The following is a 71,189-nucleotide window of genomic DNA, read 5'->3' on the forward strand; positions in this document are numbered from 1 at the left end:
TTTAATGTCTATAGCTAATTTTAGTCACTAACTATTAGCTATAGTGCGTTCAAACACTTCCTTATTATTAGATCCAAGGCGCAGCTACAGGTTTCTTCGGTGCGAGCAGGAGTTGTTTTTATTAGGTTTTGGCATTGATCAAAAACTACTAGAAGATATATATGTACTGCATAGCTACATTAGTATAGTATATATATATATATGATGCTATACACAACTACCAATTAACGTTGTTCTTCTTGCGTGCTCGCTTTTGTGCATGGCGCGTAAGCTAGCTAGGGTATAGCAACAACTCCATGCATGGCCAGAGTGCATTATCGTGTGATGCACTCACAAAGGGGAACACGCGTGCGGGTCGGTGAAGATATTTCGCTTTCACAGCTTCGACGAAAATTAAAAAAAAACTTACACGCGCGCCCACATTGCATGCACAAATTAGCTGGGCACGCAACAGACCCAAAAACATGGACCATGCATGCAAGCAAATGCGATCGATCTCCGTTTTGGTGTGGTGAAGTACTCGTAGGTATTTGCACCCTTATATTTATTACTGACCCATCATAGGTATATTAATTTGTATCGCTCTGAGATTAATTTTAAGTAATTTCTATACGTACCACCCAATACTAGTTGTTGTTTTTACTTAGAGATCAAGACTAAATATATAGTCGATTGCTAGTTGAAACCATAGTTGCAGCCAAAACCTCTTAGCCCACCTATATAATAGTTAGCTCTTTATTATTAATATATGGTCTAAGGTTTCTTCGTCCTCTAAATAAACCGGCAAACTAGGCGGTAAGTTAACACTCCGGCTTCTGCTCTCTCTCCTTTTATCTCTTCTTCAACCCAGCATTTAGCCTTGTAATAATGTTATTATACTTGCTCTTACAAAGCAAGTTGCATGCTGATTTGATCCAGCAGTTAAGATTTTTTTTATATAGTGGCATCTATTACTCTTGCTCATTTGAATCAATTCACAACTACATAATTAACGCATACCAACTTCTAATTAACGTTGTAAAGTGATCCTATAAAACTATCGTTCAGTATTGCTTCTAGTTCTTATCCTTAATGACCTGCTAAATTAGGAGTGTTAGAACTTATAAGCCACCCCCACCCCCCACCACCACACACACACATCTCGTTCTGACGCCACACATGTGAAAGCAAATTGCAAATGCTAGAAATATAAAATACAACGTATACTCATAAAAGGAGCAGATAAATTCATACTTTTGCCCTTCCTTTCTCTTTCCCAGCTTTCTCCTTTCCCTCTCATCTTTCATATTCCCTCTCTCTCATTGCTTTCTACTCTTCTTCGACTTGGTGGGATGTGATTCTCCACCACCTCCGAGCTTGCAAGAGGCGGACTCCACCTCTTTCTTCCTCGCATGCCTCCTTCTCTTTCCAAACACAAAGCCGCAGCAAAGAAAGTGCAAATTATAAAGGAAGATCAGAATTCAAAGCAGTCGAAAAGCTGACTAGCTAGAAGAGTAAAGAGAGAGAAGTATATTTCAGCAGGACCTCCATGGTGTTCCCTTCAGTGCCAGTCTACCTAGATCCACATCCACCTGATTGGAATAACCAGGTACTCATAAAGTCATAATAGCATGAGCTTCTCTCTTCATCTCTCTCCCTCTCTCTATGTTTAATAAGGTCTTCGATCTAGCTAACTTCGAATCTTGATCCGCCCATACACTTGTTCTTCTTCATGAAAAAAATGAAGGATTTTGACACAAAGATGTATTCTCAATTTCTCATCTCAATAATGAATATTCATTGGCAATTCTCTGGCTTTTTCCTTTTTCTTCTCTTTTGATACGTAACATCTAACATGCTTGTGTGCATGTGTAGCAGCAGCAAGGTCAGCAGCCGAGGGCGAGTGGGGGAGCCGATGCACCGCTGTTGCCCGTGGGTCCGATGGCTGCCACAGCGGCGGCTTCGGAGCCCGGCGGCTTGCCGAGAAGCTCATCAACGTCCAGTGCCGCCTTGGCCATGCACGCAAGGCCCAACTCGATGGCGGAGCGCGCGCGGCTGGCACGATTACCGAATCCAGAGCCGGCGCTCAAGTGCCCTCGTTGTGAGTCCACCAACACCAAGTTCTGCTACTACAACAACTACTCCCTCTCCCAGCCCCGCCACTTCTGCAAGACGTGCCGTCGCTACTGGACGCGTGGTGGATCTCTCCGCAACGTCCCCATCGGCGGAGGTTGCCGCCGCAACAAGCGCTCGTCCAAGTCCTCCGCCGCCGGGTCTTCCTCCTCCTCAAAGCCGTTCTCCTCGGGTAGGCTGCTCGGTGGTCCATCAGCTATGTCGTCCACCACCCAGGGCGCAACCGGTGCGATCATCGCTCCAGGTCTTAGCTCTTTCTCCCATCACTTGCCATTCTTGGGCTCGATGCACCCGCCAGGACCCAACCTAGGGCTAGGCTTCTCCGTCGGATTACCTCTGCTTGGCATGCAACACCTGGAAATGGTGGATCAGTTTCCGGTGGCAAGCGGCGGCGGCACCACCATCGGTGCATCTCTAGAGCAGTGGAGAGTGCAGCAGCAGCAGCAACAACAATTCCCATTCATGACTAGGGGAATACTGGACCTTCCACAACCATCGACGTACCAACTGGGCTTGGAAGCTAGCCGAGGAGGCAGCGGCTCAGATGCAGTGGCGTTCACTTTAGGGCAGTCCACGACCAGTGCTGCTACCATAACGACAAGGCAAGAAGGGTCAGCAATGAAGATGGGGGACGATAGCAAAGGACAAGACGCGAGCTTACAGAAGCAGTACACGGCAGCTCTACACCACGGATCAGGATCACACGGTGTTTGGGATGGGAATGCTGGTGGCAGCGGCAGTGGTGGTGGTGGTGGCACTGGCAGTGGCAATTCAAGTTGGCCGATGAACATCGTTTCTGCATTCCATTCTTCGTCCACCAGCGGTGGCAATGGCGATGGCTTATCGTAGTACTCCAGCTGGGGGTTAGGCCAGTGTCCTATCAAGAATATGAAGATATTGGAGATGCATGGTTGAGTTTGAGCAAATGCTAGCTATAGCTAGGACGATGGAGGAACAAGAGATGGTCAATCAGCCGGCCTATTCATCAACTGCTGTTCCTCATCAGAACTGTAAAAAACACTGCTCTAGCTCATGATGGTCACAGGTAGGAGTTTAAAGTAGACCCTTTAAAGTAAGGTTGCTCTTTGGTTAACCCTTTTTCTGCCATTTGGTTTTGAACTTAAAGGTGTTCCTGCATTGTATCCATAGCGCCACTTTTCTACTTTTCACAATATTATTGTTCACAGGGCCGGGTTAATTAATCAAAACTAATGCACGGGGTATATTATCTGATAAGCTAATAGGTATATATAGTATTTGACATGGAGACTGATTAGTTGTTTCATCTCTCGTACTTGTGTGAAGTTTGCAGAAATAAATTAATGTATAGTTTGTTGCCAAGTTACTTCAATTTATATGCTTTTGCTTCTATATATTCTATCCTGTATTTAGGGAAGTTTAATTTGATAAAAAGAACAAAGTGCAACCACGTACGTACGTACCGCGTACGTACTCCAAACATGCACTTGGTATAAATTACAGGAGACACTACCGGAATCCGAGGCTTTGCCGAGTGTTGTATTCTTTGCCGAGTGCCTTTTGTCGGGCACTCGGCAAAGAAGGCTTTGCCGAGTGCCGCACTCGGTAAAGTTAGGCTCTCGGCAAAGAGACCCTTTACCGAGTGCTAAACACTCGGCACAGGTAGGCACTCGGCAAAGACAAGTTTGCCGAGTGTAACGCACTCGGCAAACGGGGCTCTCGGCAAAGGGCCGTCAGCGGCCGTCCCAGAGCTGACGGCCGTCAGTCTTTGCCGAGAGCCAACGGCTGGCACTCGGCAAAGAGGCTTCTTTGCCGAGTGCTACGTAATAGACACTCGGCAAAGCCCTCTTTGCCGAGTGTCATATCCAGACACTCGGCAAAGTGTATTTTCATTTTTTTTATTTTGTCTCCCAAACTTTTTGTGGTATGTTCCTACACTATGTAGACCTACATGTATCATTTGTGGACAATTATAACATAGTTTCGATAGTTAGTAGATTTAGTTCGTGTATTTGAATTTCTTCGGAAAATTCAAATTTGAACTGCAGGCCACTCGAAACTTGGAAAACCGTGCATGAAAAAATGATATTCATGTTACTTAGCATAAGTTACGACCGATTGCAGAAGCGTACCGGAAACTTCGAGCAACATGCTCACTAAACATGGCCGTGAACTTGGCATCCACATGTTTAAAAATTGTATAAAACACAAACAAAGTCAGAAAATCATGAAACTTGTCCACGTGTCATGATATCATATGTATAGGCTGTGATAAAAATTTTAGAATGTTTGGAGAAAGTTGTGAGACACTATGTGTAGAAACCTAAGAGATCCACATGAAATCTAAGAGTTATTTCATGTGGATCTCTTAGGTTTCTACACATAGTGTCTCACAACTTTCTCCAAACATTCTAAAATTTTTATCACAGCCCATACATATGATATCATGACACGTGGACAAGTTTCATGATTTTCTGACTTTGTTTGTGTTTTATACAATTTTTAAACATGTGGATGCCAAGTTCACGGCCATGTTTAGTGAGCATGTTGCTCGAAGTTTCCGGTACGCTTCTGCAATCGGTCGTAACTTATGCTAAGTAACATGAATATTATTTTTTCATGCACGGTTTTCCAAGTTTCGAGTGACCTGCAGTTCAAATTTGAACTTTCCGAAGAAATTCAAATACACGAACTAAATCTACTAACTATCGAAACTATGTTATAATTGTCCACAAATGATACATGTAGGTCTACATAGTGTAGGAACATACCACAAAAAGTTTGGGAGACAAAATAAAAAAAATGAAAATACACTTTGCCGAGTGTCTGGATATGACACTCGGCAAAGAGGGCTTTGCCGAGTGCTAGATGTGTGGCACTCGGCAAAGAGGTAGTAAAGACTCTTTGCCGAGTGCCGCACCGGGGACACTCGGCAAAGAACTCTTTGCCGAGTACCGCCGATCTGGCACTCGGCAAAGAATATTTTACAATTTTAAAAAAACTTTGCCGAGTGCCAGATCGCTGGTACTCGGCAAAGAAGAAAAATAACTATGCCGGTTGTTCTTCTTTCTCCTTTCTCTTCTCTCACTCGCTTCTTCACTTCTCTGCCCGCGCCGCCGCGCCGCCTTATAGCCCGCCGCCGCGCCGCCCGCCGTCTGCCCGCCGCGAAGGCCGCGCCGCCCGCCGTCTGCCCGCCGCGGAGGTTGCGCCGCCCGCCAGCCGTCTGCCCTTGCCGCGGCCGTGCGCCGTGCCCGCCGCGCCGCCCGCCTCCGCGGCCGTGTGCCCTGCGCCGTGCGCCGTGCCCGCCGTGTGCCCTGCGGTCGTGCTCTCCGCGGCCGTGTGCCGTGCGCCGTCTGCCCGCCCCCTCCCCGCGGCCGTCCCCGCCGCACCCGCTCGCTCGTCGCCACGCCGCCTCGCCGAAGGTATAAATTATGCGTGTTTTTATTATTTATATGCGTGTTTATATGCGTGTTTATATGTGTGTTCATGAATTTATGCATGTTTATATGTTGCGTGTTTATTAGTTAATAAACAATATTATTTATATGAATGCTTTACTGTTTTGGTCATTTGTTGATAACGACCTGGTATTAGTTAATAAACAATATTATTTACCATGATTTAATTTGAACAAACACATGTTTATATTAATGTAATCAAAGTAGACACAGTCACATTTTTAATGAGAACGAGAATGAGGGTATGTGTGCGTAGGTTGAATGTCCTTATCATTTTATGCATGGATTTCCGGCCATCGTGCCGTTGAATTATGCGTGGAAGACAGCCATCGTGCTGATAGTTTTATTTGCAGGATTTCGAAACCTCCCCGTGCAGGGGAGGTGCGGCCGAAATTTTCTGTTGCTAGGCACCTGTTAGGGGATGGAGGACCGTGAGTGGATGTACACGGGCCGTAGAGGAAGGAACGATGTCACCACTGAATGGATTAGAAAGACCGATGATTTCGTGGAACGGGCATATGGCGAAGCTGCTAAAGGAGCTAGTCTAGTCCCATGCCCGTGCAGCAAATGTGACAACCAGAAAAGAAAACCAAAGAAGACCATGGTAGAACATATTTGGAAGAATGGATTTACGCCGGGCTATACTCGGTGGATATTTTATGGTGAAGCGCATCGTACGAGAGAGGAGGTGCTGAGACAACGTGTCGAGGATTATGACGCGGATGCGGGGGTAGCAGATATGTTGAACGACTATCAGGAGGCACAGTACACGGGAGGATGTATGGATGACGAGCCAGAGCCGACTGCAAAAGCGTTCTACGACATGTTTGACGCGGCACAGAAGCCCCTTCACGGCCAGACAAAGGTTTCTCAACTGGATGCCATTGGGCGTGTAATGGCGTTCAAGTCGCAGTACAGCATGAGTAGAGACGCATTCGATGGCTTGTTGACGGTTATTGGGAGTCTGCTTCCGGATGATCACGTTCTGCCAAAGAGCATGTACGAGGCACAGAAACTACTTCGTGCACTCAAGATGACGTATGAGCAGATTCATGCTTGTCCGAAGGGCTGCGTGCTATTTAGGAAAGAATACGCGGAGGCAAAGTACTGTCCCAAGTGTAATTCGTCTAGGTTTATGGAGGTAGACTCTGGTGATGGACAAAAGAGGCAGCTCGACATCCCCTTGACAATCCTACGACACCTTCCGTTCGTACCGAGGATCCAGCGTCTGTACATGACAGAGGAATCCGCGAAACAGATGACTTGGCACAAAAATGGAAAACGATACAATCCTGACAAGATGGTGCACGCATCAGATGGTGAAGCATGGAAACACTTTGATGACATTCACCGTGAGAAAGCCGAAGAGGCTCGTAATGTACGTGTTGCGTTGGCCACAGATGGGTTCAATCCCTATGGAATGAGCGCTGCCCCGTACACATGTTGGCCCGTGTTTGTTATCCCAATCAATCTCCCCCCTGGTGTGTGCTTTCAAAGGCAGAATATATTCGTGTCGTTGATAATTCCCGGACACCCGGGGAACAAAATGGGCGTGTACATGGAGCCTTTGATCGATGAATTGGTACGTGCCTGGGAGGAAGGGGTATGGACGTTTGACCGAGCTACCAAGACAAACTTTAGAATGCATGTTTGGTACCAGTACTCCATGCATGACTTACCGGCCTATGGGCTATTTTGTGCCTGGTGTGTTCACGGTAAGTTCCCATGCCCAGTTTGCAAGGAAGCTCTCAGGTTCATTTGGTTGAAAAAGGGTGGCAAATATTCGTCCTTCGATAAACATCGACAATTTCTTCCTGCTGACCATCCATTCCGCCTAGACATCAAGAACTTTACGAAAGGTGTCATAGTTACAGACCGCCCACCTGCAGCGATGACTGGTGCAGAAATTCGTCAACAGATAGATGGGCTCGTGGCCAATACAGAAGGTGGTTTTGTGGGATATGGTGAGCAGCATATGTGGACACATAAGTCTGGCTTGACTCGGCTCCCCTATTATGACGACCTGCTCCTTCCACACAACATTGACGTGATGCACACTGAAAAGAATGTTACCGAGGCACTGTGGGCAACAATTATGGACATTCCTGATAAGTCAAAGGATAATGTGAAGGCAAGAGTGGATCTGGCAGCGTTATGTGATAGACCAAAACTAGAGATGAAGCCGCCAAGTGGCGGAAAGACATGGAGAAGGCCTAAGGCCGATTTCGCCCTAAGCAGGGCCCAGAGGAAGGAAGTACTTCAGTGGATCAAGATGTTGATGTTCCCTGATGGTTATGCATCTAACCTGAGTAGGGGGGTGAACTTATCTACTATGCGAGTCTTAGGGATGAAGAGTCATGACTTCCACATATGGATTGAACGGATTCTTCCTGCGATGGTTCGAGGCTATGTCCCTGAGCATGTCTGGCTAGCGCTTTCAGAGTTGAGCTATTTCTTCCGTCAGCTTTGTGCAAAAGAGTTGTCTCGGACCGTTGTTGCAGACTTGGAAAGATTGGCCCCCGTGTTACTGTGTAAGCTTGAGAAGATATTTCCACCCGGCTTTTTCAATCCAATGCAGCATTTGATTCTTCATCTCCCCTATGAGGCACGAATGGGGGGCCCCGTGCAGGGACGTTGGTGCTATCCAATCGAGAGATGTCTAAAGACTATTCGAAAGAAATGTAGAAATAAATGCAAAATCGAGGCTTCCATTGCAGAGGCATACATTCTAGAGGAGGTCTCAAACTTCACAACAACTTATTATGGTGACAAACTGCCGAGCGTGCATAATCCACCCCCTCGTTACAATGATGGCGACAATGAATCGAACCTTAGCATATTTCGAGGCCAACTCGGAAGCGCAAGTGGCTCGACCACCAAGACCCTGAATCATGACGAGTGGCGACATATCATGCTATACGTATTGACCAACCTTGAAGAGGTGACGCCATACATGGAACAATTTCTTCATGAATTCTGGCGTCGATCAAGGGACCCCACTCCACAGGAATATGACGCTCTTCTTAGAAAGGGTGCGCGAAATGGGTTGCCCGATTTCATTTCCTGGTTCAAACGTAAGGTACGTGCTTAGTTTGTAAAAGAGATACGTCTTTGAACTCAATTTAGCATCTTTTAACTTGCGAATACTTGCAGGGCCAAAGAGATCCGACTATGAGTGCCGAGTTGAGACAAGTAGCCAACGGCTTTGCTTATAGGGTCAAGAAATATTCTGGGTATGACGTCAATGGATACCGTTTTCGCACAACACACTACGACCAAAGTCGGCCCAATCGGAAAACAACGTGTTCTGGAGTCTTTACGTCGGGGCTTGACAATGTCGATTATTTTGGACGAATTGAAGAAATATATGAGCTCAATTTTTATGGTTCCAAACCTCTTACTCCAGTGATATTCAAATGTCATTGGTTTGACCCTCAAGTGACGAGACGGACACATTCTAATCTTGGGATAGTCGAAATTCGACAAGATTCCACCTTAGCAGGAGACGATGTCTATATCGTGGCCCAACAGGCCACACAAGTGTATTATCTCCCATATGCGTGTCAAACGAAAGAACATCTTAAGGGTTGGGATGTTGTGTATAAGGTATCACCGCATGGGAGGTTACCTGTTCCTAACGATGAAGATTACAACTTAGACCCGGACACATATGATGGAGAGTTCTTCCAAGAAGATGGGCTAGAAGGGCGATTTGAGATAGACTTAACAGAAGCTATCGGAATGGACGTAGATATTGAAATGGTTGTTGATGAGGAGGATGATGAGGTGCAAAATGATAATGACTTAGTAATCCTTGAAGGCAATGATGAGGTTGCGTCGTCCGATGGTGTTGAGATTGAAATGCTTGATAGTGATGATGAGAGTTTTGATCCGGCTAACCCCGACACATATGAAGATTATTTTTAATCGATGTAATGCTATATGACTTTTTATTTCGCACCTGTTTTTAAATACATCTTTTTATATGTGCTTATTTGTTTACTCTTAATTGCAGGTTGTTGGACAAATATGGTGGGCGGTTTCCTGAGGAGGAGGAGGGGGAGGAGGAGTAGGACGGCGGACGATGCAGAGCAGGCAGCGCAGCAGCACGAGGCAGAGCAGGCAGCGCAGCAGCAGCCGGCGCCTCAGGACGACGACGACCAGCAGGACGACGACGACCAGCAGCAGGACGCCTCAGGTTCAGGCGGCTCTAGTTCGAGGAGCATCTACCTGCGAGGCCCCGCGAGTCTCCCGCCGCGTCCCATACTTTGGGACAGACGGCCGTTGATTCGGCCGGAAGGGGAGAGGTATGTAACTTTATGTTCTTCATTCTTGTTCATATTATGTGTTCAAAATCATAATATAAACTAATACTTTTTATTTATCACTTGGACAGGTCTTGGACGGTTTTGGATTACGCTGGGGGTCATCGTCGCCCCCCCCAACAACATCCTCGGCCTGCTGTGCAGGGAACACTTCCCTGGACTTGTGGAGTACGCCGGAGTGACGGGCCCAGCCTTCACCTTCGACCACTACGCCGTCGCCCCCGATGCAGTAGACCGGGACGGCAGGGAATTCAATAACAAGGCGGAGCGGGTGAAGCAAGAGCTGTGGGTAAGTCTTAGTATAATATAAAATATGTCGCATTCGTTGCAAATTCTTGAAATAATGTATGGATACATCGTTTTTGTATGCAGGATTTCTTCAGATGCGATGCTGGATACGAGGCTAGGGCGGATGTGGTGGCCACCACGTGCTGTAAGAAGCTCGTCGTGGACATGCACTATGAGGCCCGCATCCAGGCCATCATCACCTACCACGGCTCCGTCCTTGGGGAGAAGGTGACCAAACCTCAAGCCCGAACCATGTCGTTGACCAGGGAGCAGTACCTGCAGGTAAAGTAGGGAGCAGTACCTGCAGGTAAAGTCATGCATGTTTGGTACCAGTACTCCATGCATGAATTTTATTTTATCTTCTGATATGCACTTTATGTGTTTACTTTGCAGGTGATTCCACATTGGTGCGCCGCACATCCTCTCTGCTGGGAGCAGATGGTGGATAGGTGGTGTTCGGCTGAGTGGGACGAGGTGCACACAGCTAGCCGGGAACGGCGTTTGCAGATGCAAGGGCCCTCGCACCACCAAGGCAGCCGGAGCCTGGGCCAATATGCCGAAGCATGGGTACGCCACCTTTTTATTTCGATATATAGCACTAAGTTAGATATTATTTCTAACTATCTCGTTGGTTTTCGTTGCAGTCGGCGTCACATGGTGGCAGGCCTTGTTCCACCTTCTCAGCCTATGCTATGGCCCATAAGGGTAAGGCGACGTCCGACGTCACCTACAACCCGGATGACGGGCCCGAGGCCTACACCAACCCCGCCGTCTACAGCCGCCTCCATGACTACACCGCCATGGCGCAGGAGGTCCATGGCCCAGACTATGATCCGAGCACCGAGCCTATCGACCCCGATGTGCTCATGAGGGTCGGAGGAGGCAAGAGACATGGGCGGTACTGGATTGCCGACGGGGCAATCGACTCGTCCTCCACTCCCACTCTGTCTCAGGTGAGAGCAAGGAGCACTGGCTCGAGCCCAGCCATTCGACCTCGGCACGACAGCTCACAGCATCGCATTTCACAACTCGAGGTTAGTGCTTCTGTAACTCGTCCTTCCTTTAGTTATATACCTAGTCTTTGAGTTACTATAACGTTGGCTTGTAATATTACAGACCCAACTAGAAGAGATGGAGGCGAGGATAATGGCGGAGCGGGCGGCGGCTGATCAGAGGATGGCGGAGATGTTCCAGTACATGCAGAGCCTTGGCGCCGCACAGGGCATCGCTCCGCCACCACCATTGTTCCCCCAGTTGACCCTACTCTCTTCCACACTCCTGTGAGTACCAAAATTGTAGTTAGATGTTTGTAATGCATCTGGTATAACACATGCTATCTCTTCTTTGTGCAGGGCCAATCTGGGGCGGCATCCAACAACCCTCCGGAAGGGTTCAGCCCAACGCAACCCCGGCCAAACCGCCCACCTCCATGAGTCGTTGTTTTAGACTTCACAACTTATGTATAATACTTATGTTTCTGTTTGATACTTATGTGAGAGCTTGCGACGTTTGAGACTTATGTTTGTGTTTAATACTTGTGTTGAACACTTATGTTTGTGATGGATATTTATGTTTGTGGTCACGGTTTTATGTTTGTGTTGGCTATTTATGTCTGTGATGATATCTGTGATGTATATATGTGATATCTTCTGTTTGTGTGGATGGAAAACAAAAATCAAATAAAAAAGGTACATAATGGTCACTTTGCCGAGTGTAACACTCGGCAAAGAGGCTGTTTGCCGAGTGTCTGGGTCATAACACTCGGCAAAGAGCACAGACCTGGGCACCGGCTTAGGTTCTTTGCCGAGTGTTATGTCGCTGGCACTCGGCAAAGAGGTCGGCTTTGCCGAGTGCCTATTGGGGCACTCGGCAAAGAGCCTGACATGGGGACCCTCCCTGGCGGGCTCTTTGCCGAGTGTCCCAACTGGCACTCGGCAAAGAGGTCGGCTTTGCCGAGTGCTTCCAGGCAGACACTCGGCAAAGATATCTTCGTTGCCGAGTGTCACCGTTGACACTCGGCAAATCCGCCGTCTCCGTCAACCGGCGCCGTAACGGTCGCTTTTCTTTGCCGAGTGCTCCCTGACACTCGGCAAAGATATTTGCCGAGTGTCCGAGAAAAAGTACTCGGCAAAGAAGTCTTTGCCGATGCACTGTTTGCCGAGTCTTCTTTGCCGAGTGTTACACTCGGCAAAGCCTTTGCCGAGTGTTTTTAAGGCTCCACCGAGTGCTTCCGGCACTCGGCGAAGCTATTGATTCCGGTAGTGAGAGTACTCACTCCATTCCAAATCTTTTCTAGTTATATAGTTTTTGATATGCATATAGATATATGGTCAAATCTATACATATCCAGAAATCCAGAATGGCTTACAACTTAGAACAAAGAAGGTAAAAATACTTCATCAATAAATTATCCTAGTTTTTGGACTACTCTAGTACTATGACAAAATCTTATGCATATATGATATTAATTCAATGGGAATATCTCAAGGCATATTCATCATATATTACAAGTTTTTATGGTATTTACATGGCACGCATACTACATTTTCATTTGTGAGTGGTATGGCTGTGGTGTGGTGTTGTGATATTCATATAAATACTAGTTTCATTATTTTTTTTTTGGGTCCAGCAGTGATAGCACCACAACTACATAGTTTTAAGCTAACCTTTAACCCAAAAAAAATGTGTTTGAAGTAGAATAACGTTGTACATGGTGCTTTAACTACTCGACCTTATTCCCAATATGATTGAAAAAGCATGTCATGTGGGTAATAAAATTACATTTTAATAGTATTAATTTCTATGCCAGGTAGCAGATGGTTTTGAGAGCACAAATGCTAGTATGATCTAGATAACTAACTAGGGTACTATAACACTATCTCTCTGAATCATTGTTGCAAAGGCGAGGCTCAAAAGAACACTCTCCTCACCAGTCGCTTGCACATATAGCTAGCTACTTCCTCTAGTATTATATTCCAGTGAAAGCTGATTTCTAAGATTTGTATGCAGTTTTGATATATGAAAATGACAAAACGTACTAACCAAACTTGCCGTAGAAAATGTTTCACAATTAAACATTTTTAATAGATCAGATACACATAAACTGACGTCGACAATAAAAATGGCATAAAATTGACTATAGAGAACCAGATTTTCAGACTTTTTCCCACCGGCGGATGTGGAAAAATATACATGGAAAAAGTAGTTAATTAACAAATTTTTTTCTAGAAAGAACTCTTGTCTAAGAAATGTTTTTTTAATTTGCAATTCTTTCACTTTGGTTTTGATCTCCTGAGTTTTCTAAAAACGCCATTTCTTCGTACCTTTTATATGCTACATGCGAGTCTTGCTGCATTGATTGATGTGACAAGAATCTTATATTGAAATGTAAGGTCTTGCTAGTGTAGGATCGCAGAGAATGACCGGTTCCGGAGACATGGGGCCTGTTTGGTTCAGCTTTTTTTTATCAGCTTTTTTGAAAATCTGGTTATGGGAAGAATCTGGTTGTAGGGAGAATCTGAGTATCATTACGATTACGTGTGAAGAAAGATAAAGTTGTTCATATGGTTCAGGATTTATAAAGTGACGGATTCCTACTATTACAACGATTCAACCGATTATGTGTTTATGTTGATTTTGGATGGTTTTTGCTCTAACGAATTTTATAGAAGTTGGCTGAAAAGATAAGTGTTTGACAGTCCGCAGCACTTTTGGTGGCTAGAAGCTGCCAGAAGACGAAACAAACACACCAATGGTAGCAGCGCATGCGACGGAGTAGCAAGCATCTATGCCAGCACCTATACATATTTATAGGAAGCACCGCGCTAGGATTTTGGCGTCCCAAAACCGAGTCGGTTCCGTAATTCCCAAAAAGTCCACATCAGAAAATTCGTAAAAGATTAAGTTCCAAAAACCCACACAAGAAATTTGTAGACAAAATCCCTTCAATGCCATCAAAACTTATATCAACCCCTTCAATACCATCAGAATTTATAACTTTCCTTCAATGCCATCAAATTTAAATTTTAATCCCTTGAATGCCACTACCGTTAGTTTGGAGTTAACGCCGTTAGTTCAATTTAAAGTCAATCTCTCCAATGCCATTAAAATCTATATTGATCCCTTCAATGCCACTAGAATTTGGTTCGATATATTTGAGGTTTAAAAATTCCAAAATAAAAAAACATGGATCAGATATTTAAAATTCCACGATTTTTAAAAACTTAAGTACATACTTTTTTTAAACCCCCAAAATTACTTCGCTATATCAGTTCATTTTTAAAAAACTTAAGTATGGACTGAAGTTTTTAAAAATCGTGTGAATTTTAAAAATCTGATCCATATTTTTTGATTCTGTAATTTTTAAACCCCAAATAGATCGAACCAATTTTTAGTGGCATTGAAGGGATCAGTATATATTTTAGTGGCATTAAAGAGATTGACTTTAAATTGAACTAACGGCGTTAGCTCCAAACTAACGGTAATGACATTCAAGGGATTAAAATTTAAATTTGATGGCATTGAAGGGAAGTTATAAATTCTGATGGCATTGAAGGTATTAGTATAAGTTTGAATGGCATCGAAGGGATTTTCTCAAATTTGTAACATATTAAGTTTCCAAAAATTTGCATCGAAAAAACTACAACAAATTAAATGGCAAAAAACTGTAAAAGGAAGCCATCTTAGGGTCTGTTTGTTTGGATCATGATGGGCATGTTTGGTTCAACTTTTTTCTAACAAGCTTTTACGAGAATCGTGGGTAGAATCTGGTTGTGTAGAGAATCTGAGTATCATTAGGATTACGTGTGGAGGAAGATAAAGTTGTCCATAGGGCTTAGGATCTATAAAGTGATGGTTACTACTATTGCGACGACTCAACCGATTATATGTTTATGTTGATTTTGAATGGTTTTTACTCAAACGAATTTTATAGAAGCTGGTTGAAAAGCTGAGTATTTAGCAGTCCGCAGCAGCTTTTGGTGGCCATAAGCTGCGAAAAGCCGAAACAAATAGGGACAATATGTCTAGATTATATAATTTAACTTATTTTTAACTAAGTGTTAGTTTTAAATAAGTTAGATTAGATAATCTAGGTATATTATAATCTCAAACAGACATCTCTTTCTAACCCCGATTTTGACGGACGCGCGCCCATGCACCGTCCTACATGGCGAGCACATTTGTTCTTCCTTCTTCCTCTCAGTCAACACTTTTCAAGTTGTAGCGTACGTGACGATTTAACATTTAGAAAGTTGCAAATACCTACATGTGTTGGTTTTATGTTCTTCTGCGACATCACCTCTATGTATTTATAGGAAGAAACCGTACTAGGGTTTTAGCGTCCCAAAATCGAGTCTGTTTCGTAATTACTAAAAATATACACCAGAAAATAAGTAATAGTTTAAGTTCCCAAAAATCCACACCTGAAAATTCGTAACATATTTAGTTTCCAAAAATCCACACCAAAAAGTCTGCAACAGATTAAATGGCAAAAGAAAACTACACGTCCGCAAGGCTTAGACCATTCACGCAGGTATCGTGCATCCATACCCTTCACGTACCACGCCTGGCCAAGCCACACGAGCCTAGTGCACATTCTCATTCAACACTTACAAGTTATGTTCCTCCAACTTATCTAGCAAGGTGGGAATAAATATTTATTATGCAGCTTACTCCTTATTACATGAATTGGTCTTTGAAATTTTCTAAGAACTATTCTAAACTTAAACGGGCTAGACCCAAATAATTCTAACATTTCATGTTATTTTATATCGTGTAAACGCCAGCTCACCGTTTTATCGGTTTCTATTTACAACTGCGCCAGTATGAGTAAATGGATCTCCTTGAGAAAAAGATGAAGTGTCTGGTCCTTCCATTAATCCAAGTGGGCTAGACCCAAAAAAATGAAGTGCGATGTTTTGAGCCGATCGACCTTCCATTAATCCAAGTGGGCGACCAAAAAAAAGTTCTTTCTCAGTTCTCCAAGCATGGGCCATTTCTCGAGAAACACTAAGGTTTGTTTGGTTGTAATGATAGAATGGATAGAATAGAACGGTCGCTTAATAATGTTGTTCGGTTTAGGATCATATAACTATCACATAGTTGTCCCTTAAAATTAAAGGGGCGAGATAGAACACCAGAGGACATACCTAGAGGACATACTTGTCCTCTCGATCTCTCACTGTTCTGCAACCAAATGCATCCTAAAAACTTTACGCGGCCATGGAATTCAAATTTTTGGCATATGCATGTTTCTACGACCTAGTGTCCCAGCCAGAGGAGACGGCGACCGATGCTAGGAAAAAGGTATCCACATGGTCCAGGTACACGTCTCCGGTAGCTTTGGCTGCGTGCGAGAGAAACGACAGCATGGACGCATATGCACGCACTAATAACAATCAAAAGGCGAGCAGGAAAAGACAAGGCCAAAGCTAGCCGAGAATGTGCAAGGGGGCCAAGGGCTGATGGCGATGGGTCGTCGTCTGAGGTGAGTGAGGTAGGTGCCGAAAGCAAGAGCAAGCGTTTGGGGCTGGGATTCGTCACCGCGGAATCAGCGGATGCCGCTGCTGATAGCTGCCTTCCATCGATCTACGACCTAGTGTACAGCAGCAGATAATACGAGCGGGCCCTCTTCCATATCCGTGGGCAGGAAAAAAAAATGATGTTTTCTTATAGTACCACATGTAAAATTTAGTACTGATTCTTCATGGTTAACAATCAAAGTTTGCATAGGCGTCACATTATGTAGGTTAGGACACGCATTCATCTACATCTGGTTCAAGTACAAGAGCTTGTTTATTGGGATAGCTCCAAATCTGAAAACCCAGATCTGGAGCATCAGATTGACCTTGAAGCACCTCTACTTTGTATCTGAAATCTCACTATTGCTAACAACAAAAATATCTGGAAGAGCTTCATGGCGGGTCTACTAGCCAGGGCCAATATTGTGGCCGCCCAACAGCAACCCATAAGCAGGAGCTCTTCCTGACCCTTTGTCTCATTGACGCCCTGGCCCGCACGTCAGACACTTCATCTTCCTCCGACTGAACAGAGGATGCATCAATGAACAGACTTGGCCAGAGAGGCTGTGTTGCCCCCAACTGCTACGGGCGGGACACACACGTTTTAGAGGACCGCCGTCGGCTGTTGGAGCTTCACTGTCGGCCGTCGGAAAGCCGCCACCAACCGTTGCCGTTGGAGGGGGCTCCGCGGAGATGGTCGCCGGCTTCTGCAAGAGCGAAAGGGAGGGAGCGATGGGAACTGAAGAGAGACCTAACAAAAGAATCGAACCAGCCAGTGTGGTGCCGATGTTGTGTAATCACTGGTATTAGTGGACAATTACCTCCAAGCTCCATGAGGAGGTACAATTAGAGAACTTTGTTGAGGTGCTCTATAAAATACATGTATCTAGCCTTAAATCTTGATTTTTTTTGTGGATTTAGATTCCATGATGGAGTGGTATTTGAGAGGGGGGGGGGGGGGGGGGGGGGGAGATCCAAAACTGATTTTGATGAATTTGGAGCATTTGGAGTTGTTCTAAACAGCCCCTAAATAAACATAAAGGCCACATCATGGAATATGGTAAATTGGTAATTTCTCATATAACTAAAATCTATAAATCCATGATCAATAGGCTCAGCAGCTTTGGTACTTCATCTTCATCTTGATGGTGTGTGGTACTGTGGTGTCTCTTTAGATGTACTGGACACTCAAATCTGCATCAATAAATATTTGTCATCGCAAGTTTGGAACAATGGTAAAAATTATCTTATTTTTAAGAAGATTGTCAGTTATTTATTTTGCACATAATCATAAATACTACCGAGGTTTATTGAACCTGTATGCTCTAACTATTACATGAAGGTTTGCTGCTCTCTTTTTTTGAAAAATATAAGTAACTGCAGCTCACTGAAAACTTGCGAAATGATCTACCTGTTGAGTTTGTGATCCAAATTCTGAAGAAGGCGGCCAAGTTGGCGAGCGAAGCGGAGGCCCGTCGCCGGGAGGCTTGAAGAAATGGAGTCTCTTGATAAGAATGGCACTTGGGAACTAGTTCGGCTGCCTTCTGGTAAAAAGGCAATTAAGTGCAAATGGATCTTCAAAAGAAAAGAAGGTATGACTCCAAAAGAGCCTCCGCGCTTTAAAGCAAGGCTAGTTGCAAAAGGTTTTAGTCAGATTCCAGGAATTGATTACTCTGATGTCTATTCTCCTGTTGTCAAGCATAGTTCAATTCGTACCTTTCTTAGTCTTGTTGTTGTACATGACTATGAGCTTGAACAGTTAGATGTGAAAACTGCTTTCTTACATGGTGATTTGGAGGAGGACATTTATATGGACCAGCCAGAGGGATTCATTGTTCCTGGAAAAGAAGACTATGTGTGCAGGTTGAAGAAGTCCTTATATGGTCTGAAACAATCTCCCAGACAATGGTATAAGAGGTTTGATTCATTTATGCTTTCTAAGGGCTTTCAGAGGTCTCAATATGATAGTTGTGTTTATCTAAAATTTGTTAATGGATCACCTACATATTTGCTGCTATATGTTGATGATATGTTGATTGCTGCCAAGAGCATGAAGGAAATCATTGCTTTAAAGGCACAACTTAGTAGCGAATTTGATATGAAGGATCTGGGTGCTGCAAAGAAAATCCTTGGCATAGAGATAGTCAGGGATAGGAAGTCTGGACTGCTGTACTTGAGCCAGAAGAATTATATTGAGAAGGTCCTTCGTCGTTTCAACATGCAAAATACTAAACCTGTGAGTACTCCGTTGGCTTCTCATTTTAAACTGTCTGCTAAACAGTGTGCTGAAACTGATGCTGAGCTTGAATATATGTCAAAAGTTCCATACTCTAGTGCTGTTGGGTCACTCATGTATGCTATGGTTTGTTCTCGTCCTGATTTGTCTCATGCTATGAGCGTTGTTGCTAGATACATGTCTAATCCTGGTAAAGAGCATTGGAAAGCTGTTCAGTGGATTTTCAGATATCTACGTGGTTCTTCTAGTGCTTGTTTATGTTTTGGTAAATCTAGAGATGGTCTGATTGGCTATGTTGATTCAGATTATGGTGGTGATTTAGACAGGAGGAGATCACTTTCAGGTTATGTCTTTACTATTGGAGATTGTGCTGTGAGTTGGAAAGCTCGTTTACAGGATAATGTTGCTTTGTCTACCACAGAAGCTGAGTATATGGCAATTGCAGAAGTTACTAAGGAAGCCTTATGGTTGAAAGGTATATATTCAGAGCTATGTGGAATTAAGCCTTGCATTACCATCTATTGTGATAGCCAGAGTGCCATTCATCTCACCAAAGATCAGATGATTACTGAGAAATCCAAACATATTGATATTCGTTATCACTTCATTCGTGATATCATTGAAAAAGGGTTGGTGAAGGTATGCAAGATCAGTACTGATAATAATCCAGTTGATATGATGACGAAGCATGTTTCTGTTGCTAAGTTTGAGCTATGCTCAAACTTAGTTGGTATAATAAATTAGCCCTTAGTGGCTGTTGGCGCCGGCAAGATGATGATGCATTTATTTAAGGTGGAGGTTGCTATTATGATGCTACAAGGAATTTGTCTCAAGGTGGAGTTTGTTGAGTTTGTGATCCAAATTCTGAAGAAGGCGGCCAAGTTGGCGAGCGAAGCGGAGGCCCGTCGCCGGGAGGCTTGGGCCGGAGCGCGGATCGTTTTAGGGTTTCACCTCTATAAATATCTTTGTAAGCCGCAGGAGATATCGATCTCAATTGTAAATCTCCTGCGATCTGTAACCACCCGAAAATAGTGAGAAGTTGTCGGCCGGCGCCCGTGGTTTTTTCCCCTTCACTTTGGAGAGGTTTTCCACGTTAAATCCGTGTCTTCTCTGTGATTGATCATATTTGTGTCGCATTTATTTATAACACTACCTTCGACAAAGATAAAGCAACCAAGCATAATCGTGACTATCCCAATATAGCATAGCCCACATACTACAGCAGAGCAGATAGGCCTGCATCCATTGTCTACATTAAAATTAGGTCATATATGACCATGAAGATAGACAATTACATGATAGAATTCTGTTAGATCCTAATGCCTTTAACAAATATAGATTCTGATTAGAAGTCGATGTCTTTAACGAATATAGATTCTAAATGATCGCATCGATCTGCTGCTTGCCCAACACAGATGTTGGACCGTGCAGTGCTTGTGCTTGCAGACAGACCCCATATCATTCTTGTCAATACAGTGGCCAAGTTGTTATCCTGTTCTCTTTTGGGTTTTCTGTTTCTCAGTGGAAAAAAGTAATTTGATAATCCTACAATCTACATTTGTGTTGTGACAATGCAGGTGAAAATGGATAGACTCTGCTCCATTGGTAAACTGAACAGGTTTCTTACTTTCTAGGGTAATCGACATTCCCATCAAGAATAAGAACCTGTTTATAAGCTAGTTCGAAATCAAACACAGACTGAAACTACGGGAACAGAAGGCATTAATCCCACGAACTCATATGCACTTCCATATGGCTGTTAAAGCTGAACAGTGAACACCATGCTTGAATCACCAACAGGCACTGCATGAGTGAAGGGGTCATGAGCAAAAAGGTCTCTGGCGTAATGGTTAAGACTTTCGAGTAACATCTATAGATACCGGGTTCGATCCTCTCGAGGGTAAATTTTGGTGTTGGTTAAAAGTCTCCTTTCTGTGCCCCGTCCTGCACGCCACCTTCCGGATAGGCCACTGTAGAGTAGGCGGTGACGGTCCGCTAGTGATAGAGGCCAGGGCTCGAAGATTTTCTCGACCGGGACCATATTTTGACCTCTTCTTAATATAATATTTAGAGGACGATCTTTCCCTCTCCACCGAGTTTTATTTTAGTAAAGAGGTCATGTGCAGCAACAGCAATTAAAATAGTTGTTTAATTCTTTTGATTATACAATGTTTTTGTTTTTACGGATTATAGCTGTTGCAGTCAAAACAGTATCTTTAATACGAAGACCTCGTGCCAAGGGAGTAAAGCTTTACTGCAACTTTTTCTCAAACTAGGACGCCTGAATTAGTCCTGTACTGGGGCACCGGGCACAAGTTCAACGACACCTCCTAAGGGCTTTTTGGGAACGCTGGAATTCCACAGTAGTAGTATAGTAATTTTACAAAAATTAGTTCAAAAACATAAGAACAACACATGATTTATGAAATAATCATTCTTGCAACATGTTCATGGCCATAGGCCTAAATCACGCTGCACAGACCTCCTAATTTGTAGTGTTCAATAGAAACCAGAAACCTCCACAACAACAATTGCAGGCAATCTTCCACCTGCCAGCCTGAGCTACAAAAAACAAGCTAATAACTAGACAAAACAAGCTACTGATCAAAAACCTCATCTATCAGAAATATCCGATGAAATGAGAAGTAGTGATTCCTCAGCTTGCATATCTGCGTGTGCTTGAGCTTGAACCAAGGAGCTGAGACTGCGCTTGTGCCTGTGCTCGTGCATGTGCTTGAGCATGATCTCGTGCCTGTGCTTGCGCATGAGCCTGTGCCATGGCCTTGACTTGGGTTTGACTCCGTTGCTTTAGGAACCGATTCATTCGTTCGAGCAGCTGCACAGCTTTCCTCTTTCCTCTCTTCGTGCGACCGTGCCACTTTCGTCTGCTAGCTCCTCCAGCAAAGACACGATGCCCTGCTCCTGTGCTTCAGCAAGATGCTGTTGCTGCTGCTCACCCCATTGTATAGATGCACCATAGCAGCAGCAGCATTTTCCTTGCTCCTTGGAGATCCATTTCTGACAACTCCAACAAGTACAGGCACTGCAGAAGCAGCGCCATTAGCTGCCTTCCCCTCAGGATGGCCTGAGAGGATTGCCAGTATTGCAAGGGCCTCGTCTACCATCCCACTTTCAGTCTCCATCAGCAGTTCTAGTAGTATAGGTACTAATCCGGCTCTAACAGCCTTCCCCTTGTTGCCCTGGTAAATACTACATAATTTAAACAGTGTTGTTGCTGCATCCTTTTTACCCCGTTGACTTCCATTACTCAATAGCTGCACAAGTGCAGGAATTGCCATTGAACACCCAATAGTCACCATGTTGATCTTCAAGGTTTTGGGATGACAGTTTCTGAAGAAGCTCAAGAACATTGCTATGACAATGCCACAATGGTGCATCCCTAAGTTGAGCAGGGCGTTTTGGAGGTTCGATACCATTTGCCTCGCACCATTGAGTTATGAGGCTAAGTAAGACATAATTTCAAGTCAGGGATTTATTGGAAAGCTTTTGCTTTGTCTTCGGACAGGTATCATGGCCAGCCTCCAGCCACATCTCCATGTACCCTCGCTTATAAGTCTGCAGAGGCATATGCAAGGAATTATATTGAGCTGAAATGCACAAGGTCTGTATATTGAATGGAAACATTTTAACAGGATTTGGGATGAAAGTAAGACCTGCCCAGTGGCAACAATAATTGGGTCTTTCATTAAATCCAGTTAGTGGCGGACGCAGGACAAAAATTCAGGGGGACCAAAAAAACCACATAAAAGACATGATTTTCTAGTTCGTCATGTCCGTCGACCGCATGGGACAAGTCATATACTCATATCGTTGCGACGAGCGAGATCTAGCTTGTCGAGCGGATTGACGTCATGTAAAAACAGAATAAGGGACGGAGGCGGCAGGAAGGGGCGAAGTCGGGTGGCGTCGCATCGGGAATGGGTCGGCGGCGGAAACAGGGCAACGAGCAGACTGGTTTAGGTGGTGTCGAAAAGATTAGAGTTAGACAGATAGATGCAAGGACTGGACCGAGAGTATCAGGCGAGCAGGCTCATAACATGGTTGTTTTATGTCATGTTATAAACCTTTATAGCTAACTGTTAACTGGTTTTAGCTGGGTTGTGGCATCTAACAACTAATACTTATTTGAGGGATATAACTAACAATTAGTTGATCCATTCTAAACCTCTCGACTAATTTTAGCAACTAGCTATTAGTTTTATAGATTTAGAACAAGACTCTATACTATCTAAAACTTTAATTTTTTTTCTACACTTAATACTAAATAATCATTAGACATAAAAGGATGTACAAAATTGAGGGGGGGCCATGGCCTACTTTGCCCCCCTATGGATCCACCTCTGAATCCAGTGATATTGGGCAACCGAAATCATCAGGAATAACAGGACATGCTGAGTTGCCTTTTGGGGAACTTTTTCCGTCCATCTCAGGGTCTTCTGCCTGCACAAAATCCTTAATCTCTTTTAGGAGCGTTGACATCTTTTCAACAATGCCACAAGGATCACCGCCACTAGCCATCTCATGCAAGGTCAGAGATTCATGATTGAGGTCATAAACTGTGACAAGCTGCAACTTCTCAGATAACCTTCGAAGAATATCTGTGTCAACCCTAGCACTGTTTATAGAGAGACATCAGGTCATTAAAAAGATCATCGTCACATGAATCCGATCGTTCCTTAGCTCTTTTGAACTGAGTATGCACCAAATCAACCTGCATAACATTGAAGAAATTATGGTACACAACAAGGAAAAACATCAAAACAGTAGTAATATAAAAAATATTAATGAAAAATAGAAATTTTGGAATTTAGTAGTCTACCTGCTCTCTTACTTCATCAGATATATTAAGTTCATCAAACAAGATACCAGCTAAGGCTTGTTCAAGTCTTACAGTGACCTCCTGGAAAGTCTTCAATATTTTCTCTCTGTCAAGAACCTGCAAACATGCTGGTGTATATAGCACTAATATTAATTATATGCTTACTGCCAAAGTGTTCACTACAACATAAGAGAAAGTTAACTACACGACAATGGTGCTTGGTTCTGGCTTGTGCATCGGAATGGTCACCTCGGCGTGGCTCGATGGTTGATCAAGCTCGGCTCGCTCGCTCGCTGTACGGGCTTAAGAATGGGGCTCGACTCGACTCAAAGTTGACTCGTAAACTGGCTCGGCTCAGCTCGTGAGCCACACCTCGGTAAATATAATTACATTATATATTAAATTAAAAATATTTAAATATGAATTATATAATCATTCTTCAATATTATGAGTAATTTATAATTTGAACTGTCATATATTTATTATTAAAGATTAAGAAATAAACTGATAATCTATTATGATCGTATAAATTCATTAATTCAGCATAGTTAATGTAGCTCGTGAGACAACGGCTCGACTCGCTGCACCGACAAGCCTAAAAATCAGGCTCAGCTTAGCTTGCTTGAGGCAAGCTTATTTTCCCTGTTCACGGCCTTAGACTAATTCCAGCAAAACACTGCTCTGTATCTGTATTTGACGGAGCCGCACGCGTAGCGTGAGTTCGAGCGATGTGTTCTAGCGGACTCCGCAAATGGACGCGTATCCGTGGCAGGCGTACTCCTTTTGCGTCAATTGAGAATGGCAAACAGCTCATCCCGCACATTAACGATGGCTATTTGTCGGCGTTTCGAGACCGGGGGGTCCCTAGGCCGACGAGTGAATGTCGTCGCGTGCCCCAGCCCAGATGGGTCGAGCGCGAGGGCGAGCGCGAAGGGGGGAGAGCGCGGCGGCCGGAGACCGGCGTGAGAGAGGTGGGAATCCCGCGGCCTTCGTGAAAGTCGCCTAGAGGGGGGGTGAATAGGGCGAAACTGAAATTTACAAATATAAACACAACTACAAGCTGAGGTTAGCGTTAGTAATAAAGAAACGAGTCCACGAGAGAGGCATAAAACAAATCCCAAGCGAATAAGCAAGTGAGACACGGAGATTTGTTTTACCGAGGTTCGGTTCTTGCAAACCTACTCCCCGTTGAGGAGGCCACAAAGGCCGGGTCTCTTTCAACCCTTCCCTCTCTCAAACGATCCACGGATCGAGTGAGCTTTCTCTTCTCAATCACTTGGAACACAAAGTTCCCACAAGGACCACCACAAGTTTGGTGTCTCTTGCCTCAATTACAAGTGAGTTTGATTGCAAAGAAGGATCAAGAAAGAAGAAAGCAATCCAAGCGCAAGAGCCCGAAAGAACACAAGCAAATCACTCTCTCTAGGCACTATGGCGTTGTGTGGAATTTAGAGAGGATTTGATCTCTTTGGTGTGTCTAGAATTGAATGCTAGAGCTCTTGTAGTAGTTGGGAAGTGGAAAACTTGGATGCAATGAATGGTGGGGTGGTTGGGGTATTTATAGCCCCAACCACCAAATGTGGCCGTTGGGAGGCTATCTGTTCGATGGCGCACCGGACAGTCCGGTGCACACCGGACAGTCCGGTGCCCCCTGCCACGTCATCACTGCCGTTGGATTCTGACCGTTGGAGCTTCTGACTTGTGGGCCCGCCTGGGTGTCCGGTGCACACCGGACATCTACTGTTCCTTGTCCGGTGTGCCAGTATGGGCGCGCCTGACTTCTGCACGCGCTGCGCGCGCATTTATTGCGCTGCAGGTAGCCGTTGGCGCGGAGATAGTCGTTGCTCCGGAGTCGCACCGGACAGTCCGGTGCACACCGGACAGTCCGGTGAATTATAGCGGACTAGCCGTTGGAGTTTCCCGAAGCTGGCGAGTTCCTGAGGCCGCTCCTTTTTGACGCACTGGACACTGTCCGGTGTACACCGGACAGTCCGGTGAATTATAGCGCAAGTGCCTCTGAAAATTCCCGAAGGTGGCGAGTTTGAGCTGGAGTCCTCTGGTGCACCGGACACTGTCCGGTGGTGCACCGGACACTGTCCGGTGTACACCGGACAGTCCGGTGCTCCCAGACCAGAGGGCCTTCGGTTCCCACTTTGCTTCTTTGTTGAATCCAAAACTTGGTCTTTTTATTGGCTGAGTGTGAACCTTTTACACCTGTATAATCTATACACTTGAGCAAACTAGTTAGTCCAATTATTTGTGTTGGGCAATTCAACCACCAAAATTAATTAGGGACTAGGTGTAGGCCTAATTCCCTTTCAATCTCCCCCTTTTTGGTGATTGATGCCAACACAAACCAAAGCAAATAGAGAAGTGTATAATTGAACTAGTTTGCATAATGTAAGTGTAAAGGTTGCTTGGAATTGAGCCAATATAAATACTTACAAGATATGCATGGATTGTTTCTTTCTTATAACATTTTGGACCACGCTTGCACCACATGTTTTGTTTTTGCAAACTCTTTTGTAAATCCATTTCAAAGTTCTTTTGCAAATAGTCAAAGGTAATTGAATAAGATTTTGCAAAGCATTTTCAAGATTTGAAATTTTCTCCTCCTGTTTTAAATGCTTCTCCTTGGACTAAACAAAACTCCCCCTAAAAGAGATCCTCCTCTTCGTGTTCAAGAGGTTTTTGATATATACTTTTGAAATACTATTTTTCTCCCCCTTTTGAACACAATAGGATACCAATTTAAAATATTCAACACTAAGTTTTTTTTGAAATTGGTGGTGGTGCGGTCCTTTTGCTTTGGGCTCATTTCTCCCCCTTTTTGGCATGAATCGCCAAAAACGGAATCATTAGAGCCCTCGAAGTGCTATCTTCCCCTTTGGTTATAAATAAATGAGTTAAGATTATACCAAAGACGAAGTCCTTTTGCTTGGAATTCTCCCCCTAAAGATGGAGAGAAGCGCGGAGTGGCGGCGAAGGATGAGTTACAGAGTGGAAGCCTTTGTCTTCGCCGAAGACTCCAATTTCCTTTCAATATACCTATGACTTGGTTTGAGATAGACTTGAAAACACATTAGTCATAGCACATGAAAGAGACATGATCAAAGGTATATAAATGAGCTATGTGTGCAATCTAGCAAAAGAAATTGCTTGAATCAAGAATATTGAGCTCATGCCTAAGTTTGGTAAAAGTTTGTTCATCAAGAGGCTTGGTAAAGATATCGGCTAATTGATCTTTAGTGTTAATGTAAGAAATCTCGATATCTCCCTTTTGTTGGTGATCTCTAAGAAAGTGATACCGAATGGCTATGTGCTTAGTGCGGCTGTGCTCGACGGGATTGTCGGCCATTTTGATTGCACTCTCATTATCACATAGCAAAGGGACTTTGGTCAATTTGTAACCGTAGTCCCGCAGGGTTTGCCTCATCCAAAGCAATTGCGCGCAACAATGGCCTGCGGCAATATACTCGGCTTCGGCGGTAGAAAGAGCGACCGAATTTTGCTTCTTTGAAGCCCAAGACACCAAGGATCTTCCCAAGAACTGGCAAGTCCCCGATGTGCTCTTCCTATTGATTTTGCACCCCGCCCAATCGGCATCCGAATATCCAATCAAATCAAATGTGGATCCCCGAGGGTACCAAAGCCCAAACTTAGGAGTATAAGCTAAATATCTCAAGATTCGTTTTACGGCCGTAAGGTGGGATTCCTTAGGGTCGGATTGGAATCTTGCACACATGCAAACGGAAAGCATAATGTCCGGTCGAGATGCACATAAATATAGCAAAGATCCTATCATCGACCGGTATACCTTTTGATCCACGGACTTACCTTCCGTGTCGAGGTCGAGATGCCCATTAGTTCCCATGGGTGTCTTGATGGGTTTGGCATCCTTCATTCCAAACTTGGTTAGAATGTCTTGAGTGTACTTCGTTTGGCTGATGAAGGTGCCCTCTTGGAGTTGTTTGACTTGGAATCCTAGAAAATACTTCAACTCCCCCATCATAGACATCTCGAACTTTTGTGTCATGATCCTACTAAACTCTTCACATGTAGTTGCGTTAGTAGACCCAAATATAATATCATCAACATAGATTTGGCATACAAACAAAACATTCTCAAGTGTTTTGGTAAAGAGCGTAGGATCGGCTTTTCCGACTTTGAATCCATTTGCAATAAGAAAATCTCTAAGGCATTCATACCATGCTCTTGGGGCTTGCTTGAGCCCATAAAGCGCCTTAGAGAGCTTATAGACATGGTTAGGGTACTTACTGTCTTCAAAGCCGGGAGGTTGCTCAACATAGACCTCTTCCTTGATTGATCCATTGAGGAAAGCACTTTTCACGTCCATTTGATAAAGCTTAAAGCCATGGTAAGTAGCATAGGCTAATAATATGCGAATTGACTCAAGCCTAGCTACGGGTGCATAGGTTTCACCGAAATCCAAACCTTCGACTTGGGAGTATCCTTTGGCCACAAGTCGAGCTTTGTTCCTTGTCACCACACCATGCTCATCTTGCTTGTTGCGGAAGACCCATTTGGTTCCTACAACATTTTGGTTAGGACGTGGAACTAAATGCCATACCTCATTTCTAGTGAAGTTGTTGAGCTCCTCTTGCATCGCCACCACCCAATCCGAATCTTGTAGTGCTTCCTCTACCCTGTGTGGCTCAATAGAGGAAACAAACGAGTAATGTTCACAAAAATGTGCAACACGAGATCTAGTGGTTACCCCCTTATGAATGTCGCCGAGGATGGTGTCGACGGGGTGATCTCGTTGGATTGCTTGGTGGACTCTTGGGTGTGGCGGCCTTGGTTCTTCATCCTCCTTGTCTTCCTTATTTGCATCTCCCCCTTGATCAATGCCATCATCTTGAGGTGGCTCATTTGCTTGATCTTCTACTTCATCAACTTGAGCTTCATCCTCATTTTGAGTCGGTGGAGATGCTTGCATTGAGGAGGATGGTTGATCTTGTGCTTTTGGAGGCTCTTCGGATTCCTTAGGACACACATCCCCAATGGACATGTTCCTTAGCGCGATGCATGGAGCCTCTTCTTCACCTATCTCATCAAGATCAACTTGCTCTACTTGAGAGCCGTTAGTCTCATCAAACACAACGTCACATGAGACTTCAACTAGTCCAGTGAACTTGTTAAAGACCCTATATGCCCTTGTGTTTGAGTCATAACCAAGTAAAAAGCCTTCTACAGTCTTAGGAGCAAATTTAGATTTTCTACCTCTTTTAATAAGAATAAAGCATTTGCTACCAAAGACTCTAAAATGTGAAATGTTGGGCTTTTTACCGGTTAGGAGTTCATATGATGTCTTCTTGAGGATTCAGTGTAGATACAACCGGTTGATGGCGTAGCAAGCGGTGTTGACCGCCTCGGCCCAAAACCGATCCGAAGTCTTGTATTCATCAAGCATGGTCCTTGCCATGTCCAATAGAGTTCTATTCTTCCTCTCCACTACACCATTTTGTTGAGGTGTGTAGGGAGAAGAGAACTCATGCTTGATGCCCTCCTCCTCAAGGAAACCTTCAATTTGAGAGTTCTTGAACTCCGTCCCGTTGTCGCTTCTTATTTTCTTGATCCTCAAGGCGAACTCATTTTGAGCCCGTCTTAAGAATCCTTTTAAGGTTTCTTGGGTTTGAGATTTTTCCTGTAAAAAGAATACCCAAGTGAAGCGAGAGTAATCATCCACAATAACTAGACAGTACTTACTCCCGCCGATGCTTATGTAAGCGATCGGGCCGAATAGATCCATGTGTAGGAGCTCCAGTGGCCTGTCGGTAGTCATTATGTTCTTATGCGGATGATGGGTGCCAACTTGCTTTCCTGCCTGGCATGCGCTACAAATCCTGTCTTTCTCAAAATGAACATTGGTTAGTCCTAAAATGTGTTCTCCCTTTAGAAGCTTATGAAGATTCTTCATCCCAACATGGGCTAGTCGGCGGTGCCAGAGCCAACCCAAGTTAGTCTTAGCAATTAAGCATGTGTCAAGTTCAGCTCTATCAAAATCTACTAAGTATAGCTGACCCTCTAACACACCCTTAAATGCTATTGAATCATCACTTCTTCTAAAGACAGTGACACCTGTATCAGTGAAAAGACAGTTGTAACCCATTTTGCATAATTGAGATACAGAAAGCAAATTGTAATCTAAAGAATCTATAAGAAAAACATTCGAAATAGAATGGTCAGGAGATATAGCAATTTTACCCAATCCTTTGACCAAACCTTGATTTCCATCCCCGAATGTGATTGCTCTTTGGGGATCTTGGTTTTTCTCATAAGAGGAGAACATCTTTTTCTCCCCAGTCATGTGGTTTGTGCACCCGCTGTCGAGTATCCAACTTGAGCCCCCGGATGCATAAACCTACAAAACAAGTTTAGTTCTTGACTTTAGGTACCCAAATGGTTTTGGGTCCTTTGGCATTAGACACAAGAACTTTGGGTACCCAAACACAAGTCTTTGAACCCTTGTGCTTGCCCCCAACATATTTGGCAACTACCTTGCCGGATTTGTTAGTTAAAACATAAGATGCATCAAAAGTCTTAAATGAAATGCTATGTTCATTTGATGCAATAGGAATTTTCTTCTTAGGCAACTTAGCACGAGTTGGTTGCCTAGAGCTAGATGTCTCACTCTTATACATAAAAGCATGGTTAGAACCAGAGTGAGACTTCCTAGAATGAATTTTCCTAATTTTGTCCTCGGGATAACCGGCAGGGTATAAAATGTAACCCTCGTTATCCTGAGGCATGGGAGCCTTGCCCTTAACAAAGTTAGACAATCTTTTAGGAGGGGCACTAAGTTTGACATTGTCTCCCTTTTGGAAGCCAATGCCATCCTTAATGCCCGGGCGTCTCCCATTATAAAGCATGCTACGAGCAAATTTAAATTTCTCATTTTCTAAGTTGTGCTCGGCAATTTTAGCATCTAGTTTTGCTATATGATCATTTTGTTGTTTAATTAAGGTCATATGATCATGAATAGCATTAACATCAACATCTCTACATCTAGTACAAATAGATATATGCTCAACAATAGATGTAGAGGGTTTGCAAGAATTAAGTTCAACAATCTTAGCATGAAGAATATCATTTTTATCCCTAAGATCAGAAATTGTAGTTTTGCAAACATCAAAATCTTTAGCCTTAGCAATTAAATTTTCATTTTCTATTCTAAGGCTAGCAAGAGAAATGTTTAATTCTTCAATCCTAGCAGGCAAATCATCATTATTATCTCTAGGATTGGGAATTGAAACATTACAAACATGTGAATCAACCTTAGCATTTAAACTAGCATTTTCATGTCTAAGGTTGTCAATCATTTCACGGCAAGTGCTTAGCTCACTAGATAATTTTTCACATTTCTCAACTTCTAGAGCATAAGCATTTTTAACCTTAACATGTTTCTTGTTTTCTTTAATTAGACAATCCTCTTGGGAATCCAAAAGGTCATCCTTTTCATGAATAGCACTAATTAATTCATTTAATTTTTCCTTTTGTTCCATGTTAAGATTGGCAAAAAGGGTACGCAAGTTATCCTCCTCATCACTAGCATTTTCATCACTAGAAGTTTCATATTTAGTGGAGGATCTTGATTTTACCTTTTTCTTTTTGCCGTCCTTTGCCATGAGGCACTTGTGGCTGACGTTGGGGAAGAGAAGTCCCTTGGTGACGGCGATGTTGGCGGCGTCCTCGTCGTCGGAGGAGTCGCTTAAGCTTTCGTCGGAATCCCACTCCCGACAAACATGGGCATCGCCGCCCTTCTTCTTGTAGTACCTCTTCTTCTCCTTTCTTCTCCCCTTCTTGTCGTCGCCTCGGTCACTGTCACTAGATATAGGACATTTAGCAATAAAATGACCGGGCTTACCACATTTGTAGCAAACCTTCTTGGAGCGGGACTTGTAGTCTTTCCCCCTCCTTTGCTTGAGGATTTGGTGGAAGCTCTTGATGACGAGCGCCATTTCCTCATTGTCGAGCTTGGAGGCGTCTATTGGTTGTCGACTTGGTGTAGCCTCCTCCTTCTTTTCCTCCGTCGCCTTGAATGCGACGGGTTGAGCTTCGGATGTGGTGGGTTCGTCAAGCTCGTTGATCTTTCTCGAGCCTTCGATCATGCACTCAAAACTTACAAAATGCCCGATAACTTCCTCGGGGGTCATTTTAGTATATCTAGGATTACCACAAATTAATTGAACTTGTGTAGGGTTAAGGAAAATAAGAGATCTTAGAATAACCTTAACCACTTCATGGTCATCCCACTTTACGCTCCCGAGATTGCGCACTTGGTTCACCAAGGTCTTGAGCCGGTTGTACATGTGTTGTGGCTCCTCCCCTTTGCGAAGCCGGAACCGACCGAGCTCCCCCTCGATCGTTTCCCGCTTGGTGATCTTGGTGAGCTCATCTCCCTCGTGCGCGGTTTTGAGCACATCCCAAACCTCCTTGGCGCTCTTCAACCCTTGCACTTTGTTATACTCCTCTCTACTTAAAGAGGCGAGGAGTATCGTTGTCGCTTGAGAGTTGAAGTGCTCGATTTGGGCCACCTCATCCTCATCATAATCTTTATCCCCTATGGACGGTACCTGTGCACCAAACTCAACAACATCCCATATACTTTTGTGGAGTGAGGTTAGATGAAATCGCATTAAATCACTCCACCTAGCATAATCTTCACCATCAAAAGTTGGTGGTTTGCCTAATGGGACGGAAAGAAGAGGTGCATGTTTAGAAATGCGAGGATAGTGTAGGGGGATCTTACTAAACTTCTTACGCTCTTGGCGTTTAGAAGTTATGGAGGGCGCGTCGGAGTCGGAGGTCGATGTTGATGAAGTGTCGGTCTCGTAGTAGACCACTTTCCTCATCCTCTTTTGCTTGTCCCCACTCCGATGCGGCTTGTGGGAAGAAGATTTTTCCTTCTTATCTTTGTGGTGAGAAGAAGATTTCTTCTCCTTCCCTTTGTTGGAGGAGATCTTCTTCTTCTCCCTCCTCTTGGTGCGGGACTCTTCCAATGAAGTGCTCCCTTGGCTTGTAGTGGGCTTTTCGCCGGTCTCCATCTCCTTCTTGGCGTGATCTCCCGACATCACTTCGAGCGGTTAGGCTCTAATGAAGCACCGGGCTCTGATACCAATTGAAAGTCGCCTAGAGGGGGGGTGAATAGGGCGAAACTGAAATTTACAAATATAAACACAACTACAAGGTGAGGTTAGCGTTAGTAATAAAGAAACGAGTCCACGAGAGAGGCACAAAACAAATCCCAAGCGAATAAGCAAGTGAGACACGGAGATTTGTTTTACCGAGGTTCGGTTCTTGCAAACCTACTCCCCGTTGAGGAGGCCACAAAGGCCGGGTCTCTTTCAACCCTTCCCTCTCTCAAACGATCCACGGATCGAGTGAGCTTTCTCTTCTCAATCACTTGGAACACAAAGTTCCCACAAGGACCACCACAAGTTTGGTGTCTCTTGCCTCAATTACAAGTGAGTTTGATTGCAAAGAAGGATCAAGAAAGAAGAAAGCAATCCAAGCGCAAGAGCCCGAAAGAACACAAGCAAATCACTCTCTCTAGGCACTACGGCGTTGTGTGGAATTTAGAGAGGATTTGATCTCTTTGGTGTGTCTAGAATTGAATGCTAGAGCTCTTGTAGTAGTTGGGAAGTGGAAAACTTGGATGCAATGAATGGTGGGGTGGTTGGGGTATTTATAGCCCCAACCACCAAATGTGGTCGTTGGGAGGCTGTCTGTTCGATGGCGCACCGGACAGTCCGGTGCACACCGGACAGTCCGGTGCCCCCTGCCACGTCATCACTGCCGTTGGATTCTGACCGTTGGAGCTTCTGACTTGTGGGCCCGCCTGGGTGTCCGGTGCACACCGGACATCTACTGTTCCTTGTCCGGTGTGCCAGTATGGGCGCGCCTGACTTCTGCGCGCGCTGCGCGCGCATTTATTGCGCTGCAGGTAGCCGTTGGCGCGGAGATAGCCGTTGCTCCGGAGTCGCACCGGACAGTCCGGTGAATTATAGCGGACTAGCCGTTGGAGTTTCTCGAAGCTGGCGAGTTCCTGAGGCCGCTCCTTTTTGACGCACCGGACACTGTCCGGTGTACACCGGACAGTCCGGTGAATTATAGCGCAAGTGCCTCTGGAAATTCCCGAAGGTGGCGAGTTTGAGCTGGAGTCCTCTGGTGCACCGGACACTGTCCGGTGGTGCACCGGACAGTCCGGTGCTCCCAGACCAGAGGGCCTTCGGTTCCCATTTTGCTTCTTTGTTGAATCCAAAACTTGGTCTTTTTATTGGCTGAGTGTGAACCTTTTACACCTGTATAATCTATACACTTGAGCAAACTAGTTAGTCCAATTATTTGTGTTGGGCAATTCAACCACCAAAATTAATTAGGGACTAGGTGTAGGCCTAATTCCCTTTCACTTCGTGTTCGTCCCGCGCCCAGGTCGGGTGCGCTTGCAGTAGGGGGTTACAAGCGTCCACGCGGGAGAGGGAACGAGCGGCTTCAAGCGAGCGCCTGTCCCGTCCTCGTCCCCGCGCGGCCAACCCTCTCTAAGAGGGCCCTGGTCCTTCCTTTTATAGGCGTAAGGAGAGGATCCAGGTGTACAATGGGGGGTGTAGCAGAGTGCTACGTGTCTAGCGGAGGAGAGCTAGCGCCCTAAGTACATGCCGTTGTGGCAGCCGGAGAGATTTTGGCACCCAGCTGGTGTGATGTCGTGGCCGTCGGAGGAGCGATGGAGCCTGGCGGAGGGACAGCTGTCGGAGCGGTTGAGTCCTTGCTGACGTCCTCTTGCTTCCGTAAGGGGGCTGAGAGCCGCCGTCGTCACAGAGTACGCGGGGCGTCATCATTGCCTATCTGGCGGAGCTAGCCAGATGGGACGCCGGTCTTGTTCCCTGTGGCCCGAGTCAGCTCGGGGTAGGGTGATGATGGCGCCTCCTGTTGATGTGGCTGGTCTGCGCCCTAGGTTGGGCAATGTGGAAGCTCCTCCGAAGCCGAGGTCGAGTCTGTCTTCCGTGGCCGAGGTCGAGTCCGAGCCCCTGGGTCGGGCGAGGCGGAGTTCGTCGTCTTCTAGGGCTGAGCCCAAGTCCGAGCCCTGGGTCGGGCGGAGCGGAGTTCGCCGTCTTCCGGGACTTAGCCCGAGTCCGAGCCCTGGGTCGGGCGGAGCGGAGTTCGCCGTCTTCCGGGGCTGCGCCCGAGTCCGAGCCCTGGGTCGGGCGGTGCGGAGTTCGCCGTCTTCCGGGATTTAGCCCGAGTCCGAGCCCTGGGTCGGGCGGAGCGGAGTTCGCCGTCTTCAAGGGCTGAGCCCGAGTCCAAGCCCTGGGTCGGGCGAAGCGGAGCTTCCTATGGTGCCTTCGGCAGGGCCTGACTGTCTGTCAGTCTCACTCTGTCAAGTGGCACCACAGTCGGAGTGGCGCAGGCGGCGCTGTCCTTCTGTCAGGCCGGTCAGTGGAGCGGCGAAGTGACGGCGGTCACTTCGGCTCTGCCGGCCGGGGGGCGCGCGTCAGGATAAAGGTGTCAGGCCACCTTTGCATTAAATGCTCTTACGATTTGGTCGGTCAGTGCGGCGATTTAGTCAGGGTTGCTTCTTGGCGAAGGCAGGGCCTCGGGCGAGCCGGAAATATGTTCGCCGCTAGAGGGGGGCCTCGGGCGAGACGGGAATCCTCCGGGGTCGGCTGCCCTTGTCCGAGGCTAGGCTCGGACGAGGCGTGATCGAGTCCCTCGAATGGACTGATCCTTGACTTAATCGCACCCATCAGGCCTTTGCAGCTTTATGCTGATGGGGGTTACCAGCTGAGAATTAGGAGCCTTGAGGGTACCCCTAATTATGGTCCCCTACAGTAGCCCCCGAGCCTCGAAGGGAGTGTTAGCACTCGCTTGGAGGCTCTCGTCGCACTTTTTTGCAAGGGGACCAGCCTTTCTCGGTTGCGTTTTGTTCCGGTGGGTGCGCGCGAGCGCACCCGCCGGGTGTAGCCCCCGAGGCCTCGGAGGAGTGGTTTCACTCCTTCGAGGTCTTAATGCCTCGCGTAATGCCTCGGCTGGTCTGGTTGTTCCCTCATGCGAGCTGGCCGTAGCCCGGGTGTACGGTCGGGTCCCAAGTTCTCGGGCTGGTATGTTGACGCTGTCAACGGTTCGGCTGGAGCCGGGTTTGCGAGAGCAGCCCCCGAGCCTCTGCACAGGGCGAGAGGGCGATCAGGGACATACTCGGCTTTTTTACATACGCCCCTGCGTCGCCTTTCTGCAAGGAGGAGGGGGGAAAGCGCCATGTTGCCCTCGATGGGCGCCGAACATGGTGTCTCCGATGAGCTGCAAGCGGGTAATCCGAGTGGACGTCCGTGCCCCGTTCGTTAGGGGTCGGCTAGGGGCCCAGAGGCATGCCCAAAAGTACCTGCGGGTGATCTGCCGGACCCGGTCCCCTGGCGACGGGGTCCGAGGGCTCGATGCCTCCCTCTGATGGGATTCCGTTACAAGATCGTTCCCGCTGGTCTCGGAAATGTCCTAGGGTACCTCGGGAGCGCAGCCCGAGCCTTGGTTATGTATCGAACGTACCCATGGTCATCCCTCGCTCGGCGTCTGAGGTGGCTGTGAACCCTTCGGGGGCCAGCCTTCGAACCCCTGATCAGTAATGGGCGCGGAGCCCGAGTAGCCTGAGGCGGCCGTGGAACCCTTCCGAGGGGCCGACCTTCGAACCTCTGACCAGTAGTGGGTGTAGGGCCCACGCGATCTGAGGCGGCTGTCGAACCCTTCCGGGGGGCCAGCCTTCGAACCTCTGATCAGTAGGGAGGCTCGGAGCCTGGTTCCTTCACGGGGAAGGATCCTTTTCGGGGTATCCCCCTTTCCCGGTCCCTGTTGCAAGAGAGAGAAAGATGAAAAAGGAAAAGGATACGAAATCGAACGACGCGGCGTACCTTTTTTGACGCGGTCATTATGGCGAAGGCGAAGCGTCGCCTGCTTCTCCTGCCAGAGGCGCCGCCTATCCCGCCGCGGAGTTAATGCGATGGGGCGAGTGGTTCGCGGGGCGGCCGTTGCGTGTGCGCGAGCCATTCGAGGAACGGAACACGGGCGCGTTGTCTTCACGCCGTGAGAGAGGGTTCTCTCGCTGCCCCCGGATGGGACGTGAGCTTGGCTGACGACGTGACTGCTGCTCCTGCCCGCCTGCCACCGTCATTACTGCCAGCCCATTTTTGGCCGCACTGACCGTCGCGCCAGGCTGGCGCTGCTGGGTCGTGCGCTGGGTCGCCTCGAGTCACGGTACTGGTTCCGCAGTCAAGGAGGCGCGGTGGTGGCGCAAGTGGCGGTGCAGTTGCATGCACGAAGCATTCGGCGCGCCGGTTGCATGACGCGTGGGCCTGGGCCTCCATGCTGGGCATGTTGGGAGTCGGAGAAGCGCGCCCACTTGGCGCGGTTGCATGCCGCCTGCATGGCTGCCCGCCCCTTTCGCCCGTTGGTCTGGGCAAAAGTGGAGGGTCACTTGTAACCGCTGGGCGGTTGTGCGCACCGCGCACGGCGGTTTGGCTTCTTCTGCTCTGAGCCGGTTTGCATGACGTGTGGGACCCAGCCCCCGCGCCGTAGGGGAGGACCTTGGAGTGTGTTGGAGAAGACTCAGCCCGTGACGGTTGGGGGCGCAAGTAGGGAGAGTCGCCTTTAAAAGGAGGGTGACCCCCTTTGGAAGGCGACCATGTCTTCGCGCTCCCTTATGCATCGTGTCTTTCCACCTTCCAAGCCCCCGGATGGGGGATACCCGCCGTCTTTCCGCCTCATCGTTGGAGGAACGCAACTCTGTGGGAGTTGGTACCTTTCAGCCATCGTTCGGCTTCAAGGATTTTCATCATGCAGCCCGGCTGCACCCCTCCGCCGGCGGTCACCCAAGATGGTGACCTCCAGTTTGATGGTGGGGGAAAGCGAGTCGGGCTGCGGCCTCTGCCCCTCCCTAAGCCTCAAGGATTTTCATTACCAGGGCTGGGGAGGGGAGTGTGCTGAGTTGGGGTCGGCCTCTGCGTGGGCGGTGGCCCGCTCCTTCCCTCAGTGATCGGAGGGAAGGGCGGTCGTCGTCCGTGGCGCCGGCAGCTGCAGCGTGCCTGGCTCTCGGATGCGAGTGGCTTCGGAGCCGCTTCCGGCGCCAGCGTCTGCCACGACAGCTGGAAGAGGTTCTTCCGCCGACGAGATAGCCAGGGCCGCCCACGGACCGACCTCCAACTCTACGGCCTTCTGCCCGTCCTTGCCTCACGAGTTTGGGCATGGGCGGGGGCCTCTTGGCAGCAGCACCCGCCCTGAGGTCAGTGCTGCCGCTGTTCGGCCCCCCGGAGCAGAAGTCGTCGTCGTCGCCGCTGCTGGAGCGGGCGACGGCGCGCCGTTCGTCGGTCTTCTGTTGCTCCGCAGCCCCCCATCGAGTGGGGTTGTTCGTACCTGCGGAGGTGGAACCGGAGTTCCATTTGTAATGGCACTTTGAAAGTCAGTGTTTTTGTTCATTGTGGCTGTCGAGGCCTGAACATGTATGTAATTTTGGCACGGAGCCGTGTTTTTTCCTCATTTTCGAGCACTAAGACTCGCCTGTTGGTTGTCTGAACCGCTTCACCAAGCGTGAGTCGCCCCGTGTAAAGGTGACGAGTGAGGTATCCGTATCCCGGAGGCGTAGGAGTCCCTCGGCTCGGTCGGCCTTGTTGTCCGAGGCTCCTCTAGCTTAGTTAAAGGGACCCCTTGGCCGCTCTTGGATGAGCCAAGGCCAGGGGTAGCGATATCAGCATGAACAGGGGCAGAGTTGGCTCGAAAATGAAACCTGGTTGGCCGGAGCCTAGCCGGGTCGTCCGTTAGCGGGACCGACGCCGGAGTTGACCAGCCGAGGCCTCGGGTCGGGCTGACGCCCTTGGAGGACGGCTGGCCGAGGCCCCGGGGTGACCGGCCGAGCCGCCTGCTCGGGTCAGATTCCCGGAGAAGACCCTGGCAGCGATTGCCCGGGCGTGGTGATGACGTCGTCCTTTAGAGTGGAGATCCTCGGACCGCGTCGCCGTCCGAGGCTAGGTCGGACCTCGCCAAAGGTGTCGTCGATGCCGAGGGTGCTGCTGCCCCCTTCCAGCGTCAAGACCCGAGCCTGCAGGATCGGATTGTCTTGTAGCGTGTGTCTCCTGCGGCCGCCGAGGCCAAAACACACCCTCGCTGTGTTGTAAAGCTGCGTCTCTTTTCCTCTTGTTTCGAGTATCTGGACTTTTTTGTCGGTAACAGGGATGTTTGTGCGAGCGAGAGTTGCTTCTCGCGGAAGGTGATGTGTGAGGTATCCGTATCCCGGAGGCGTAGGAGTCCCTCGGCTCGGTCGACCTTGCCGCTTACGCGCACTCTTACCCGTCCATGGGGCTCTGTCACCGACTCAGTCGAGAAGGCTCGAAGGATCGCTTCGGCAGAAGAGCTTCCGAACGTGAAGACTTGTTCGGTCCACGGAATCACTTATCCGAACGTGAGTTACTTATCGCAGAAGGTGATGAGTGAGGTATCCGTATCCCCGAGGCGTAGTAGTCCCTCGGCTCGGTCAGCCTTGGCTGTTTACGTGTACTCTGTCGTTTTCAGGATCCACTTTTCGAAGTAGTCAAAAAGCACGAAAGACATTCTGGCAGAAAAGATCTTTCTTCGAGGAAAATTTCGACGCAGAGGGGGTTCCCCCCTTTTAGCCCCCGAGGGAGGGTCGGGCTTCGCCGAGGCGAGGCCGACCCTTCCTTGATGACTAAACTTTGCGTGGGTGCGAGGTATATGAACAACTTGAAAACATCTTAAGGGTAGAAGCGACGTAGCTGTTGGATGTTCCAAGCGTTGTCGTAGACCTCGCCTTGACTGTTGGCCAGCTTGTACGTTCCGGGCTTCAGAACCTTGGCGATGACGAACGGTCCCTCCCAGGGGGGCGTGAGCTTGTGCCTCCCTCGGGCGTCTTGTCGCAGTCGAAGCACCAGGTCGCCCACCTGGAGGTCTCGGGACCGGACCCCTCGGGCGTGGTAGCGTCGCAGGGACTGCTGGTACCGCGCCGAGTGTAGTAAGGCCTTGTCCCGAGCCTCCTCCAGCTGGTCCAGCGAGTCTTCTCGGCTAGCTTGGTTGCTTTGATCGCTGTAGGCCCTCGTCCTCGGGGAGCCGTATTCCAGGTCTGTGGGCAAGACGGCCTCGGCCCCGTAGACTAGGAAGAACGGCGTGAAGCCCGTGGCTCGGCTCGGCGTTGTCCTCAGGCTCCAGACCACCGAGGGGAGTTCCTTCATCCATCGCTTGCCGAACTTGTTGAGGTCGTTGTAGATCCAAGGCTTGAGCCCTTGTAGAATCATGCCGTTGGCACGCTCTACTTGCCCATTTGACATGGGATGAGCCACGGCGGCCCAGTCCACCCGGATGTGGTGATCCTCGCAGAAGTCCAAGAACTTTCTGCCGGTGAACTGGGTGCCGTTGTCGGTGATGATGGAGTTCGGGACCCCGAAGCGATGGATGATGTTGGTGAAGAACGCCACCGCCTGCTCGGACCTGATGCTGTTCAGGGGTCGGACCTCGATCCACTTGGAGAATTTGTCGATGGCGACCAGCAGGTGCGTGTAGCCCCCGGGTGCCTTCTGCAAGGGGCCGACGAGATCCAGACCCCACACAGCGAAAGGCTAGGTGATGGGTATCGTCTGCAGAGCCTGAGCGGGCAGGTGGGTCTGCCTCGCGTAGAATTGACACCCTTCGCAGGTGCGAACAATTCTAGTGGCGTCGGCCACCGCCGTCGGCCAGTAGAAGCCTTGTCGGAAAGCATTCCCGACAAGGGCTCGAGGCGCTGCGTGATGGCCGCAAGCCCCCGAGTGTATCTCTCGCAGGAGGTCCTGACCTTCGGCGACAGAGATGCATCGCTGGAGGATGCCAGAGGTGCTGCGGTGGTAGAGCTCCTTCTCATCGCCCAGCAAGACGAACGACTTGGCGCGCCGCGCCACCCGCCGAGCCTCGGCTCGGTCGAGGGGTAGCTCTCCTTGGTGGAGATATTGTAGGTACGGGGTCTGCCAGTTTCGATCAGGCGTGGCCCCGCTTCGCTCCTCCTCGACGCGCAGTGCCTCACCCTCGGGGACCGAGGGTACCTCGGGCTGAACCGAGGGCGCCTCGGGCTGAGCTGAGCATGCCTCGGGCTGTGCCGAGGGTACCTCGAGCTAGGCCGAGGGCGCCTCAGGCTCGGGCGTGTCGTCGATCTTGACGGAGGGTTGACGCAGATCCCGGGAGAAGACGTCCGGGGGAACCGTTGTTCACCCCGAGGCTATTTTAGCCAGCTCGTCCGCAGTCTCGTTGTAGCGCCGAGCGATGTGGTTGAGCTCGAGCCCGTAGAACTTGTCTTCCAAGCGCCGAACCTCATCGCAGTAGGCTTCCATCTTCGGGTCGCGACAGTGGGAGTTCTTCATGACTTGGTCGATGACGAGCTGCGAGTCACCGCGGGCGTCGAGGCGCCGGACCCCTAGCTCGATGGCGATCCGCAACCCGTTGACCAGAGCCTCATACTCAGCCACATTGTTGGACGCCGGGAAATGGAGGCGTAGCACATAGCGTATGTGTTTCCCGAGGGGCGAGATGAAGAGTAGGCCTGCGCCGGCTCCCGTCTTCATCAACGACCCGTCGAAAAACATGGTCCAGAGCTCCGATTGGATCGGAGCCGTCGATAGCTGGGTGTCGACCCATTTGGCCACGAAGTCCGCCAAAACCTGGGACTTGATGGCCTTCCGAGGAGCGAACGAGATTGTCTCGCCCATGATTTCCACCGCCCACTTTGCAATCCTACCCGAGGCCTCTCGGCACTGGATGATCTCCCCCAGGGGGAAGGATGACACCACAGTTACCGGATGAGACTCGAAGTAGTGTCGCAACTTCCGTCGTGTCAGGATCACTGCATACAGCAGCTTCTGAACTTGTGGGTAGCGGATCTTGGTTTCGGAAGATAGCCTCGACCGCTTCCTGGCCGGAGGCGAACTTGGTGGCGATGTCCATCAGCTCGCTCGCCCTGGTGGGGGTCTTGCGACCCAACTCGCTCACCAGGTCGCGGCAGGTGGTGCCGGCGAGGAACGCGCCGATGACATCCGAGTCGGTGATGTTGGGCAGCTCGGTGCGCTGCTTTGAGAATCGCCGGATGTAGTCCCAGAGAGACTCTCCCGGCTGCTGCCGGTAGCTTCGGAGGTCCCAGGAATTCCCGGGGCGCACGTACGTGCCCTGGAAATTGCCGGCGAAAGCTTGGACTAGGTCGTCCCAGTTGGAGATCTGCCCCGGAGGCAGGTGCTCCAACCAGGCGCGAGCGGTATCGGAGAGGAACAGGGGGAGGTTGTGGATGATGAGGTTGTCATCGTCCGTTCCACCCAGTTGGCAGGCCAGACAGTAGTCCGCGAGCCACAGTTCCGGTCTCGTCTCCCCCGAGTACTTTGTGATAGTAGTCGGGGGTCGGAACCGGGTTGGGAACGGTGCCCGTCGGATGGCCCGGCTGAAGGCCTGCGGACCGGGTGGTTCGGGCGAGGGACTCCGATCCTCCCCGCTGTCGTAGCGTCCCCCACGCCTGGGGTGGTAGCCTCGGTGCACCCTCTCGTCGAGGTGGGCCCGACGGTCGCGGCGATGGTGCTCGTTGCCGAGGCGGCCCGGGGCCGCAGGCGCGGTGTTGCGCGTGCGCCCGGTGTAGACCGAGGCTTCCCGCGTGAATCGGGAAGTCGCGGCATGAGGTTCCGAGGGGTACCCCTGCCTTCGGGAGGCAGAGCTCTCGGCCCGTCGGACCGCGGCACCTTCCAGGAGATTCTTGAGCTCCCCTTGGATTCGCCGGCCCTCGGTGGTTGATGGCTCCGACATCGCGCGGAGAAGCATCGCTGCTGCAGCCAGGTTCTAGCCGACCCCACTAGATGCGGGTGGTGGCCTGACCTTGACGTCATCGGTGACGCGGTGCTGGAAACCCTGGGGCAGATGACGTATTTCTCCGGCCGGGGGTTGGCCCGCCCATGCCTGCCCGATGTCCCGGCGGATCGGCTCAAGCGCTCCTGCTCCCTCGTCGATCCTGGCCTGCACCCCGCGGATTTGCTCGAGCTATGGGTCATGGCCCCCCGCCTGAACGGGGACCACAGCTAGCTCCCGTGGGATGTCAACGCGGGGCACCGGCCTAGGGGGATCACCGTCCTCCGGCATGCCGAGATGATTGCCTTCGGAGGGACCCCCTAGATCGACGTGGAAACATTCGCGGCTCGGGCCGCAGTCCTCATCGCCGAGGCTGCGGCTACCGTCGGAACAGTCGGAGAGGCAGTAGTCACATGCGATCATGAAGTCCCGCATGGCACTAGGGTTGCCAAGTCCAGAGAAATCCCAACAGATGCTGGGTTTGTCGTCTTCCTCGGACCCAGAGGGCCCGTAGGTCGAGACGTCCGTCAGCTGGTCCCAAGGCGACCGCATGCGAAACCCCAGAGGGTTTGGACTCGCCTCTACGAGAGCGCCCGCCAAGGCGAGGTCGCTAGGCGGGTTGAGGCTGAACCCAAATGACGTGGGATGAGAATTGGTCGGTACCTCTTGGTCGACGAGCGGCGATAAAGTCACGTCGGGGACTGACTGCACCGTCGTCTCAGGTATGAGGGTGACGTCCAGCAGGCTTTTCGCGAGCGCGCTGGCGTCGTCCGCTTGCTCGGGATTGGCGTGTCGCGGGGAGACGGCGCTCGTCTTCGTCTCAAGCGCGAAGTCGATACCCGGTGCGCCCCCCGTTGGGGTGCCGGCGCTGTCGACTCGCTCGACAGCCAACGAGGCGCTGCCTCCTGCTTGGCCTTGGTCGCACTGCCTTCCCCTCCGTCGGCGGGGGAAAGGGCAGGATGAGCTCGAAGGTTGTTCTTCCACCACGCGGGGAAGACGTCGTCGATTCCGCCGCCGGCGGGCGGGCTGTCGGCCGCCATTGTCGTTGTCGCGCGGCGGTGGAAGGAGTATCATGTCGTAGCTGCCGTTGAGGGACATGAACTCAAGACTCCCGAAACGGAGCACCGTCCCGGGTTGGAGAGGTTGCTGGAGACTGCCCATCTGGAGCTTGACGGGAAGCTGTTCGTCAACACGCAGCAGGCCCCTACCTGGCGCGCCAACTGTCGGCGTTTCGAGACCGGGGGTCCCTGGGCCGACGAGTGAATGTCGCCGCGTGCCCCAGCCCAGATGGGTCGAGCGCGAGGGCGAGCGCGAAGGGGGGAGAGCGAGGCGGCCGGAGACCGGCGTGAGAGAGGTGGGAATCCCGCGGCCTTCATGTTCGTCCCGCGCCCAGGTCGGGTGCGCTTGCAGTAGGAGGTTACAAGCGTCCACACGGGAGAGGGAGCGAGCGGCTTCAAGCGAGCGCCTGTCCCGTCCTCGTCCCCGCGCGGCCAACCCTCTCTAAGAGGGCCCTGGTCCTTCCTTTTATAGGCGTAAGGAGAGGATCCAGGTGTACAATGGGGGGTGTAGCAGAGTGCTACGTGTCTAGCGGAGGAGAGCTAGCGCCCTAAGTACATGCCGTTGTGGCAGCCAGAGAGATTTTGGCACCCAGCTGGTGTGATGTCGTGGCCGTCGGAGGAGCGATGGAGCCTGGCGGAGGGACAGCTGTCGGAGCGGTTGAGTCCTTGCTGACGCCCTCTTGCTTCCGTAAGTGGGCTGAGAGCCGCCGTCGTCACAGAGTACGCGGGGCGCCATCATTGCCTATCTGGCGGAGCTAGCCAGATGGGACGCCGGTCTTGTTCCCTGCGGCCCGAGTCAGCTCGGGGTAGGGTGATGATGGCGCCTCCTGTTGACGTGGCTGGTCTGCGCCCTAGGTTGGGCGATGTGGAAGCTCCTCCGAAGCCGAGGTCGAGTCTGTCTTGCGTGGCCGAGGTCGAGTCCGAGCCCCTGTGTCGGGCGAGGCGGAGTTCGTCGTCTTCTAGGGCTGAGCCCAAGTCCGAGCCCTGGGTCGGGCGGAGCGGAGTTCGCCGTCTTCCGGGACTTAGCCCGAGTCCGAGCCCTGGGTCGGGCGGAGCGGAGTTCGCCGTCTTCCGGGACTTAGCCCGAGTCCGAGCCCTAGGTCGGGCGGAGCGGAGTTCGCCGTCTTCCGGGACTTAGCCCGAGTCCGAGCCCTGGGTCGGGCGGAGCGGAGTTCGCCGTCTTCCGGGGCTGAGCCCGAGTCCGAGCCTTGGGTCGGGCGGAGCGGAGTTCGCCGTCTTCCGGGATTTAGCCCGAGTCCGAGCCCTGGGTCGGGCGGAGCGGAGTTCACCGTCTTCCGGGGCTGAGCCCGAGTCCGAGCCCTGGGTCGGGCGAAGCGGAGCTTCCTATGGTGCCTTCGGCAGGGCCTGACTGCCTGTCAGTCTCACTTTGTCAAGTGGCACCACAGTCGGAGTGGCGCAGGCGGCGCTGTCCTTCTGTCAGGCCGGTCAGTGGAGCGGCGAAGTGACGACGGTCACTTCAGCTCTGCCGGCCGGGGGGACGCGCGTCAGGATAAAGGTGTCAGGCCACCTTTGCATTAAATGCTCCTGCGATTTGGTCGGTCGGTGCGACGATTTAGTCAGGGTTGCTTCTTGGCGAAGGCAGGGCCTCGGGCGAGCCGGAAATATGTTCGCCGCTGGAGGGGGGCCTCGGGCGAGACGGGAATCCTCCGGGGTCGGCTGCCCTTGTCCGAGGCTAGGCTCGGACGAGGCGTGATCGAGTCCCTCAAATGGACTGATCCCTGACTTAATCGCACCCATCAGGCCTTTGCAGCTTTATGCTGATGGGGGTTACCAGCTGAGAATTAGGAGCCTTGAGGGTACCCCTAATTATGGTCCCCGACACTATTGTTGCTCTACGAGAAATGAGAGAGAAGACGGGAGAAAAATGCCTGACTCTGGTTTTACGTGGCGTAATATGTAGTCCGCTGAAAGGATGAATAGTAGCCGAGACCGTGTACTTTACGAATGTGAAGTAACATATGGCATGATTGGTTGGCTGAGCCACGCTCATACGAGCCTGGTCGGCTGGAAACCGCTGCTCTCAGCGTATAACCGGATGCACTTAAATGACCTTAAAATGATTTATTTTGTATTTACTCGTGTGGCCTGTACGTTCGATATATATCGATATATAGGTAACCAAACAAATATTCAAATAAATTTAATGTACAATGATTTAGAACAAAATGATGCGAGATACGACTAACCAATCGAAAAGTATGGACTATGTTGGAGTTAGTCTTACCATGGGAATGAGTCAAACCCCGGTTGGCACCCACCCGAACCCGAGTGCGGAAACGAACGTAATAAATATATTGAAAACAGCAAAAACAATAAGACAACGACGGTTATGGAAGCATGCCTTCTGTGCAAGCGTATAAGCAGACAATTTGATCCATTAGATCGTGATCTAACTGTAAGTCATCCATTAGATCGTGATCTAACTGTAAGTCACATTTAACACTTAAACTCTTCCACCACTAGTTTAATAATCTTTATAAAAACCCTCTAACAAACTATAATTATATTTATAGTTGAATCACGATTTAATGAATTAGATAATTTATTTATATGTTTACACAGAAGGACTAGAAGGACCAGTCGTTGCCGAACAACAAACCCCCGAGTGGAACACACAAAAGCGCCCCACCACCGCGGACCATTCCTTTCCTTTGTATCTCTATCTATCCCTCCTCGGCTCCTCGCCCTTTCCCCTCTTGCCCGAGTCGCTAGCCTCCCTGCCCCTGCCCCTGCCCCGCCTCCTCCCGTGGACCACTTCCTCCACCTTCGCTTCCATAGCAGGCTAGCAGCTGAGCGAGGTCAACTCTTCCGCCGGCGGAGAGAGAGGGAGGGAGCGGGGAAGAGACGGGAGGGTCTCCGCGCACCTGCCATCAGCCACCACCCGATACCCAGGTCTTGTCCCGCGCAGATCTGCTGCTGCCCTTGAGGTATACCATCGATTTGTTTGAACCGTACCCGGTAGATCCGGTATGCTTCGGCGAGCTGAGGGCAGTTCGGTTGTTTGGTTGCTAGCTTCGCGGCTAGACCTGCTCTAAGCACCGGCTAGTATATCTACCAGCCACCCTATATTTGGTAGATTCACCAAATGGAGTGATATCCGGTCTGCCGGCTCCGCAGATCTCTCGAACTCCGTTGATTCTTTGATTCCTTTCCATAGAACCTGCGAAATTGCGGGGATCTGCGCGTGCCAAAGCACCTAACTGATTAGATACTATTACCGAGAGTGAACATCGCTGATTTTTTTTTTTACTAATTTCTAGAAACTCATCATATGGTTCCTTTTTGTTCAGATCTAAATCAAAGCTTCCGCTCCGGTTGTTGTCGGTTGGTCGGTACCTGGGCGGCGGCGGCGGCGGCACGGGAGGACAGCGAACATGTCGTCGAGCACGATCCGGAAGGCCCTGGGCGCGGTGAAGGACCAGACCAGCATCAGCCTCGCCAAGGTCACTAGCAACATCGCGCCCGATCTGGACGTGCTCATCGTCAAGGCCACCAGCCACGACGACGAGCCGGCCGAGGAGCGCCACATCCGCGAGATCCTCCACCTTACGTCCGGATCCCGCGCCCACGTTGCTGCTGCCGTGGCAGGGTGCTCCCGCAGGCTCTCCCGCACCCGCGACTATGTGGTCGCGCTCAAGTCGCTCATGCTCGTGCACCGCCTCCTTGTCGATGGCGACCCGTCCTTCCACCGCGAGCTCCTACATGGCACACGGCGGGGCACCCGCCTGCTGAACCTCTCTGATTTTCGGGACGAGGCGCACTCTGGATCGTGGGATCACTCTGCCTTTGTGCGCACCTATGCGCTCTACCTTGACCAGCGCCTCGAGTTCTTCCTCCATGAGCGCAAGCAGGGGTTAAATGCTGGCAGCAGCAGCAGTGCTAATGGCCCATCACCACGGGACCGTGATCGCTGGGGTTCGCCTGATCCCTATGGCCGCCGCTCTCCCTCCTACTCGTCACCCCCTGGGTATGGAGGATATGATGATTACCGCGAGAGGAATGGTGGGAACAATGATGACAAGAGGCCACCGACCCCGGTGAGGGATATGAAGCCTGAGCGTGTCCTTGCTCGTATGCACCACCTACAGCAGCTGCTTGACAGGTTCCTTGCTTGCCGCCCCACTGGTGGTGCAAAGCAAAGCAGGATGGTGCTGGTTGCGCTGTATCAGATTGTGAGAGAGAGCTTCCAGCTCTACTCTGATATCTGCGAGGTGCTGGCGGTGCTGCTGGACAGGTTCTTTGACATGGAGTATGCGGAATGCGTGAAGGCTTTTGAGGCATATGCTAGTGCTGCAAAGCAGATTGATGAGCTCTCTGCATTCTATTCATGGTGTAAAGATACTGGAGTTGCAAGGTCATCTGAGTACCCAGAGGTGCAGCGTGTCACTGATAAGTTGCTGGAGACGCTAGAAGAGTTCATGAGGGACCGGGCAAAGAGGCCTAAGAGCCCACCACGGGAGCCTGAACCTGAGCCTGTTAAGGAAGAACCTGAGCCGGATATGAACAGCATCAAAGCGCTTCCAGCACCAGAAGATTATAAGGAGCCTGAACCTGTGAAGGTGGAGGAAGAGGTGAAGCCGGAGCCACCCCCACAGCCACAGGGTGACTTGGTGGATCTCAGAGAAGATACTGTTAGTGCAGATGAGCAAGGTAATAGGCTTGCTCTAGCACTCTTCCAGGGACCGCCCGCTGCTGGTGGAAACAATGGTTCATGGGAGGCTTTCCCTTCAAATGGTGGCAACGAGGTGACTTCGGCATGGCAGAATCCTGCAGCTGAACCTGGGAAGGCTGATTGGGAGCTTGCCCTCGTAGAGACAGCAAGCAACTTGTCCATGCAGAAGCCAGCAATGTCAGGTGGTATGGACCCGCTGCTGCTGAATGGTATGTATGACCAGGGTGTTGTGCGTCAGCACGTTAGTGCACAGGTGACCACCGGGAGTGCCAGCAGCGTCGCCCTGCCTGCTCCTGGACAGAAGACTCAGATGCTTGCTCTGCCCGCACCGGATGGTTCAATGCAGACTGTTGGTGGTGACCCCTTTGCAGCGTCCCTTGCCGTCCCACCACCATCCTATGTGCAGATGGCAGATTTGGAGAAGAAGCAACAGCTCTTGTCGCAGGAGCAGATTATGTGGCAACAGTACCAGAGGGACGGCATGCAAGGGCAATCGAGCCTGAACAAGCTCGACCAGGCTTACCACAATGGTTTCGCGCCCAACCCGGGCATGCCCTATGGGATGCCCGCGGCGTACAACACTGGGTATTACTACCCTACTTACTGAGGAAGCCTATTCTTTATTCATCCTTACAGTTGCTGTGAATTTTTGTTCTGTGTTGTGATCTTACTCCCAGCCCTGGGGTTGTGTCCAGCATCAGCTGTTGTTCCCCTGTCTCTGGATCAAACCTTTTGGTCTGATATATGTAATGTAATTTTATTTGTTTGGAACCAAATGCGGCATCCGAGAGTAGCTATAGTATATTACATAATCTCAATTGATCTGTACACTGTTTCTGCTAATCTTCTGCATGTTATCACTTCACTTCACTTGATGTTGCAGTGCGTTTGTTGCGTGTCACACACCGATGTTGGATCGCCATGTTTGTTGGAAGAGCTTGCTGGTTGTTGGCATTAAGGGTGTCATGTTTGGTGGTATAACTATTTTTGTTGTGACTTCACTTTTACTAAAGGTGGGCTCTGTTCAGACGACGGCTTTACCATTGATTGGATCCTTGACCTTTTACACGGATAAGAGTTTTTTTGTCCTTATAAAAAATATAATTTATTTATTATGATTTGTGCTAACATGGACAACAGTTTTATTTTTGTACTTCTATAGAAAAATTGTAATTTGTAACATGGACAGCAGTTTTATTTTTGTACTTCTATAGAAAAATTGTAATTTATTTTTGTACTTTTATAGAAAAATTGTAATTATTTTTGTACTTCTATAGAAAAATTTGTAATTTGTCATACTGCATCAGATTTGAACCGTTGGAGATCTCTAGCAAGCTTTTTATAGGCACCTGAAATATAGCATATTCCTTCTCTGAAATAGCATATTCAAAATTTTCCAAACTCTCCTCTGTCTGGGCTCACCGGACAGTCCGGTGTGCACCGGACACTGCACTGTGCAATGTCCGGTGCACCGGCAGTCGCGCGCTAAAAATCCGTTTTCCTGTGCGCTGTCCGGTGGTTCACCGGACAGCTACTGTGCGCTGTCTGGTGTGCACCGGACAGGCACTGTAGACTGTCCGGTGCGCCCATATCGCGTTTTAAAAAAGGCCTCCAGCCCGCAGCCGAGCCAGAGGCTCAACTTCTCACTGCCAGCACCCTTTTGCTCTCTGTTCCTGGCGATTCCCTCTCCCCCGCCGGCGTTCTCCGACCACCGGCGGCCACCATCTCCGACGGTGCTCCGGCGACTTTGGGCCCCTCTCCTTCCCTCCCTCGGTGAGCAGACCACTCCCTCAGTTCTCCTCTCCCTCTGTTCTGGTGAGCAGAGGCTCCCACTCCTCCCTTTTGTGCAAAAACTCCAAATCCTGAGAAATCTGGTGAATCCCTGTTGTGGTTTGTGTGTCTCTGTGTGTATTGAGTATCCCTGCAGGTTCTTAGCTCCTTCGGGAGGGTTTTCCCACCTCAAATAGCCGTTTCACCGAAAACCTAATTCCCCGCACGCCACGTGCTCGGTGAAATGCCTAAACCAGCCAAAAATGCTCCAATTGAACCCAAATTTTTCAGGCACCTTCACAACACTTCCAGTAACCTACTTGCCAAATTTCACGCCAATCCGAGATTCCAGGCTTAAATTTCACCAAATTTTCCGTTTTGAGCGATAGTTTCCGAGCCGAGTGCCCAAATCCCTTTTTCTTCGCCTAAATTCAAACCAAGCACACACTTCACTCATATTTACCTATATAAACCTATTCGTGAAGTATCGGCTCAATTCCATATCGTTGTGTGCCTCAATTCGAATTCCAAACCTCCTATGACACTATTTATCCTTCAAACGTCGTTTTCACGTCGTTTGACTTCTCGATCGTCTCGTCTCGTGTTTTCTGTGACATATCTCTCTGTGTATGTATTTATTCACATTTCATATGCTTATGACTATGTGACTAATATGTGCTCACCTCTTCTGTCATTTCAGTGACCTTGATTACCCGTGTGCCGTCTCCCGTCCTGCCTGGATCATCACCTCTCGTGTGAGCTTTCCAGGTAGTCATCTCATCTTTTGCTAATCTATCGGTCATTGTTGCACTGTGCTTAGACTCTCTCTCTCATTTGTAGACATCAGTTCAGGATGCCGCGCACGAAAAATGTGTCGGCGCCAGGGGGAGGCGATGGTGAGGATCCTCGTCGCCCCTTCAGGCAGGTCAAGGGCAAGACTGTTTACTTGGAGCAGCAGGAAGGCCGCAAGAAGCGGCGTACGGACAGAGCAGCCCGTGCAGCGGCAGCTGATAGTCGCCTAGAGGGGGGGGGTGAATAGGGCGAAACTGAAATTTACAAATATAAACACAACTACAAGCCGGGTTAGCGTTAGAAATATAAACGAGTCCGCGAGAGAGGGCGCAAAACAAATCGCAAGCAAATGAAGAGTGTGACACGCGGATTTGTTTTACCGAGGTTCGGTTCTCGCAAACCTACTCCCCGTTGAGGAGGCCACAAAGGCCGGGTCTCTTTCAACCCTTCCCTCTCTCAAACGGTCCCTCGGACCGAGTGAGCTTCTCTTCTCAAATCAAAGCCGGGAACAAAACTTCCCCGCAAGGGCCACCACACAATTGGTGCCTCTTGCCTTGATTACAATGGAGTTTTGATCACAAGAACAAGTGAGAAAGAAAAGAAGCAATCCAAGCGCAAGAGCTCAAAAGAACACGACAAATCTCTCTCGCTAATCACTAAAGACTTGTGTGGAGTTGGAGAGAATTTGATCTCTTTGGTGTGTCTAGAATTGAATGCCTAGCTCTTGTAAGTGGTTGAGAAGTGGAAAACTTGGATGCAATGAATGGTGGGGTGGTTGGGGTATTTATAGCCCCAACCACCAAAAGTGGCCGTTGGGAGGCTGTCTGTTCGATGGCGCACCGGACATGTCCGGTGCCCCCGCCACGTCATCACTGCCGTTGGATTCTGACCGTTGGAGCTTCTGACTTGTGGGCCCGCCTGGATGTCCGGTGCACACCGGACACGTACTGTTTACTGTCCGGTGTGCCAGTATGGGCACGCCTGACTTCTGCGCGCGCTGCGCGCTCATTTAATGCGCCGCAGGTAGCCGTTGGCGCCGAATAGCCGTTGCTCCGGAGTTGCACCGGACAGTCCGGTGCACACCGGACATGTCCGGTGAATTATAGCGGACTAGCCGTTGGAGATTCCCGAAGCAGGCGAGTTCCTGAGGCCGCTCCTCCTTGGCACACCGGACAGTCCGGTGAATTATAGCGCGAGTGCCTCTGGAAATTCCCGAAGGTGGCGAGTTCGAGTTGGTGTCCTCTGGTGCACCGGACACTGTCCGGTGTACACCGGACAGTCCGGTGCCTCCAGACCAGAGGTGCCTTCGGTTGCCTCTTTGCTCCTTTGTTGAATTCAAAACTTGATCTTTTTATTGGCTGAGTGTGAACCTTTTACACCTGTATAGTCTATACACTTGGGCAAACTAGTTAGTCCAATTATTTGTGTTGGGCAATTCAACCACCAAAATTATTTAGGAACTAGGTGTAAGCCTAATTCCCTTTCAATCTCCCCCTTTTTGGTGATTGATGCCAACACAAACCAAAGTAAATATAGAAGTGCATAATTGAACTGGTTTGCATAATGTAAGTGCAAAGGTTGCTTGGAATTGAGCCAATATAAATACTTACAAGATATGCATGGATTGTTTCTTTCTTATATAACATTTTGGACCACGCTTGCACCACATGTTTTGTTTTTGCAAATTCTTTCGTAAATCTTTTTCAAAGTTCTTTTGCAAATAGTCAAAGGTAAATGAATAAGATTTGCAAAGCATTTTCAAGATTTGAAATTTTCTCCCCCTGTTTCAAATGCTTTTCCTTTGACTAAACAAAACTCCCCCTAAATGAGATCCTCCTCTTAGTGTTCAAGAGGGTTTTGATATATCATTTTTGAAATACTACTTCCTCCCCCTTTTGAACACAATAAGATACCAATTGATAAAATTCTTTGAAAACACGAAGTTTTTGAAATTGGTGGTGGTGCGGTCCTTTTGCTTTGGGCTCTTACTCTCTCCCCCTTTGGCATGAATCGCCAAAAACGGAATCATTAGAGCCCTTGAAGTGATTTCTTCCCCTTTGGCCATAGACAAATGAGTTAAGATTATACCAAAGACGAAGTCTCTTTTGTTCTCTCCCCCAAAGATGGAGAGTGGCATGGAGTGACGGCGAGGCATGAGTTACGGAGTGGAAGCCTTTGTCTTCGCCGAAGACTCCAATTCCCTTTCAATATACCTATGACTTGGTTTGAGATAGACTTGAAAACACATTAGTCATAGCATATAAAAGAGATATGATCAAAGGTATATAAATGAGCTATGTGTGCAATCTAGCAAAAGAAATTGCGTGAATCAAGAATATTGAGCTCATGCCTAAGTTTGGTAAAAGTTTGTTCATCAAGAGGCTTGGTAAAGATATCGGCTAATTGATCTTTAGTGTTAATGTAAGAAATCTCGATATCTCCCTTTTGTTGGTGATCCCTAAGAAAATGATACCGGATGCCTATGTGTTTAGTGCGGCTATGCTCGACGGGATTGTCGGCCATTTTGATTGCACTCTCATTATCACATAGCAAAGGGACTTTGGTCAGTTTGTAACCGTAGTCCCGCAGGGTTTGCCTCATCCAAAGCAATTGCGCGCAACAGTGACCTGCGGCAATATACTCGGCAACGGCGGTGGAAAGAGCGACCGAATTTTGCTTCTTTGAAGCCCAAGACACCAAGGATCTTCCCAAGAACTGGCAAGTCCCCGATGTGCTCTTCCTATTGATTTTGCACCCCGCCCAATCGGCATCCGAATAACCAATCAAATCAAAAGTGGATCCCCTAGGATACCAAAGCCCAAACTTAGGAGTATAAGCTAAATATCTCAAGATTCGTTTTACGGCCGTAAGGTGGGATTCCTTAGGGTCGGATTGGAATCTTGCACACATGCAAACGGAAAGCATAATGTCCGGTCGAGATGCACATAAATAGAGTAAAGAACCTATCATCGACCGGTATACCTTTTGATCCACGGACTTACCTCCCGTGTCGAGGTCGAGATGCCCATTAGTTCCCATGGGTGTCTTGATGGGCTTGGCATCCTTCATTCCAAACTTGCTTAGAATATCTTGAGTGTAATTTGTTTGGCTAATGAAGGTGCCCTCTTGGAGTTGCTTCACTTGAAATCCTAAGAAGTACTTCAACTCCCCATCATAGTCATCTCGAATTTCTGTGTCATAATCCTACTAAACTCTTCACATGTAGACTCGTTAGTAGACCCAAATATAATATCATCAACATAAATTTGGCATACAAACAAGTCTTTTTCAAGAGTTTTAGTAAAGAGTGTAGGATCGGCTTTTCCGACTTTGAATCCATTTGCAATAAGAAAATCTCTAAGGCATTCATACCATGCTCTTGGGGCTTGCTTGAGCCCATAAAGCGCCTTAGAGAGCTTATAGACATGGTTAGGGTACTCACTGTCTTCAAAGCCGGGAGGTTGCTCAACATAGACCTCTTCCTTGATTGGTCCATTGAGGAAGGCACTTTTCACGTCCATTTGATAAATCTTAAAGCCATGGTAAGTAGCATAGACCAATAATATGCGAATTGACTCAAGCCTAGCTACGGGTGCATAGGTTTCACCGAAATCCAAACCTTCGACTTGGGAGTATTCCTTGGCCACAAGTCGAGCTTTGTTCCTTGTCACCACACCATGCTTATCTTGCTTGTTGCGGAAGACCCATTTGGTTCCTACAACATTTTGGTTAGGACGTGGAACTAAATGCCATACCTCATTCCTCGTGAAGTTGTTGAGCTCCTCTTGCATCGCCACCACCCAATCCGAATCTTGGAGCGCTTCCTCTACCCTGTGTGGCTCAATAGAGGAAACAAAAGAGTAATGTTCACAAAAATGTGCAACACGAGATCGAGTAGTTACCCCCTTATGAATGTCGCCGAGGATGGTGTCGACGGGGTGATCTCGTTGGATTGCTTGGTGGACTCTTGGGTGTGGCGGCCTTGGTTCTTGCTCATCCTCCTTTTCTTGATTATTTGCATCTCCCCCTTGATCATTGCCATTATCTTGAGGTGGCTCATTTGATTGATCTTCTTCTTCATCAACTTGAGCCTCTTCCTCATTTTGAGTCGGTGGAGATGCTTGTGTGGAGGAGGATGGTTGATCTTGTGCATTTGGAGGCTCTTTGGATTCCTTAGGACACACATCCCCAATGGACATGTTCCTTAGCGCGATGCATGGAGCCTCTTCTTCACCTATCTCATCAAGATCAACTTGCTCTACTTGAGAGCCGTTAGTCTCATCAAACACAACGTCACAAGAAACTTCAACTTGTCCAGTGGACTTGTTAAAGACTCTATATGCCCTTGTGCTTGAATCATATCCTAGTAAAAAGCCTTCTACAGTCTTAGGAGCAAATTTAGATTTTCTACCTCTTTTAACAAGAATAAAGCATTTGCTACCAAAGACTCTAAAATATGAAATGTTGGGCTTTTTACCGGTTAGGAGTTCATAGGATGTCTTCTTGAGGATTCGGTGAAGATATAACCGGTTGATGGCGTAGCAAGCGGTGTTGACCGCCTCGGCCCAAAACCGATCAGAAGTCTTGTGCTCATCAAGCATGGTTCTTGCCATGTCTAGTAGAGTTCGATTCTTCCTCTCCACTACACCATTTTGTTGTGGCGTGTAGGGAGAAGAGAACTCATGCTTGATGCCCTCCTCCTCAAGGAAGCCTTCAATTTGAGAATTCTTGAACTCCGTCCCGTTGTCGCTTCTTATTTTCTTGATCCTTAAGCCAAACTCATTTTGAGCCCGTCTCAAGAATCCCTTTAAGGTCTCTTGGGTTTGAGATTTTTCCTGTAAAAAGAATACCCAAGTGAAGCGAGAATAATCATCCACAATAACTAGACAGTACTTACTCCCGCCGATGCTTATGTAAGCGATCGGGCCGAATAGATCCATGTGTAGGAGCTCCAGTGGCATGTCGGTCGTCATTATGTTCTTATGTGGATGATGAGCACCAACTTGCTTTCCTGCCTGGCATGCGCTACAAATCCTGTCTTTCTCAAAATGAACATTTGTTAATCCTAAAATGTGTTCTCCCTTTAGAAGCTTGTGAAGATTCTTCATCCCAACATGGGCTAGTCGGCGATGCCAGAGCCAACCCATGTTAGTCTTAGCAATTAAGCAAGTGTCGAGTTCAGCTCTATCAAAATCTACCAAGTATAGCTGACCCTCTAACACTCCCTTAAATGCTATTGAATCATCACTTCTTCTAAAGACAGTGACACCAATATCGGTAAAAAGACAGTTGTAGCCCATTTGACATAATTGAGATACATAAAGCAAATTGTAATCTAAAGAATCTACAAGAAAAACATTAGAAATAGAATGGTCAGGAGATATAGCTATTTTACCAAGACCTTTGACCAAACCTTAATTTCCATCCCCGAATGTGATAGCTCGTTGGGGATCTTGGTTTTTCTCGTAGGAGGAGAACATCTTCTTCTCCCCTGTCATATGGTTTGTGCACCCGCTGTCGAGTATCCAACTTGAGCCCCCGGATGCATAAACCTACAAAACAAGTTTAGTTCTTGACTTTAGGTACCCAAATGGTTTTGGGTCCTTTGGCATTAGACACAAGAACTTTGGGTACCCAAACACAAGTCTTTGACCCCTTGTGCTTGCCCCCAACATATTTGGCAACTACTTTGCCGGATTTGTTAGTCAAAACATAAGATGCATCAAAAGTTTTAAATGAAATGTCATGCTCATTTGATGCACTAGGAATTTTCTTCTTAGGCAACTTAGCACGGATTGGTTGCCTAGAGCTAGATGTCTCACTCTTATACATAAAAGCATGGTTAGAACCAGGGTGAGACTTGCTAGAATGAATTTTCTTAATTTTGCTCTCAGGATAACCGGCAGGGTACAAAATGTAACCCTCGTTATCCTGAGGCATGGGAGCCTTGCCCTTTACAAAATTAGACAATCTTTTAGGAGGGGTGAAAGGATCACGATGCCCAAGAGGGGGGGTGAATTGGGCTTTTCTAAAAATCAACACTAATTAAAACCTAAGCAAGAGCTAAACAAGAGCCCAACTTCACCCCAACAACTAGCACTAAGAATATAATACTAGAAATGTAACAAAGCTAAGATAATACTTCAAATACTTGCTAAACAAATACACAATGTAAAGTGCTTGAATTAAGTGCGGAATGTAAAGCAAAGTTTAGAAGACTCCTCCAATTTTTCCCGAGGTATCGAAGAGTCGGCACTCTCCACTAGTCCTCGTTGGAGCACCCGCGCAAGGGTATCGCTCCCCCTTGGTCCTCGCAAGAACCAAGTGCTCACTACGAGATGATCCTTTGCCACTCCGGCGCGGTGGATCCCTCGAGACCGCTTACAAACTTGAGTCGGGTCACCAACAAGATCTTCACGGTGATCACCGAGCTCCCAACGCCACCAAGCCGTCTAGGTGATGCCGATCATCAAGAGTAACAAGCCATAGACTTTCGCTTGACCAAGAGAAGCCTAATGCAAGTGGTGTGTGCTATAGGTGGCTCTCACTAGCGCTAATGAGGAACAAGCGCGGATTATGATTCTCTAATCTCCTCACTAGGCTTTTGGTGCTTGCAATACTCTACCAAGGTGTTGGAATAAATGTGGAGTGCAAGACATTGAATATGGTGGGTGGAGGGGGTATAAATAGCCCTCACCCATCAACTAGCCGTTACAGGCAATGTGCTGTGCGATGGCGCACCGGACAGTCCGGTGCGCCACCGGTGCGCCAACGGTGCGCCACCGGTGCGCCAACGGTCACTTCCAACGGCTAGTTCTGACAGCTAGTCGTTGGACTCATGGCGCACCGGACAGTGAACAGTTCACTGTCCGGTGCACACCGGACAGTCCGGTGCGGTGTCCGGTGTGCCACTAAAATTCATCTCCGAAGGCTGCGCTCTCGGGTTTCTGCGACTAGGAAAACTCTACCGTGGACCAGCCTGGCCCCACCTGGCAGAGGATGCACCGGACAGTCCGGTGCACACCGGATAGTCCGGTGCCCCTAAGCCAGAAACACTAAGTCTTGTTTTTCAGCTGATTTTCAAATCGGTTTTCGTTCTAACTTGTGTGTGAGTTCTAGAGTGACACCTAGCACTGTATATGAGTGTGATTGTGCACCAACACTACACTAGAACTCTCTTGGTCAAACTACTCATCGACAACCCCTCTTTATAGTACGGCTAAAAGAGAATAAAAGACCTAACTAAATCGCGAGTGTCCACATCTCCTTGACACTCGGACTCCTTAGACCTTCACCTTTTGTTCCGTCGTTTTAGCCGTCGCTTCGAGTTCTTATCTCCGGGATTGTTTTCACCGTTGTAGTACTTCTACCTGTCATGCGACCTAACTTACCATTTGTCTCTGCAAAACACACGTTAGTCACATATAATATTACGTTGTCATTAATCACTAAAACCAACCAGGGGCCTAGATGCTTTCAATCTCCCCCTTTTTGGTGATTGATGACAACCCTACAAGTTTTGTGAGAGTAGTTTGTTTTGAAGATTCTGTCAATAGAAAGAATGGTTAGTTATACTCAGTAATCTTTGACAGAAAGAGTGTGTACCATAATAATAAGAGTGAGCGCATACACATCATAAGATTCTTGTTCATATAAAAGAGAAAGTAAATTAATGAAACAAGAGCTAGAAGACTGGTGATATGATATAAGGTGAAAACATAGTGCACACAGTCAAACATACGCAACGAGAGTATATGACGAGTTTGTGAGCCAAAAACATAAAGCTAGTACAGAGAGTAGCAAGCACATATATTACATCAAAATGACTCTGACTCTCTACTAACTCTCTAACTCCCCCTAGCTCTCACAACTCATATCTCTTCCCCTTTGGCGTCAAACACCAAAAGGGACCCGAACCTAAACATCTGAAGCAGGAGGAGGCGGCGGGGGCGCATCCGGTCGAGGTCGAGGTAGCAGAGCGAACGCCGACGGAGGGTCAGAGTCAGTCTCGGATCCAGGATCTGCGGTAGAAGCTGGAGCTGGTACTGACTCGGACGGAGGCCGCGCTGCAGGAGCTACCGGAACAGAAGCGGTCACAGATACTGCCACAGCGGTAGTGGTAACAGCAGATGCTGGTGGCACTGGCGGCTGCGGACAGATAGAGCTGAGAGCCAGAGAGGAGAACGCCAAAGTGACCGGCCGGAGCGGAGAGGTACCGGCAGGGGGTCCAGACAAGATCGAAGGCACCACTGGAGCGTGAAGCGGAGGAGGGGGAACAGACTGAACCGGAGGTGCGGAGATACCAGAATGCTGAAGCATGAGGGCCATGAATGCCCTATTCTCTGCCCTATCCTGAATAAGCTGCTGCTAAAGTGCATCCTGCCTGTCCTGCATGTTCTGAAACATTGAGAGCATCCTATCGGATAAACGGGCCTGCTCGGCTGCCAGGTGAGCCTGCTGCTGAGTGAGAGTCTGGAGAATCGAAGCAAGAGCAGGGTCCATAGCCTGAGGAGTAGCAGGGGCAGCACTAGAGCTCCCAGCCTCATGATCATGTGAGCGTGGAGGCATAGGAGGCGGAGGCGGAGGAGGAATCCCAAAATCATCATCATCATCATCATCAGCTGCTGTACCCTGGGTGTCAAACTGTCGAAGTGCTGCGTCCTCGGCCTGAGTGTCAAACACAGGAGCATAAGCGGGCACTGGAATCTCAGGAGCAGGACGGTAAGATCCAAAAACAAGGCGTGAGGCCTCAAGGGTGCTCTGAAAACGAGGGGGCTGAATCAGCTGCGCAAAGATGTGGCACAAGTAGTGAGCATAAGGTAGCTGCCGACGAGCACGAATCCCATCCAGAACAGTGTCCTCGATCTCACAGATCAGGAAGTCCACAACATCAAACTGTGAGTGGGATACCAGGGCACCAAGGAGCCAAAGCTGAATATGAGTGGTAGCCTCCCTGTATCCCATCCTTGGCAGGAGTGTCCGTCTGATGAGCTCATATAAGTACTTCGCTGCTGTAGTGAAGTCAGCTGGAGAACGTCGCGACCCATCTGTGAAAGGCGGGCGGAACAGAGCCGCGACGTGAGCTGTCCCTGGAGCAACACCGCCGTGAGGGCGACGAGGAGGATCTGAAGTGCCGTAGCAGAGGCTGTGAAGGCGAGTCGTCGACTCAGGGAATCCAAATAGCTGATGGATCTGACTGGCAGTGATCGTGACATCCTCGCGCTCAAAGCGGAACCTCATCCAATGATGATCCGGGTCAATCCAAACAGAGGCGTAGAAGACGCGGACCCACTCCTCAACATATCTGCCGCTGATAGTCAGAAGAGTCAGGAGGCCAGGCAGATAGGTGAGATGCGCCTCAGACTCAGCACCGGCTGCTAGTAAAAAGGCTGGAAGATCCAATAGGCGGTGCACTCGCAGCGCAATCTGAGCAGACATCTGAGCCCTGAAGAATGACTCCTGAATCCGTGTGCTGAAAAGAACACCTGCTGCTGGGTCTCTCTGAGCTGGTAGCCATGACTCCACGGGTACGTACCTGAACCGACGTACCCGGGCTGCAGTAGCACGCTGAAGATCAAACAGACGAGGATCCGAAACCAGAGGACGAACCTCAGTCTCATCACGCTCCCGGAAGCGAGGTGGAGGGACAGGAGGAGCTGAAGCGGGAGCGGGGGCAGGGGAAGCAGTGGAAGCTGGCGTAGTGCTGGTAGTGGGTATGGCGGTGGAGGTGGATGGAGCAATAGGAGTGACTGGAGCAGGCAGAGTGGGTGGCGGAGTGGAAGCGGAGGTGTGAGTGGAGGAGCGAGACCGGGAGGCGAGACGACGAGCACGGAAAGCAATCTGATCTGATGGAACATCCGGCTGATCTCCAAGTGCTGCCTGTGCAGCGGCTGCTGCAGCTGCTGCTGCTGCACGAGCCTCTCTGTCCGAACGCCGCTTCTTGCGGCCTTCCTGCTGCTCCAAAAAGACAGTCTTGCCCTTCACCTGCCTGAAGGGGCGACGAGGGTCCTCGTCGTCGCCACCCCCTGATGCCGACGCATTCTTCGTGCGCGGCATCCTGAACTAAAGTCTGCAGATGAGATAGAGAGACTAAGCACAGAGCAAAAGTGACCGATAGAATTAGCAAAGAGTGAGATGTCTATCTGGAAAGCTCACACGAGAGGTGACGATCCAGGCAGGACGGGAGACGGCACACGATTACACACGGTCACTGAAATGACAGAAGAGGTGAGCACGTATTAGTCACATAGTCATAAGCATATGAAATGTGAATAAATACATACACAGAGAGATATGGCACGAGACGGGACGATCAAGAAGTCAAACGACGTGAAAACGACGTTTGACAGACAAATAGTGACATAGGAGGTTTGGAATTTGAAATGAGGCACGAAATGATATGGAATTGAGCCGATACTTCACGAATAGGTTTATATAGGTGAATATGAGTGAAGTGTGTGCTTGGTTTGAATTTAGGCGAAGAAAAAGGAATTAGGGCACTCGGCTCGGAAACGATCGCTCAAAACGGGAATTTTGGTGAAATTTGAGCCTGGGATCTCGGATTGGTGTGAAATTTGGCAAGTAGGTTACTGGGAGTGTGGTGAAGGTGCCTGAAAAATTTGGGTTCAATTGGAGCAAGTTTGGCTGGTTTGGGCATTTCATCGAACACGTGAAGGGCGAGGTATTAGGGTTTTAGGGAAATGGCCATTTGAGGTGGGAATGCCCTCCCGAAGTAGCTAGGAACCTGCAAGGATGCTTAAGGCACACAGGGGAACACATTTCACAAAGGAATTCATCGGATTTCACAGAAATTGGAAGGATTTGCAAAAGGGGTGGTGTACTGCCTAAGAGCCAGAGAGATGGAGAGGCAGAGGAGGGGGACCTGCTCACCGAGGGGGAAGAAGAGCTTGGCGAGGTCGCCGGAAGATCGCCGGAGATGGAGGCCGCCGGAGAGAGGTGGACGTCGGCGGGCGCTGGGAAATCGCCAGAGACAGAGGTGGAGACAGAGCGCGGCCAGGAAAAGAATGCCTCTGGCCCGGCTCGGTCGGGCTGGAGGCAGTTTTTTAAAACACGAGATGGGCACACCGGACAGTCTACAGTGCCTGTCCGGTGCACACCGGACAGCGCACAGTAGCTGTCCGGTGAACCACCGGACAGCGCACAAGAAAAAAGCATTTTAGCGCGCGGCTGCCGGTGCACCGGACATTGCACAGTGCAGTGTCCGGTGCACACCGGACTGTCCGGTGAGCCCAGACAGAGGGGAGTTTGGAAAATTTTGAATTTTTCTATCTAACTCCTAACCAAACCAAATCCCAACTTATAATCACACAAAATAACACTTGTTGGGACAGGTATTGGCACCCTCATATACATTTCAAAATATTTTGCCATAGGCTAGATAATTTTTAGAGAAAATAGGCAAATGGTGAAATTTGCATTTGGGCTTGCACTAGGGGTTTTCAAGAGTGATTTGAGTTTTGAATACTCCCCCTAAGTGCAGTACCTCATGCATATTTCAAGAACCAATAATTGCATGAAAAGAAAGAATTTAAGTGCTAAAAGCTTAAAGACTAAGACTTGTCAGGTTTGACCCGAGTTAAGCTTTTTCACTCGCTTTATTGGCGGTTATCTCAACTAGGTTAGACAAGCCCTAGATGCAATACAAGGAATTTAAATATGCAATGCAAGCTTGACAACACCATTTGACATTTCACATAAAATTTCTGAGATCAAGTATATTTAGTTCATTCCTCAACATGCAAAAGCGGGTCTTATCAAGTGGCTTAGTGAAAATATCCGCTAATTGATCTTCCGACCTCACTCCTTCTAAAATGATATCTCCTTTAGCAACATGATCTCTAAGGAAGTGATGACGGATATCAATGTGCTTGGTGCGAGAGTGTTGTACAGGATTATTAGCAATTTTAACAGCACTCTCATTATCACACAACAAAGGTACTTTTTCTAGAACTACGCCATAGTCTAGAAGAGTTTGTTTCATATATAAAATCTGTGTGCAACAAGCACCTGCGGCAATGTATTCCGCTTCGGCAGTTGACAAGGCAACACTATTTTGCTTTTTGGATGTCCATGAAACTAGTGATCTACCAAGCAGATGGCATCCCCCAGAAGTACTTTTCCTATCAATTTTGCAACCGGCATAATCCGAATTGGAATAGCCAATTAAATCAAAAGTAGCTCCTTTGGGATACCACAGACCAACGCTTGTGGTGTGCTTGAGATACCTAAGAATTCTCTTAACAGCGCGAAGATGAGCTTTCTTAGGATTAGATTGAAATCTAGCACACATGCAGACACTGAACATAATATCGGGCCTAGATGCGGTAAGGTATAATAAACTACCAATCATAGAAAGGTAGAGAGTTTGATTAACCGGGTTACCTCCCTCATCTAAGTCGAGATGTCCATTTGTAGGCATGGGGGTCTTGATTGGTTTGCACTTCTCCATGTTGAACCTTTTCAACAAGTCTTTGGTATACTTCTCTTGTGAGAGAAAGTTGCCATCTTTCATTTGCTTGACTTGAAAGCCGAGGAAGTATGTTAGCTCACCAATCATTGACATCTCGAACTCCTTCGACATCAACTCACCAAATTCCTTGCAATGACAGTCATTTATCGTGTGGGGGATAGATATCCCCTGGGTCCACTAAAGAAGTAAAAGGCCTCACGAACGGCCCAAGGGCCCAATAATTCGTAAGGTCATTCTTTCGTGGGCCTAGGGAGAGACAGCCAACAAAGGAGACGCGAGACTGATTAGTGCAAACACAGGCGGCTCACAACGTCGAACAAATGGATCACAATAGAGACCCGACTTTCCCGCGCTGAAGCCCTCATGCAACGGAGCCATGCGAGGATAAGTCGGCGAAGGTTACGTAGGGATAAACTCAAGAGGTTCACTATCTTTTAGCTGCTTGTTGTTATCGTATCACATGTACTGCTCCACGGCCGAGTATATAAGGCCTAGGGGGCACCCCTTCAGATCGATCGACCCTACATTACTTAGCCACCCACATCGACTCTCTGTGTCTTGAAACCAGAGAGCCCCCTTGTAACCACGCTCATATACTCACCAGGACGTAGGGTATTACGCACTTCTAAGCGGCCCGAACCTGCAAATCTTGTCCATTGTCCCTCGTGCGATCGGCACGAACCATTTTGCTACAGTCATCGACACCGTCCTACTCCTAAAAGCACCGTGAGGGGCAACCCCGGGTGTGCGGTCGGACCCAAAACACCGACAGCTGGCGCGCCAGGTAGGGGGTGTGTCGACGATCCAAGCTAGCTCAATGGCCGTCACCTTCCACAGCAAGATCACCATGCGTCCCGGATCCACATTCTGCTTCGGGACGATATCATCCGTGGCGGACGAAGAGGGAATTCTACACCGCCTCGCGGATCTACCGGAACAGAAGTCTCCTCCAACAAACTCCGAAAATGCTGGAAAAACGCTACCTCCGGCTCTTCGGAACGAGATCGCCTCCGGGGAGGCTGGAGCTAGAAGCTCGCTGACCCGGAAGACTCCGCTGTCTACTTCCCCGACGAAAGAATGGACACAGATCATGAGAAGGAAGGAGATCAAGGAAAGGCCAGTCATCCTTCCCGTTCCTCCGACCTCAAAGGAGAACGGAAAGAAAGTCGCCGCGGCAGCAATACCGCTCTACCCTGACGTCCTCTTCATCGGGAGAGCAGAGTCGCCCACCGTCTCCGACGATGAACCGACCGCGCCTGGAGAAGAACCACCTCAGCGAGAATCCCGCCGACGAAGGAATCGACGCAGGAATGTTCGACGACATCACGCAGCTGGAGAACGGGATCCGGAGCAGCCTGTCTCGCGAGACGAGGTCTCAGAGATAGGAGAAACTCCGGAAGAACGCGTCTTCAGGGAACGAAGGAACTCCCGACGACGAGATCGCCGCCGGACTCAGGAGCAAGCCGAGCAAGACGCAAGGCAACGACGCGAGAACCCGCTCTTCGGGCGCAACCTGAACCCCGACTTCGCCCGAGCTATGAATACGCCGAGCGAGGTCGGAGGCGTTCTGGCCCGGATAGCTGACGGACTTCCTCGGACCCCCGATGCCGAGGGATACCGGCGCCTGTTCACCCAGGCAGCCAACCATCTTCTACCGCTCGCCCACCCGCCGAACGATCTGCGACACGCCATCAACAGTCGCCGAGACGCGCGAAGCTCTATCAATGCTTCGCGCGAACGGCGGCACGAGAACGAAATTCGCCGTCGGGAGGAGTATGACCGAGATCATGGCTTCCCGACTCAAAGCCAGGCCACCCAAACTGAGTCGGCAACAGCTTCAACTGGTGGAACCACCCGGGGACGGTCGAGGAACCACCACCGCCACTCCCCTCCCCGGGACAGACGACATCCTCGAAGACAGGAGGACACGTGCGGAGTATCTGCCCTTACTCCGCGCCTTAGGGCCATCCAATGGCCTCCCAACTTCAAGGTATCCAATGTTGACAAATATGAACCTAAGCAGGATCCAGGGGGCTGGTTGGCCGTCTACACCACCGCTGCTCGGGCCGCCGGGGCATCCGAGGACGTCATGACTGCGTATCTGCCCATCGTCCTCGGGCAAGACACGCTGCAGTGGCTACGACATCTACCCCGACACTGCATCGACGACTGGGGAGACTTCAGTCGACGTTTCACCGCCAACTTCCAGTCTCTCTCCGACAAGCCAGCGCAACCATGGGACCTCAAATCCATCAAGCGCCGGGGGGATGAGACTCTCCGGTCATACCTTAAAAGGTTCCAGACCATGAGAAACCGCATCCCCGAGGTCACGGAGGCGGCCGTGATCGAGGACTTCTACAGAGGATCTAATGACTCGGCTTTCGTCCGAGCCATACTGCAAAAGGCGCCAACCACCTCCGAGGAGCTATTCCGGGAAGCCGACCTCTACATAACCGCTGACGAGCGGGCCCAGGACCTCATCGGAGGAGCAAAGCCCGCACCGACGGCACCACGACGCGACGCGAACCAGCCGCCCGACAAGCGCTGGGAGAAGAGGCCTCGCGAAGAGGTACACGCCGCCGGACCACCCGCCTCTCGCGCCCGAGGAGGACCTCGTGGAGGCGAACGCACGCTGGACGACATCCTCGACGCCCAGTGCCCGTACCACAAGGATATGCGCCACACTCTCCGCAACTGCCGGGACTTCAAGCACTCCGTCGGGCATGGCCGACCCTTCCAACCTCTACCACCTCCTCCGCCGAGGGGAGGACCAGATGAACCACGACAGCCCCACCAGCCGGAGGAGGGGGGAGGAGGAGCTTTCCCGCGCGTTGACAGGGAGGTCAACGTCATCTTCGGCGGACATGGGTCGCAGGAGAACAAGAGACAACAAAAGCTCAACGACCGGCAGATACTGGTGGCGACCACCGGCCCTCCCGCCCCGTACCGGTGGTCGGAGCACCCAATCACGTTCACTCGGGATGATCAATGGCTCAACTTCGACCACCCGGGTAAATACCCGCTCCTCGTCGATCCGGTGATCCGAGAAAGCCGGGTGAAGAAGGTGCTAGTGGACGGGGGGAGCAGCATCAATGTCACCTTCCCCCGTACGCTTCAAGGCTTGGGAGTTCACCTCAAAGAGCTCCACGAGTCAGACACTCCTTTCTTCGGCATCGTGCCAACGGAAGGGGAATACCCGCTGGGCCACATCTACATGCCGGTCACCTTCGGGACTCCAGATAACTACAGAACCGAGTTCCTGAGGTTCGAGGTGGCGAACTTCGACTGCGGGTACAACGCCATCATCGGGAGGCCAGGGCTGGCCAAGTTCATGGCCATCCCACACTACACGTACATGATACTGAAGATGCCAGGACCACAAGGAATCATAACTGTGCGCGCCGACTTCCAAGGCGCCGCGGAATGTTTCCGAGTGGCCATCCAAGCAGCCCTCACCACCAAGCCGTCAGCGGTTCCCTCTACACCGACGAACTCTAAGCCTGATGAAGACCTCGCCGTACCGGCAAACGAAGCTCAGGCCGCGACCTCTATGCGGCCGACTGAGGACACCAAGCGGATCAACCTAGGGTTCGCTGATGAGCGCAAGACGGCCATCATTAGCTCCAGTTTGAGTGACAAATAGGAAAGCGCGCTCGTCCAGTTCCTGCAAGATAACCGAGACGTATTCGCATGGCAACCTGCGGATATGCCGGGAGTCCCGAGAGAACTGGCCGAGCACAAATTGAAGGTCTATCCCCAGGCGAGGCCGATCCGGCAAAAGCTGCGTCGTTTCACGCCCGACAAGAGAGAAGCTATTCGTGCCGAGTTAGCCCGCTTGGTCGCGGCCGGATTTATTAGAGAAGTATTACACCCCGAGTGGTTAGCCAACCCTGTTCTTGTACTCAAAAAGAATAAAGTGGATTGGCGCATGTGCGTCGACTATACTGATCTCAACAAACACTGTCCGAAGGATCCCTTCGGGCTCCCAAGGATAGATCAGGTGGTGGATTCCACCGCTGGATGTTCGATGCTGTCCTTCTTAGATTGCTATTCCGGGTATCATCAGATTAGTTTGGCAAAAGAAGACGAAGAAAAAACGGCGTTCATCACCCCGTTTGGTGCTTTCTGTTATACCTCCATGCCGTTCGGCCTCAAAAACGCTGGAGCGACTTATCAGAGAGCTATTCAAACATGCTTAGCCGATCACTGGGGGAAGCGTGTGGAAGCTTACGTAGACGATGTGGTGATCAAAACGGAGAATCCGGAAAATTTCATTGAAGACTTACAGCTGGTTTTCAACAGCTTGAGAAGATATAGATGGAAGCTCAATCCTGAGAAATGCGTCTTCGGGGTACCAGCAGGAAAGTTACTCGGATTTATTGTCAGCCACCGGGGAATTGAAGCTAATCCAGATAAGATTGAAGCTATCATGAAGATGGAAGCTCCTCGATCGCAAAAGAAGGTTCGGCGACTCACTGGATGTATGGCAGCCCTGAGCAGATTCATATCCAGGCTGGGAGAAAAAGGTCTGCCATTTTATAAACTGCTGAAGAAGGTGGATAAATTTCAATGGACTTCAGAGGCACAGGAAGCTCTGGACGCACTGAAGAAATTCCTGACAACGCCGCCAGTATTGAAACCGCCCCGGCGAGCTACGCCGAATCAGCCGGCTGAAGATCTGCTGTTATATATCTCTTGCACGACTCACGTGGTAAGCACTGCGTTGGTAGTCGAGCGAGTGGAAGAAGGGCATGCCTACCCGGTACAACATCCCGTCTATTTCATCAGTGAGGTTCTAGGCCCATCGAAGAAAAAGTATCCTCAAGTTCAGAAGCTATTATATGCAGTACTTCTAACTGCCCGCAAGCTGCGCCACTACTTTGACGACCACAAAGTCATAGTAGTTACTGGTTTTCCAATAGGGGACATTCTTCACAACAAGGAAGCCATTGGCCGAATAGCCAAGTGGGCTTGCGAGTTGGGGTCCCATGATATCGAGTTCCCACCTCGCACTGCCATCAAAACTCAAGCACTGGTCGACTTCGTATCAGAGTGGACAGAACAGCAAGTGCCGGATAATCCAGAAACCGCAGAAGTATGGCGAATGTATTTTGATGGCTCGCTGAAGCTGCAGGGAGCAGGAGCAGGAATTCTCTTCACTGCACCTGGAGGCGAACACCTCAAGTACGCTCTCCAATTGCTATTCCCGGCCTCTAACAACGCAGCCGAGTATGAAGCTTTGATACACGGATTAAACATCGCCATATCGCTGGGTGTCAAGAGACTGATGGTGTACGGGGATTCTCTGGTAGTCATCAGTCAGATAAACAAGGAATGGGATTGTTCAAGCGATTCAATGGGAAGATACTGCGCCACCGTCCGAAAGCTAGAAGATAAATTCGAAGGCCTGGAGTTCCATCATATAGAAAGAGATCGGAACACGGCGGCTGATGTACTGTCCAAGCTCGGATCCGGTCGGACTCAAGTCCCGCCCGGGGTCTTCATGCAAGAAATCAATCAGCCGAGCATCTCGACGGATCAAATAGAAGAGTGCAACATCATAGACCAACCCGAGTCAGACTATGATGACTGGAGGCAACCGATTATTAAGTATATAAAGAATGAAGAAGAGCCAAATGACAAGAACTCGGCAGAGCGCATTGCCAGACAATCAGCTCACTATACACTCATTGGGGAGGTATTATACCGGAGGGGCGCGTCAGGCGTCCTCATGAAGTGCGTTCTCCCGTCCACCGGGAAACAACTTCTGGAGGAAGTTCATGCGGGGCAGTGCGGGGTACACGCAGCATCCAGAACATTAGTCGGGAAGGTTTTCAGGTCAGGATTCTATTGGCCGACGGCAAAGAATGACGCAGCCGAGCTAGTTCAGAGATGCGAAGCTTGCCAGTACCTGTCAAAACAGCAGCACGTGCCAGCACAGCAGCTACAAACCATACCAGTAACTTGGCCTTTTGCATGCTGGGGATTGGATATGATTGGACCTTTCAAGAAAGCTCAAGGAGGATACACCCATGTATTGGTGGCAATCGACAAGTTCACTAAGTGGATAGAGTTTCAGCCCATTGCCTCCTTAACCTCTGCTAAAGCCGTGGAATTCATACAAAACATAATATTCAGATTTGGGATACCGAACAGTATCATCACTGACTTGGGATCCAACTTCACCAGTTCAGAATTCTTTGACTTCTGCGAGCAAAAAAGCATTCAGATCAAGTATGCATCTGTAGCCCATCCGAGAGCCAACGGGCAGGTTGAGCGAGCCAACGGAATGATATTGGAAGCACTTAGAAAAAGGGTCTTTGATAAAAATGAAAAATTCGCAGGAAAATGGATAAGAGAATTGCCTTATGTTGTTTGGAGCTTGAGAACTCAACCTAGCCGGGCCCTGCATGGAAACACTCCTTTCTTTATGGTCTATGGGTCGGAGGCAGTGCTACCCGCTGATCTCAAGTTTGGGGCGCCAAGATTGATCTTCGAAAGCATAGCAGAAGCCGAAGCCACTAGGCTGGAGGATATCGACGTACTCGAGGAAGAGCGACTGAATGCGGTGATTCAATCAGCACGATACCAGCAGACTCTAAGGCGCTACCACGACAAAGCTGTGCGGCAACGTTTCTTTTCGATGGGAGACCTAGTCCTCCGCCGAATTCTAACGGGGGAGGGACGGCACAAGTTATCACCCTTATGGGAGGGACCTTTCATAGTAGCAGAAGTCACTCGTCCCGGATCATATCGCCTCACCCAAATGGATGGTACAGAAGTCGGGAACTCCTGGAATATAGAGCACCTCCGAAAGTTTTACCCATAGCTGTATCTCAAAACAGCCAAGGTGACCATGTATTCTGTATAAAGGAAATACGTCATCAATAAAGAGAGATTTCAAAGATATTTGACTCATTTATGATTGACTTGCATTCTTACTTAACTCGGGGTGACCACTATGCCCTACGAACGGAGCAATCGGCTTAAGTCGGCAACGACTTAAGGCGGTGCAACATGCTCACGCTTACTTAACTCGGGGTGACCACTATGCCCTACGAACGGAGCAATCGGCTTAAGTCGGCAACGACTTAAGGCGGTGCAACATGCTCACGCTTACTTAACTCAGGGTGACCACTATGCCCTACAAACGGAGCAATCGGCTTAAGTCGGCAACGACTTAAGGCGGTGCAACATGCTCACGCTCACTCAACTCGGGGTGACCACTATGCCCTACAAACGGAGCAATCGGCTTAAGTCGGCAACGACTTAAGGCGGTGCAACATGCTCACGCTTACTTAACTCGGGGTGACCACTATGCCCTACGAACGAAGCAATCGACTTAAGTCGGCAACGACTTGAGGCGGTGCAACATGCTCGCGCTTACTCTACGGGGGGTGACCACTATGCCCTACTAACGGAAGTTACCGACTAAAAGTAATTGATGGCTTGAACCAGTATAGCGTACCCACGCTTATGCAGTTCAAGGGATGATCTCCATATCCCACAAACAAACTTCATAATCATCATGCAGTGTTACCACAAACTTGCAAACTAATAAATTCTGATACAATAAGGGTGTAATCACGTCATTCGAATGATAAGCCGATACTTGATCACGCTAACTGCGCGCTCGGAGCACGCGAACTGCTTCTTTATTTTCTAATGTCTTTCTCAGGAACGACTGACGAAGAAGGGCGATTCGAGGAATCAGGGGCAGCATTTACGTCGGCTTTTATATCTTCAGGGACAGCCACGCCGGGTCTTCTCAT

General features: G+C 49.3%; 2 protein-coding genes, 1 long non-coding RNA gene and 1 pseudogene across 6 annotated transcripts; 2 read left to right on the plus strand and 2 right to left on the minus strand.

Annotated features, from left to right (window-relative positions):
• The first annotated feature begins 1,268 nt into the window (after positions 1-1,268).
• Positions 1,269-3,453, plus strand: LOC100273654 (Dof zinc finger protein DOF2.2). Of its 4 annotated transcripts, none has more exons than XM_020543547.3 (2): positions 1,269-1,588; positions 1,858-3,453. In XM_020543547.3, the coding sequence occupies exons 1-2, from the start codon at positions 1,529-1,531 to the stop codon at positions 2,959-2,961; spliced, it is 1,164 nt and encodes a 387-aa protein (XP_020399136.1). In that variant the 5' UTR covers positions 1,269-1,528; the 3' UTR covers positions 2,962-3,453. The 4 variants fall into 4 exon arrangements, with proteins under 4 accessions (XP_020399136.1, NP_001141540.1, XP_020399137.1 ...); NM_001148068.2 differs by having other exon boundaries at positions 1,358-1,588; positions 1,855-3,279; XM_020543548.3 differs by lacking the exon at positions 1,269-1,588 and adding an exon at positions 1,608-1,743 and having other exon boundaries at positions 1,855-3,453.
• Positions 3,454-16,820: 13,367 nt separating this feature from the next.
• Positions 16,821-17,596, minus strand: LOC109942401 (uncharacterized). The gene is made up of 2 exons (XR_002265171.3): positions 17,505-17,596; positions 16,821-17,390 (listed from the first exon to the last, which is right to left on the minus strand). It is a non-coding gene; the product is annotated as an uncharacterized lncRNA (long non-coding RNA).
• A 3,960-nt stretch (positions 17,597-21,556) lies between these two features.
• On the minus strand, positions 21,557-23,996 carry LOC103640363 (protein spotted leaf 11-like; annotated as a pseudogene).
• A 22,290-nt stretch (positions 23,997-46,286) lies between these two features.
• LOC100382088 (putative ENTH/ANTH/VHS superfamily protein) lies at positions 46,287-49,138 on the plus strand. The gene is made up of 2 exons (NM_001174851.1): positions 46,287-46,620; positions 46,984-49,138. Exon 2 carries the CDS (start codon positions 47,068-47,070, stop codon positions 48,970-48,972), a length of 1,905 nt encoding a protein of 634 aa, NP_001168322.1. The 5' UTR covers positions 46,287-46,620; positions 46,984-47,067; the 3' UTR covers positions 48,973-49,138.
• The last annotated feature ends 22,051 nt before the right edge of the window (positions 49,139-71,189 follow it).

This window comes from Zea mays, chromosome 9, assembly GCF_902167145.1.
Source record: "Zea mays cultivar B73 chromosome 9, Zm-B73-REFERENCE-NAM-5.0, whole genome shotgun sequence".
NCBI lineage: Eukaryota > Viridiplantae > Streptophyta > Magnoliopsida > Poales > Poaceae > Zea > Zea mays.

Bases quoted from the DNA above. Each gene is read 5' to 3' on its own strand.
- LOC100273654 (NM_001148068.2), top strand. From the start codon at position 1,529: ATGGTGTTCCCTTCAGTGCCAGTCTACCTAGATCCACATCCACCTGAT. The intron at 1,589-1,854 runs GTACTCATAAAG...GTGCATGTGTAG, and splicing joins CACCTGATTGGAATAACCAG to CAGCAGCAAGGTCAGCAGCC.
- LOC100382088 (NM_001174851.1), top strand. From the start codon at position 47,068: ATGTCGTCGAGCACGATCCGGAAGGCCCTGGGCGCGGTGAAGGACCAG.